Raw genomic sequence first — 72,089 nt, forward strand, 5'->3', positions numbered from 1 at the left:
GCTAGCTAAATACCCACCCATGAAAGTTATAAAAAAAAAGTTTATGAAAAGTAAATAATGCCTGCAAATGTTTGCACCTGTCCTAAGTCAGGAATCTGATGTACAGTAGTTTATACGCGTATCTCGTTTCTCGTTTTTTTTTAAATTTTATATAGATTAGACCGTTGGTTTTCTCGTTTGAATGGTTTTACACTAGTAATTTTGGGGCCCTTTATAGCTTGTTGTTCGGTGTGAGCCAAGGCTCCGTGTTGAAGGCCGTACATTGACCTATAATGGTTTACTTTTTTAAAATTGTTATTTGGACGGAGAGTTGTCTCATTGGCACTCACACAACATCTTCCTATATCTGTATATCAAAAAGTGAAGAATTGATTGTTAACTTTGTTTATTTTAAATGTTCTCCTGGGTCCCTGGTAGTGGTATTTCCGGAGCTGCTGCAATTATCCTCTTAACAGTTTGTTCCTGCAATGACAATACAAAAACTTATTTGTACAAAATGTTAAATTGTAATTATTCTAGGTCAAACATTATTGCAAATAAATACTAGATCTATGTAGCTGTGTGTAAGACGTGGCTTTCCAAATCTCCTTGAAAAACACATAAACCACATAATTATATATTCAGTTAAATTTAATGTTACCCTTAATTTATTGTCCCAAAAGAGTATCTTGATCTTCACAATGCTAGTTACAAATGCATATCTATAAGGCCACCCTTAAAAAATTGTGTGTTTGGCATTGCCGACCCACACTATCAGGTGGGTAGGTTGGTAGGGATTTTTTTATTTTTTTTACATTTAAAAGCTTTATACATGTAAATCATGAAGTCTCTAGATCAATGTTGTCTAAAGCATTGCAGCATTGTTGTGTGTACATGCTGGTGGTTTCTTTGAAAGGGGTCAACCGTCAATGTCACATTCTACATCATACACAGAAACAAAATCATCAAGAGTATACCAGGCACTAGTAAGACCCAAACTGGAATATAGTTGTAGTGTCTGGGACCCCCATATGAAAGAACAACAGATACAATTAGAAAAGGTACAGAGACAAGCTGCTCGTTATGTACACAACAACTACGATTACACGAGCAGCGTCACAAACATGCTAAATCAGCTGAAATGGCCACCACTAGCTGAGGAGACGCTTAAAAACCAGACTTATTTTATTTTATAATGTAATACATAATGGATTGTCTTGTTGCCATTCCATCGCATATTCTTGAACAAACAGACAGCAGAACAAGACAGAATTTTAGGCCTAATAACAATTTCGTACTGAATTAAAAAAAAACAACAACATAGAATACAAACAATAATAATTTTGGGAAATATTCCAATATAGGTTGCACTATACGGGGAAATAAGGGTATTCTTACCTTATAGCGTGTTTCGCCTGGTTTTGGGGGTGTATGTTTTAGGGTTTCCCCAATCAATTCTTCAATATCTGATGTCCTTGCTGAGGGGTACATGTAGTTCTTCATGTAAGACTCTACAAAAATTGACATTGATAAAATTTGCATAGTGATATTAAATATAATTTAAAAATAAACCGTAGACTGTCAGGGAGCAACAATTTAACTTCAAGGAGGGTCATGGTTTTTGCTTGAGTCAGTGAAGTGCAAACAATTTTATTTAATTTTTCAACGATATCAATCAAATTATTTTTTTGTATGTCTAACACTATAAGGTATGGGTGGAATCTGGATTCAGAATATTTTTTGTCCTGTACTCGAACAGAATATTTTGTTTCATCAATTTGGAAATCTTAAGAAAAAACTCCATGACCCCCCCCTTTTTTTATATAGTTAAATGGTGGTTCCCTAATAAATTTCAAAGGCAAATTCGGTATTTTCATTAAATATTTATGAGTTTGAAGCTATAATATTGATTTTGTTAAATGGCATAATGATTTATCATTTATCAAATTAAATACACAGCTTTTTTACATTTTTTATTACTTTTTACATTATGACATATTCCAATCTTCATTGTGACTGATATATCTTTTTAAACTACACAAAGAACCGGTAAAAAAAACAAATTCACAGTATTGTCAGCGCCGGCAAAATAGCCATTACTTTTGAATTGTGCTATAGCTATTTATAGCTCGCTTTTAATCGAGATATTATAATCATATCATAATTACTGTTTCACCGGCAAATAAGCCACTGCCAAAATATAAAAAAAAAATATATATAATTGAAAATTATGATCATAAATGTATGTTTTACATTTACAAATTTTCCATATATATGTTCCAGACCATTGAGTATTTGGACCGTAAGAGTACGGTCCGGACCGTATATATGTATACTCGTACGGTCCGACCATACGCGTGCGGTCGGACCGTATGAGTATACTTGTATGGTCCAGTACGAGCTGACCTAATGTTATTGGATCATATGGTTTACATTTAGACAACCATTATCACAATCTTTATTTTTAGAATTACAAATTGTTATTCTTACAATTAGATGGACGTATTTTTTTTTTGCGTTGAAATGTGTGCTGTTCATGCATTTTCCCTTGCATTTACATTTTTGTTTCTAAAATTGCTAAATAGTGTCCTCCCACATTATGTTTTCTTCCGATATCTTCAATTTCAGTGCTCATATAATTCAATTAATGTATTACTCGGGTCGACATGTTAAGACATACAAGAAATTGACAGATTTAATTACCGCGATTTTTTTAAATTGTTAAAATATAAAGTTTTTATTTCAATTACATTTGAACTTTTTATATAAATTTGAGAGTTAAGTTATCTTGATCTGTTTATATATGCATTTGCATTAAACTTGAACAACTTCTTTATATTAGTTCTACCGTATGAGTATTTTGAAAAAGTATGCATACGGTCCAAAAACTCATAGATAGTTTTTACGGTCTGGAACATATATAATATAATACAGATTAATCGTTGACTATTTACTCAGTCATTATATACATATAATAATAATAATTAAAGGAGTAGTGGTATGATTTTTTTTGTAAATTATATTGTCCCTTGCAAAAATAAATAATTATAAATAATAATTTATTTTATTAAAGTGTCACATACTCGTCTACTAATGTTATACATACAGATAATATTATATAATATACATAATGCACAATAGTAAGATAAGACAAATACCCAGCCTTCATAGGCTTATGAGACACTATATTATATACAAATATATACCTATTTAACAAATACAAATTGTAAAACATAGTAAAATGTCAAAAATGTTTAAAATTATCCGGATTTTTCAAATAATAATAAAAATAAAAATATGTAATTAAAAAAAACATAACCTTAATTTAAAAACAGAAATATAAATATAAAAAAGAAGATGTGTTATGAATGCCAATGAGACAACTCTCCACAAGAGACCAAAATGACACAGAAATTAAAAACTACAAAGTTGATTTTTGTAAAAAATCTTTTGTATTTATTCATACTAAATTTTTATCAGTTCTTTAGTTTATGAGTTCAATGCACAAGACTTTATATTGTAAATACACTTGAGTTATTTTCAAGGTATGCCATCACTGTGTCTGTGTATAAAGTTAACATGACATGGCAAATACGTACCATTAGAATCAAATTAGCTACACGTGTGTAAGGTTTCTGCAGACGAAATTAGCAAAAGTTTATTGTAAAAATAATTTATAAAGCAAGAGTACTGTGTACAACAAAATTTAATTTCATATCTAAGTTATCATGTCTCTCTTCTAAAATGGTTTTATGTATTACATCATGCACGTGTTGTAAAACCAGATGCGATATGTATAAATTATCGGGTTTTCTTCATGCTGATATCGTAAAAATATCAGCCCCGAGGCACAATGTGAACCTTTTTGACGAGAGGCTGATATTTTCCGACATATATACGAAGAAAACCCGCATTGTCACGATTGTGACGTTGCTGTCAGATAATTTCACCTAGCTCACATCATTTTTATAATCCTGGTACCTTTGATAACTATTTGCACATTGTGACGTCGCTGGTAGTGATAATGCTTGGAGCACAAAAATCATGCTTGAAACACCAAATCCTGTATTTTGACATATATACCGGCCTCTCTAACTTTTGACAATCACTTTTCTATTGTGGCGTCAGATGTTTTGTTTTATGACGTCAAAACTTTACGGGAACATCATTCTGTTCCTATATAATAGAAACTTTATAAAAAGTAAGAAGAAAAAAACAACAGTTAAAGAATACAGATAAATGTACTTACGTTGGATCTTAGTGCGTTGGCTTGGTGAATGGCGTTTACTTTGAATATGACGTCATCACTTAACCCTCTTGCTGCCCGAGGGACACATATGTTCAAACCGGCAGTGCCGGAGGGACACATATGTCCATGGATAAATTTATGCATGCTTCTTATCAATGCTGTATCTCTTTCAATTAAAATACGGAAGAATAAACAGGGTTATGTTTTTCTCCAATTGGTCCCAAATGTAGTGGTCATTTTGTCGTGACGTCATATATCGAATGACGTTGTTGTTTGGCATGTTACGTCACAGACGTTGAGCTGTCGTATTTTCCGGCATATGAAATAAATGCAAAATCGGAAACGTTACGGTATTTCGAATTCCGTATCTTTTTTTAACATGAATAAATTCGTACAGACTTCGTCCCCTTTCACAGGTAATGCCTGCCTCATATCAAATAATATTGTTCATTAGTTCTACCAATACAAACAAGACAAATTAAATCTAGTACATAATAAAAGAAGAAATTTTGCTATTGTAAATTTTAGGGATGTCGACAATTACGTTGCTACAACGTTTTAATTACGTGATTTATTTGATCGATGTACAGTACATATTGCAATTATTTTTTATCATTTTTTTTTTATTATTACGATGTTTTATTGATGACAAAAACATGGTTCCTCTTTTATAATAGCGTATACTTTATCGACCAAAAATATGACGACGTTGCTATACACTGGTTCTCCGTTAAAGCGCCCAACGTCAGAGTAAAAAATGATAAAATATAAATTTCATCAAAACTTGTTTATAAAGAACATGGAACATCCTCATAGTGTATTCTACCCACCCTATAAATTTCAGCATGTAATATTTTACCGTTAATTTTTTTTTTTTTTTTTTTTTTTTTTTTTCAAAGTAAATATCTTTTATTATATATCTGCTGCTTTAACAATTTACTCGGATTACAGCGTTAGCCCGAGTATCCCTGTAATTAGTTACTGAATTTCCAGGGAAAAGTTCAGTAAAGTATACTAAAGTATTAAAGTGTAAAATTATATATATCACATACACATTCTTTTAAATACAGTGTATACATATTAACAATAAAATTTCATAGTATAAATCACGTGTTTACGGAACATCATTTTGCCTTCCGAATTTGTGTTCATAGTCCCGTGTTTACATCTTTGACCCAGTTAATTGTACTTGACCTTTTGTGCTGGATTAGTTACAAATCATTGTCCGAAAGCTAGTGCAAAAGGAAGCACATGTTTGTTGTGAAAATAAATTTTTGGATTAGATAAAACTTGTTTGGTAAGTGTTATTTACTATTCGTTAACGATTTTGTCATAGAAACAAAATAAATGTATCTAAAGTGAAAAAAATTAGATGTTTCTGGAAATATAATAGAAAGAATAAGGATTTTAACATGTGATTTGATACCAACAAAGTGACAATACACACAATATATTACTTGATGATATTCTGTGTAAATTTAACAAATCAGTGTTTAATTATAATCATTTTAGTTTTATATATTACATTAAATAAAGTGTCTTGTTTGGTTTGTTTTTACATACAAAAAATGAAAAACCAACAACTACAACATACATGTACAATATAAAATCTAGCATAGCTATTGATTATCACACCACACACAATTGTATACATTTCAATTACATATAATTTTGAATATTTTTAAGCATCTTACTTATTGTTTTATTTCTATACTCCATCAGATGATATCTGTATTTAAATTCTTGTTTAAATATTTCATAAACATTAACTTGATTTATTTTATTATTTGAAATACAATTGCATTTGTGTAGAGTGAATAGGATGACTGTCAAGAGATAATTAATATCATTTAATGAGTCCTCTTCTATTTTATATCCTACTACTAAGTGTTTTAAAGTAACTATATGCTCACCAATATGAAGCTTATTTAATAAAATACAAATTTTATTCCAAAAAACTTTAAAATAAGTACATTCCATGAAATTGTGTTGATAAGTATCTGGTATCCCACACACTGAACACAAATTGGTGTTTTTAATTTTCCATGTGAAAAGATGTGTACCTACAGGTAGTATATAATGTAATAATTTCCATCGAACCATTTTTAATTTATTGTCTTCTAAATAATTAAAAATAAAATTTAATGTGTATTTAATTTTTGGTTGAATTTTATCTATATTTAGTTCTTTCCGCCATTTTGTAAACCCTATAGGAATATCTTTATTTACATTAGATAAGATGACATAAATATCTTTATTATTAATTTTTTGTAAATCATATATAATTGCGCCTTGTTTTAAACATAGTTGTTTTTTACAATTAACAATAGTTTTTAATGAGTTTTGTTTTTGTAATATATCTTTCCAATGATTTGGTATGCTCTTTCTTATTTGTATTATTTCTGCAATCCAATTTCTTTTACATTTTAACTTATTGAGTATTTTTTCTTTTGATATTCTTCCTCTGTCATCAATTATGTCATTTACATAGATTATGTTGTCTTTTATCCAATGATTAAAAACTAAACTGTGCCCATTTAACTTTATGTATTTGTTACCCCATATAATTTGTTGTCTAATGGTTCTAAAGTTTTCTGGTTTATTAGTTTGACCACCGCCATATTTTACCCAGGTTTTAAGTATTTCAAAGTAAAAATTAGGGATTTTGTTGTTTTTGATATTTATTGATTTTAAATTATCCAGATTCATGTGAAATATTAAAAAATTTGATCCATATTGATTAAAGTATAATGTGGGAATAATTTTCCAATTTGACTGTTCACCTTCTATTAATCTTTTTACCCATTTAATTTTTATTGCATCAATAAACTTGTCAATATCTATCATTCCAAGTCCTCCCTCAGTTTTTTTCATGTTAATTGTTTTTCTTTTAATTTTTTCTTTTTTATGGTCCCAAATGAATTCATAAATCATTTTTTTAAACTTAAATAGTGAATCTTTGTCGATATCAGTTACAGAAGCTAAATATGTTATATTTGGTATAACTAGAGATTTCACGACAGTTACTTTTCCGATCATTGTTAGCTTTCTTTTTTTCCATGAGTTAAGAATTTTTTCAGATTTTTGAAGTTGTTTTTCTATGTTTAAATTCATACATTGAGATTTATTATATCCAAAGTGAATGCCAAGGCTTTTAACAGTCTCTTTGCTCCAGTTAATATTCTCAAAATTGTCTTGAATATGTTTTAATTTTCCGAAACCTAATCCTTCAGTTTTACTTCGATTTAAAATAAGTCCTGATAGAGAACCAAATACTTCAATTATATTAAATGACTGAGAGATTTCATCTTTAGAACAGAGAAACAATGTAGTATCATCAGCTAACTGGCTTATTATAAGGCTGTGCGTTTTTCCATCTAACTTTATATTTATTCCCTTAAGATTATTGTCGTTTCTTATTCTACAGGCTAATATTTCGACTGCAAAGACGAATAAAATGGCGCTTAAAGGACATCCTTGTCGAATTCCTCTAAAAATATTCAGTGGGCTTGAAATCCATCCATTATTAGAAATACATGCCTTGATATCTGCATACAAGGTTTTGACCCATCTTAACATAGAATTTTCTATACCAAATTTTGTTAGTGATTGATACATGAATTCCCACTCTAGGGAATCAAAGGCTTTGGAGAAATCTAGAAAAAGTATAGCTCCATCTATTTTTAACTTTTCTGCATGATCTATAATGTCTTGTATCTGACGTATATTAAAACCTATATAACGGTTTTTAATGTATCCATTTTGGTCACTGTGGATAATTTTTGACATCACAGGTTTTAATCTTTGGGCTAATGTATATGCAATAATTTTAACATCAACATTTAATAGTTAATTTGTAATGATCGAGACAGTGATGAAAGAAATTTAAAAAAAAGATATATTTAACGTCATTTTATTTGCTTTGACGTCGTGATTTTCAATACCAAAATGCTTAACAATTTTTTTTTTTATTATTTCACGTAAACTTTTATTTCTTGTTTCTCGTTTTCCTTGTTAGTTTAAATTAAGCATAATATTCAGTCATGTCTGCATTATTATGTAAGTCTGTTTTATCTCTTCAACACAAATTAAGGTGATAAATCTGCCTTTATGCTTTTTCCGTGTGAACTAGTATGCTAAACAATCCAGTCTGGATCTCAGACCTGTACAAAGCAGGATCAATATTGATATCGTATTAACATGCTTTCAACCCGAATATGTATGTAATTCGCCAATGAATCCTCCTCCTTTTCATCATAATCGTATTTATCAATCTGTGTTACCATGACTTATCACTGATGTGGTCATACTTATACTGTAAACAACAAATATATAACTTTTAAACTGTTTCAATTTCAAAATGCACAAGAATGGCGTATAACGCTTGAATCCCTTGCTTTGGTCTAGTACTGTTTTGAAAATTTCTTTCGAAGCCGAAACTCAACTCTTGTATCTTTGATGCGTTCAATGTGTCGGAAATTTGAAAAAAATAAGGAGAGAGACGAGAAGTGTCTATTAGTTTTTTGTGCAGACCAATGGGAGTATGTCCTTAAAATTGAACACTCTAATATAACAATAAGAAGATATGGTATGATTGCAAATGAGACAACTCCAGTATACATTTAACAAATCAAGATAGTCGGTATTATAGACTTAATTCGTTACATAGTGTGTTAGTGACCTAATACGATATATACAGGGTCAGTAAATTCCATATGAGGTTTTATTTTGGCTCAAACTCCATTATGGAATTTACAGATCCCGTATATATCGTATTACATGTAGGTCACTAACACACTATGTAACTGACAATATCTGACCAAAGTTTAAACGAATCACTTATTTGATTATGTTTACAGTTTTTATAATACTGCAATTTACAAATATAGGATATAAGATTTATTGATATAGGTTGTCTGAACGCACAGTGGCAAATATTTCATGTAGATTTATGCCAGGGAGAAGAACATTTAAAAAATTACTAAGATCTTGCATATGTTGTCGGTGATAAATAATTGAAAAGGTTCAATATAAATATACAAAAAAACAACGATGAGAGAGACACGACAAACTTAATCCAGCAAAATATGAAATATAAAATAATTTTCATGGATTATTTTTTCATCCTCTTTGTTGGTTTGCTGTAGTCTATTAATCTCACTGACTTTAATTTTAAGACAACCATAAACGACCAAATAAACAGCTTCTTCTAGTAGATCCTCTTATGCTAGTAGAATTATGCATCCTATTCCGCTTGAATATCAGATAGTTATTTGAAATAATTCAAGATATATGAGATGGTTTACAAATAAAAAAATAAAGACAACATCCCCTCCCCCCACCCCCACCCCTAAAAAAAAGAATAAAGAAAAAAGGCAATCAAGTTAAGAATAGAAAATAACATTATTTGGTTGAAAGGTAAAAAAAAAAAAGAAAATTGAAAAAAGGTAAAATAAAAAATGAAAGGGATAAATGATTTGAAGAATAATGAAACTTTGCGTCTTCTGCATATTAAATTTATTATTACAATATTCTAGTAGATCATTCCGGATGAAATGTTTAACTTTCAAATTGGTAGTAAACGCAACTGTTCAAATGAAACTACGATGCATATTTCATACATTCATAAGCGTCGGTGTTTTTTGCTAAACTTCCGATCTTGCATGAGTTAACGTATCATTTCGTCTCCTATTGCAGGCAAATTTAACCTTTCATTCTCCTCCTGCATTGTGTCAACAATTATTTTTATAGTTTTACACACTTTGAAAAAATAGTTTGTGACAGATGTCAGACCACGATAAGCATAAGCAACAAAAAGATCTGCAATAGTTGGTGAAAAAAAGATATAAATTTCATGCGTCTGAAGCGTTTTTTTTTTAATTCATCTTCATCATTTACGTCCAGCGACGAGTATTTGAAATATAAGGATGTCAAAGAAATGAATGAGTTGATGAGCTATATTACGAAAAGGACTATGACAAAAATAGTCAAATCAGTCGATTGTAACATTGATTCATTGAGGTGAAACCTTAGGTATCTTTATAATTCTAAAACATATTAATGGACAATTGATTGGAATTGTAAGGATTTGCAAAATCAAAACAGTCATAATTCTTGCGTCCTCAGTTTCATACTGATGCTTGAGGACGGTTGACATTGTCTTCTATTTTTTGGGGGTATAATATTTTTTTTAGTACCAAAAAATCTTAGATACGTTTTAATATTCACCCGAAACAATCGATTGATAAGCACTGTTTCTTTCTATATTGTGTTGGACAGATAAGTAATCAAGGATAAAATCTATTTTTGATGATCAAATTTTTATTCTCTCCGATTTCAGATATCTTTCATGTCGGTTAACTACCGGTACTGTCTCTGAACGTTCAGCTCCACATTACTAGTACCTCAGATCACAAGGAAAATATGATCAAATATATCTCATGTCATCTTTACTTTTGTATATTATCTAAGCTTTCCAACTTTTTTTGAAAAAAATGAAATACTTGGTGTTTTTTTCCCTCCAAGTTTGATTTTAATTCTAATTGATACATGGTATCATTTAAGCAGTACAGCGACATAATAAAAAGGGGGTTACATGGAGTAGTGTCGTCATACGTGTGTTATTGATACAGGCAAGACAATATATCTTGTCAAAATCTTATCGTACTATACAGAAGTTTTCAAATGCAGGAACTGAACATAAGATCTTTACAGAAAAATTCATATATTTCTCACTGACTAGAGCGAAAAATGGCTAAAGAATTACAGAGTTCAGAAATGTATATTCCCTCACCTAAAACAGAACGTAATATATATATACAGTGTATCATTGTAACGAGTAGTTTTGTTTAATCTATTTTACTGTGTCTATTTTCGAAAAGAATGTTGTATGAAAGAAAGTACACTACAGCTCAGGTGGATTTTGCTTTGTCCACCCGTTCACAGTGGGAGTGGGCGCCGGGTGGTCAAACTTTCTAGCTTGCCCCCTCTGCCCACCCATAGGAGTGGGCATGCAATTTCTTTTGTTTAATCAAAAGACTGGCAAGTACAGTCAATTGAAAAAAGCAGATAATATGAAAAAGAAGATGTGGTATTATTGCCAATGAGACAACTGACCAAAATGACACAAACATTAACAACTATAGGTCACCGTACGGCCTTCAACAATAAGCACAGCTATAAAAGGCCCTGATGAAATATTTGTAATCACTATTTTTACAAAAATGAGATTATAGCTAGGGTAGGCTGCCCACGGTGGGCCGGTGGAAAAAGCAAAATCCGACCGGGATGTGGTGTAATTAAAAGCGTCCCTCCTTGTTCAATACGAAAACACTCATAAGGAAGAGCAATTTGTATGGCTACTTGCAGTTGCATAATTGTTAAATCTTGTTGAATTCGATATCAAATTTATATTATTCATAGAAGTTTCATATCTTGAATATTGATAACGGGTTTACATTATTTACTTGCTGTACAAACGTCCGTTTTTTTCTTCTGCTTTTAGATTTAAGAAATAAGCAACTCTGTAACACTCAAACAATTGATTATTAAAATTGGTACATGGTGTCTTCGTATGTCTTCTGATAACAATATATTATTGATATTTAAGTGATATATCCACCATCCGTTATAAATATCTAATATGTTTATTTGGCATGCCATACTCGATAAAAAGTGCGGACGTGATAGAAAGCACCCTTTACCAAAACGTCAACGGAGATTACATTCCACGGAGGTTACATTTCGAGGATTTCGTCATTTATGAACCATAATATGAGTATCTGAAGATAAAAGTTGTTCTAAAATTAAATGTTGACACCGCTATCGATCTGTTGAATGTAGAGTTTATTTGCAAAATTGGTGTTTGTTAAGATTTGACCATTCCACGGAGATTACATGCTTAACAAATCTCTGCAGTTTTCAACTTTGTTTAGTTTTTCAGACTGATTTAATTTGAAATAAATGACCATTGTTATAAATAAAACTATTTATGGTAACCTTATGATCAAATTTTACTTATATCACACTCTGTGTTGTACTAATTATTTTGTCCTGCTTGGTCTTTTATCCATCTACGGAAATTTCAGGTTTACGAAGAAAACATTATGGACGGCCGGTACGATCACTATCGTTGTGAAAACCATACTAAACTTTTATATAAATCAAAAATATAGATAATAAAGAAATCTAAAAATTCTCAGATATAAGTATTTAACAAGCTACGGGTGTATTACTCGAAGTCGTTAGGTTTGCTTTCTAACGGTGGGACAAAATAACGTCATAAAATGGGCGCTTTAACGGAGAACCAGTGTATAACGTCACAGATACGTGACAAATGCGTCGCAATATGACATTGCAACAACGTAATATAAACGTTATTAAAAACAATAATAACGTTGTCCTGACGTCGGTTCTACGTCGTATCTGACGTGACGTAAAATTACATTCTCACAACGTTGCAACAACGTCGTACTAACGTAACGTCAGCCATGACCTTCCAGCGACCAATACATAACGTCGCAAGGACGTCATGTGTTTCCTGGGTAGTTGTCTCTTCTACTCTGGCCTGAGACAACATATCTATGTGCTCTCTGCTTGGCATTTCTTTGAACCTTGGTTTCTTTAGGGGTGGTTCTGGTTCTAAAGCTAGTTCTGGTTTTAAAGCTTGTTCTGGTTCTAAAGCTTGTTCTGGTTCTAAAGCTTGTTCTGGTTCTAACCTTGGTTGTGGTTCTTCTACAGGTTCAGAAACTCCTTCAGCAAAATTTGAAAGCTCATCATCTGATTGCGAGCTCTCTTGCTCGAACTTGTATATTGTGGCATCAGTTAGTCTGGCAAACATTGACGTAACTGATGCATCACATATTTCATGTCTGAATACACGTTTTGTTTGACCTGATGAAATATTCCTTATAATATATTGCAGAACAGATTGTTTCTGGTTGAAATGGTCAATTATTATGTAGTTATTTCCTTTATGTTCTACTTTAAGTCCAATTTTTAACGGGATTGTTCTCGCATATTCCGTTTTGTTTTGTAAACAAGCAGACGATGAAACGTGTTTTTCAGAGGGAGGGGTTTTCAAGTTGGAACAGCCAACATGGACGTTGTGGAATCCAGGTCAAATAGTTCAATTTCGAATTGTAACACATTGTTGTCATTGTGAAAGTATTAGTAACACAATGTGTATCATTTTAGAGTTTGAAAGTGTTTTAAGTTAATGGAATACATTAAATGCATACCAATTAGATAAAATTCATTTTTCTGCCGTAGTCAATATACGCATGTGCAAACTAATATTATTGGATAATAAAGTATGGTTTCTTTACAAAGCTAAAGAAGCACGTCATATTAGAATCAACAATTCTAAATATTTATCAATGTTAAAATATCCAATAGATTTTTTCGTCACGCATGTTCGTTACAGCTGAAGCACGCCTTTGGGTGCGGGATTTCCTCCCTATGTTGAAGACCCATTGGTGGCCTTCGGTTGTGTTTTGTTCTTTGGCGGGTTGTTGTCTCTTGGACACATTCCCCATTTATATTCTCAATAGACCACTTTCGAGTTCATCCGTCACCGGCAAAAACTCGTTAATTATGCACGCCTTTATGACGTCATTTACCAGATAGAGGGGGTCGCCTGTATCCCTGCACTATTTACGTTCATCAAGCGTCTTAGTGATCGTCTTTGTGCAGGATAAACTAGAAATAATGGTTGCTCTGTAGGTACTTACTGACAATTCCCTAATGATAGCAGTGTTGATTGTCAATTTTGAGAATTCAATTTGCCGAATAATTCGTATAATATAGAATTATAGTTTTCCAACCACTCGCTCAACATTGGAAGGGAAGTGACGACGCCCCAAAACGCACAAATGACGGTGATAAAAGGGCGTATAATTGACGAGTTTTTTCCAGAATATCATCAAGGTGTCTCTCTCATCGTTGTTTTTTTGTATATTTATATTGAACCTTTTCAATTATTTATCACCGACAACATATGCAAGATCTTAGTAATTTTTTAAATGTTCTTCTCCCTGGCATAAATCTACATGAAATATTTGCCACTGTGCGTTCAGACAACCTATATCAATAAATCTTATATCCTATATTTGTAAATTGCAGTATTATAAAAACTGTAAACATAATCAAATAAGTGATTCGTTTAAACTTTGGTCAGATATTGTCAGTTACATAGTGTGTTAGTGACCTACATGTAATACGATATATACGGGATCTGTAAATTCCATAATGGAGTTTGAGCCAAAATAAAACCTCATATGGAATTTACTGACCCTGTATATATCGTATTAGGTCACTAACACACTATGTAACGAATTAAGTCTATAATACCGACTATCTTGATTTGTTAAATGTATACTGGAGTTGTCTCATTTGCAATCATACCATATCTTCTTATTGTTATATTAGAGTGTTCAATTTTAAGGACATACTCCCATTGGTCTGCACAAAAAACTAATAGACACTTCTCGTCTCTCTCCTTATTTTTTTCAAATTTCCGACACATTGAACGCATCAAAGATACAAGAGTTGAGTTTCGGCTTCGAAAGAAATTTTCAAAACAGTACTAGACCAAAGCAAGGGATTCAAGCGTTATACGCCATTCTTGTGCATTTTGAAATTGAAACAGTTTAAAAGTTATATATTTGTTGTTTACAGTATAGGTATGACCACATCAGTGATAAGTCATGGTAACACAGATTGATAAATACGATTATGATGAAAAGGAGGAGGATTCATTGGCGAATTACATACATATTCGGGTTGAAAGCATGTTAATACGATATCAATATTGATCCTGCTTTGTACAGGTCTGAGATCCAGACTGGATTGTTTAGCATACTAGTTCACACGGAAAAAGCATAAAGGCAGATTTATCACCTTAATTTGTGTTGAAGAGATAAAACAGACTTACATAATAATGCAGACATGACTGAATATTATGCTTAATTTAAACTAACAAGGAAAACGAGAAACAAGAAATAAAAGTTTACGTGAAATAATAAAAAAAAAAATTGTTAAGCATTTTGGTATTGAAAATCACGACGTCAAAGCAAATAAAATGACGTTAAATATATCTTTTTTTTAAATTTCTTTCATCACTGTCTCGATCATTACAAATTAACTATTAAATGTTGATGTTAAAATTATTGCATATACATTAGCCCAAAGATTAAAACCTGTGATGTCAACAATTATCCACAGTGACCAAAATGGATACATTAAAAACCGTTATATAGGTTTTAATATACGTCAGATACAAGACATTATAGATCATGCAGAAAAGTTAAAAATAGATGGAGCTATACTTTTTCTAGATTTCTCCAAAGCCTTTGATTCCCTAGAGTGGGAATTCATGTATCAATCACTAACAAAATTTGGTATAGAAAATTCTATGTTAAGATGGGTCAAAACCTTGTATGCAGATATCAAGGCATGTATTTCTAATAATGGATGGATTTCAAGCCCACTGAATATTTTTAGAGGAATTCGACAAGGATGTCCTTTAAGCGCCATTTTATTCGTCTTTGCAGTCGAAATATTAGCCTGTAGAATAAGAAACGACAATAATCTTAAGGGAATAAATATAAAGTTAGATGGAAAAACGCACAGCCTTATAATAAGCCAGTTAGCTGATGATACTACATTGTTTCTCTGTTCTAAAGATGAAATCTCTCAGTCATTTAATATAATTGAAGTATTTGGTTCTCTATCAGGACTTATTTTAAATCGAAGTAAAACTGAAGGATTAGGTTTCGGAAAATTAAAACATATTCAAGACAATTTTGAGAATATTAACTGGAGCAAAGAGACTGTTAAAAGCCTTGGCATTCACTTTGGATATAATAAATCTCAATGTATGAATTTAAACATAGAAAAACAACTTCAAAAATCTGAAAAAATTCTTAACTCATGGAAAAAAAGAAAGCTAACAATGATCGGAAAAGTAACTGTCGTGAAATCTCTAGTTATACCAAATATAACATATTTAGCTTCTGTAACTGATATCGACAAAGATTCACTATTTAAGTTTAAAAAAATGATTTATGAATTCATTTGGGACCATAAAAAAGAAAAAATTAAAAGAAAAACAATTAACATGAAAAAAACTGAGGGAGGACTTGGAATGATAGATATTGACAAGTTTATTGATGCAATAAAAATTAAATGGGTAAAAAGATTAATAGAAGGTGAACAGTCAAATTGGAAAATTATTCCCACATTATACTTTAATCAATATGGATCAAATTTTTTAATATTTCACATGAATCTGGATAATTTAAAATCAATAAATATCAAAAACAACAAAATCCCTAATTTTTACTTTGAAATACTTAAAACCTGGGTAAAATATGGCGGTGGTCAAACTAATAAACCAGAAAACTTTAGAACCATTAGACAACAAATTATATGGGGTAACAAATACATAAAGTTAAATGGGCACAGTTTAGTTTTTAATCATTGGATAAAAGACAACATAATCTATGTAAATGACATAATTGATGACAGAGGAAGAATATCAAAAGAAAAAATACTCAATAAGTTAAAATGTAAAAGAAATTGGATTGCAGAAATAATACAAATAAGAAAGAGCATACCAAATCATTGGAAAGATATATTACAAAAACAAAACTCATTAAAAACTATTGTTAATTGTAAAAAACAACTATGTTTAAAACAAGGCGCAATTATATATGATTTACAAAAAATTAATAATAAAGATATTTATGTCATCTTATCTAATGTAAATAAAGATATTCCTATAGGGTTTACAAAATGGCGGAAAGAACTAAATATAGATAAAATTCAACCAAAAATTAAATACACATTAAATTTTATTTTTAATTATTTAGAAGACAATAAATTAAAAATGGTTCGATGGAAATTATTACATTATATACTACCTGTAGGTACACATCTTTTCACATGGAAAATTAAAAACACCAATTTGTGTTCAGTGTGTGGGATACCAGATACTTATCAACACAATTTCATGGAATGTACTTATTTTAAAGTTTTTTGGAATAAAATTTGTATTTTATTAAATAAGCTTCATATTGGTGAGCATATAGTTACTTTAAAACACTTAGTAGTAGGATATAAAATAGAAGAGGACTCATTAAATGATATTAATTATCTCTTGACAGTCATCCTATTCACTCTACACAAATGCAATTGTATTTCAAATAATAAAATAAATCAAGTTAATGTTTATGAAATATTTAAACAAGAATTTAAATACAGATATCATCTGATGGAGTATAGAAATAAAACAATAAGTAAGATGCTTAAAAATATTCAAAATTATATGTAATTGAAATGTATACAATTGTGTGTGGTGTGATAATCAATAGCTATGCTAGATTTTATATTGTACATGTATGCTGTAGTTGTTGGTTTTTCATTTTTTGTATGTAAAAACAAACCAAACAAGACACTTTATTTAATGTAATATATAAAACTAAAATGATTATAATTAAACACTGATTTGTTAAATTTACACAGAATATCATCAAGTAATATATTGTGTGTATTGTCACTTTGTTGGTATCAAATCACATGTTAAAATCCTTATTCTTTCTATTATATTTCCAGAAACATCTAATTTTTTTCACTTTAGATACATTTATTTTGTTTCTATGACAAAATCGTTAACGAATAGTAAATAACACTTACCAAACAAGTTTTATCTAATCCAAAAATTTATTTTCACAACAAACATGTGCTTCCTTTTGCACTAGCTTTCGGACAATGATTTGTAACTAATCCAGCACAAAAGGTCAAGTACAATTAACTGGGTCAAAGATGTAAACACGGGACTATGAACACAAATTCGGAAGGCAAAATGATGTTCCGTAAACACGTGATTTATACTATGAAATTTTATTGTTAATATGTATACACTGTATTTAAAAGAATGTGTATGTGATATATATAATTTTACACTTTAATACTTTAGTATACTTTACTGAACTTTTCCCTGGAAATTCAGTAACTAATTACAGGGATACTCGGGCTAACGCTGTAATCCGAGTAAATTGTTAAAGCAGCAGATATATAATAAAAGATATTTACTTTGAAAAAAAAAAAAAAAAAAAAAAAAAAAAATTAACGGTAAAATATTACATGCTGAAATTTATAGGGTGGGTAGAATACACTATGAGGATGTTCCATGTTCTTTATAAACAAGTTTTGATGAAATTTATATTTTATCATTTTTTACTCTGACGTTGGGCGCTTTAACGGAGAACCAGTGTATAGCAACGTCGTCATATTTTTGGTCGATAAAGTATACGCTATTATAAAAGAGGAACCATGTTTTTGTCATCAATAAAACATCGTAATAATAAAAAAAAATGATAAAAAATAATTGCAATATGTACTGTACATCGATCAAATAAATCACGTAATTAAAACGTTGTAGCAACGTAATTGTCGACATCCCTAAAATTTACAATAGCAAAATTTCTTCTTTTATTATGTACTAGATTTAATTTGTCTTGTTTGTATTGGTAGAACTAATGACCAATATTATTTGATATGAGGCAGGCATTACCTGTGAAAGGGGACGAAGTCTGTACGAATTTATTCATGTTAAAAAAAGATACGGAATTCGAAATACCGTAACGTTTCCGATTTTGGTTCCGTTGTTAGGGCTTTTAGTTGTGACGCTATTTAACCCTCTTGCTGCCGACCGTTTTTCAAGGTTGCATTTCATATGCCGGAAAATACGACAGCTCAACGTCTGTGACGTAACATGCCAAACAACAACGTCATTCGATATATGACGTCACGACAAAATGACCACTACATTTGGGACCAATTGGAGAAAAACATAACCCTGTTTATTCTTCCGTATTTTAATTGAAAGAGATACAGCATTGATAAGAAGCATGCATAAATTTATCCATGGACATATGTGTCCCTCCGGCACTGCCGGTTTGGACATATGTGTCCCTCGGGCAGCAAGAGGGTTAAGTGATGACGTCATATTCAAAGTAAACGCCATTCACCAAGCCAACGCACTAAGATCCAACGTAAGTACATTTATCTGTATTCTTTAACTGTTGTTTTTTTCTTCTTACTTTTTATAAAGTTTCTATTATATAGGAACAGAATGATGTTCCCGTAAAGTTTTGACGTCATAAAACAAAACATCTGACGCCACAATAGAAAAGTGATTGTCAAAAGTTAGAGAGGCCGGTATATATGTCAAAATACAGGATTTGGTGTTTCAAGCATGATTTTTGTGCTCCAAGCATTATCACTACCAGCGACGTCACAATGTGCAAATAGTTATCAAAGGTACCAGGATTATAAAAATGATGTGAGCTAGGTGAAATTATCTGACAGCAACGTCACAATCGTGACAATGCGGGTTTTCTTCGTATATATGTCGGAAAATATCAGCCTCTCGTCAAAAAGGTTCACATTGTGCCTCGGGGCTGATATTTTTACGATATCAGCATGAAGAAAACCCGATAATTTATACATATCGCATCTGGTTTTACAACACGTGCATGATGTAATACATAAAACCATTTTAGAAGAGAGACATGATAACTTAGATATGAAATTAAATTTTGTTGTACACAGTACTCTTGCTTTATAAATTATTTTTACAATAAACTTTTGCTAATTTCGTCTGCAGAAACCTTACACACGTGTAGCTAATTTGATTCTAATGGTACGTATTTGCCATGTCATGTTAACTTTATACACAGACACAGTGATGGCATACCTTGAAAATAACTCAAGTGTATTTACAATATAAAGTCTTGTGCATTGAACTCATAAACTAAAGAACTGATAAAAATTTAGTATGAATAAATACAAAAGACTTTGTAGTTTTTAATTTCTGTGTCATTTTGGTCTCTTGTGGAGAGTTGTCTCATTGGCATTCATAACACATCTTCTTTTTTATATTTATATTTCTGTTTTTAAATTAAGGTTATGTTTTTTTTAATTACATATTTTTATTTTTATTATTATTTGAAAAATCCGGATAATTTTAAACATTTTTGACATTTTACTATGTTTTACAATTTGTATTTGTTAAATAGGTATATATTTGTATATAATATAGTGTCTCATAAGCCTATGAAGGCTGGGTATTTGTCTTATCTTACTATTGTGCATTATGTATATTATATAATATTATCTGTATGTATAACATTAGTAGACGAGTATGTGACACTTTAATAAAATAAATTATTATTTATAATTATTTATTTTTGCAAGGGACAATATAATTTACAAAAAAAATCATACCACTACTCCTTTAATTATTATTATTATATGTATATAATGACTGAGTAAATAGTCAACGATTAATCTGTATTATATTATATATGTTCCAGACCGTAAAAACTATCTATGAGTTTTTGGACCGTATGCATACTTTTTCAAAATACTCATACGGTAGAACTAATATAAAGAAGTTGTTCAAGTTTAATGCAAATGCATATATAAACAGATCAAGATAACTTAACTCTCAAATTTATATAAAAAGTTCAAATGTAATTGAAATAAAAACTTTATATTTTAACAATTTAAAAAAATCGCGCTAATTAAATCTGTCAATTTCTTGTATGTCTTAACATGTCGACCCGAGTAATACATTAATTGAATTATATGAGCACTGAAATTGAAGATATCGGAAGAAAACATAATGTGGGAGGACACTATTTAGCAATTTTAGAAACAAAAATGTAAATGCAAGGGAAAATGCATGAACAGCACACATTTCAACGCAAAAAAAAAATACGTCCATCTAATTGTAAGAATAACAATTTGTAATTCTAAAAATAAAGATTGTGATAATGGTTGTCTAAATGTAAACCATATGATCCAATAACATTAGGTCAGCTCGTACTGGACCATACAAGTATACTCATACGGTCCGACCGCACGCGTATGGTCGGACCGTACGAGTATACATATATACGGTCCGGACCGTACTCTTACGGTCCAAATACTCAATGGTCTGGAACATATATATGGAAAATTTGTAAATGTAAAACATACATTTATGATCATAATTTTCAATTATATATATTTTTTTTTATATTTTGGCAGTGGCTTATTTGCCGGTGAAACAGTAATTATGATATGATTATAATATCTCGATTAAAAGCGAGCTATAAATAGCTATAGCACAATTCAAAAGTAATGGCTATTTTGCCGGCGCTGACAATACTGTGAATTTGTTTTTTTTACCGGTTCTTTGTGTAGTTTAAAAAGATATATCAGTCACAATGAAGATTGGAATATGTCATAATGTAAAAAGTAATAAAAAATGTAAAAAAGCTGTGTATTTAATTTGATAAATGATAAATCATTATGCCATTTAACAAAATCAATATTATAGCTTCAAACTCATAAATATTTAATGAAAATACCGAATTTGCCTTTGAAATTTATTAGGGAACCACCATTTAACTATATAAAAAAAAGGGGGGGGTCATGGAGTTTTTTCTTAAGATTTCCAAATTGATGAAACAAAATATTCTGTTCGAGTACAGGACAAAAAATATTCTGAATCCAGATTCCACCCATACCTTATAGTGTTAGACATACAAAAAATAATTTGATTGATATCGTTGAAAAATTAAATAAAATTGTTTGCACTTCACTGACTCAAGCAAAAACCATGACCCTCCTTGAAGTTAAATTGTTGCTCCCTGACAGTCTACGGTTTATTTTTAAATTATATTTAATATCACTATGCAAATTTTATCAATGTCAATTTTTGTAGAGTCTTACATGAAGAACTACATGTACCCCTCAGCAAGGACATCAGATATTGAAGAATTGATTGGGGAAACCCTAAAACATACACCCCCAAAACCAGGCGAAACACGCTATAAGGTAAGAATACCCTTATTTCCCCGTATAGTGCAACCTATATTGGAATATTTCCCAAAATTATTATTGTTTGTATTCTATGTTGTTGTTTTTTTTTTAATTCAGTACGAAATTGTTATTAGGCCTAAAATTCTGTCTTGTTCTGCTGTCTGTTTGTTCAAGAATATGCGATGGAATGGCAACAAGACAATCCATTATGTATTACATTATAAAATAAAATAAGTCTGGTTTTTAAGCGTCTCCTCAGCTAGTGGTGGCCATTTCAGCTGATTTAGCATGTTTGTGACGCTGCTCGTGTAATCGTAGTTGTTGTGTACATAACGAGCAGCTTGTCTCTGTACCTTTTCTAATTGTATCTGTTGTTCTTTCATATGGGGGTCCCAGACACTACAACTATATTCCAGTTTGGGTCTTACTAGTGCCTGGTATACTCTTGATGATTTTGTTTCTGTGTATGATGTAGAATGTGACATTGACGGTTGACCCCTTTCAAAGAAACCACCAGCATGTACACACAACAATGCTGCAATGCTTTAGACAACATTGATCTAGAGACTTCATGATTTACATGTATAAAGCTTTTAAATGTAAAAAAAATAAAAAAATCCCTACCAACCTACCCACCTGATAGTGTGGGTCGGCAATGCCAAACACACAATTTTTTAAGGGTGGCCTTATAGATATGCATTTGTAACTAGCATTGTGAAGATCAAGATACTCTTTTGGGACAATAAATTAAGGGTAACATTAAATTTAACTGAATATATAATTATGTGGTTTATGTGTTTTTCAAGGAGATTTGGAAAGCCACGTCTTACACACAGCTACATAGATCTAGTATTTATTTGCAATAATGTTTGACCTAGAATAATTACAATTTAACATTTTGTACAAATAAGTTTTTGTATTGTCATTGCAGGAACAAACTGTTAAGAGGATAATTGCAGCAGCTCCGGAAATACCACTACCAGGGACCCAGGAGAACATTTAAAATAAACAAAGTTAACAATCAATTCTTCACTTTTTGATATACAGATATAGGAAGATGTTGTGTGAGTGCCAATGAGACAACTCTCCGTCCAAATAACAATTTTAAAAAAGTAAACCATTATAGGTCAATGTACGGCCTTCAACACGGAGCCTTGGCTCACACCGAACAACAAGCTATAAAGGGCCCCAAAATTACTAGTGTAAAACCATTCAAACGAGAAAACCAACGGTCTAATCTATATAAAATTTAAAAAAAAACGAGAAACGAGATACGCGTATAAACTACTGTACATCAGATTCCTGACTTAGGACAGGTGCAAACATTTGCAGGCATTATTTACTTTTCATAAACCTTTTTTTTATAACTTTCATGGGTGGGTATTTAGCTAGCCAGATATTATATTCAGAACGTGAACATGCTTAATGAGAAATGTATACTACGATGAAATAAATTGAATATAAAAAAAAAGATGTGGTACTATGATTGCCAACGAGACTCTCCACAAGAGACCAAACGACACAGAAAATAACTATAGAGGTCAATGTACTGCCTTCAACAATGGGCAAATCTCATATCGTATAGGCAGCAATTAAAGACGGGTTAAAGAGACCGGGTTAACATCCCTCTTATAGAGTAACATATATGATAAATGCATATTATTTTTACAAGCACTATATATCAAGAACTGCATACGAATAGGCAGCCACTCAGCTATAGATGGCCCTAGGATTCATTTCTGTTATATCACAATTACTGAAACAGTAATTCGATTGAAGCTACAAAAAAAAAAGATGATGATGCAGAATATACGAATTCCATCAGAGAATAACACCAACATATATCATCTAGAGGTCACCTCATGGTCCCAAACACAGTTGATACTATGTGTGTATATACGATCATTTTTTGGCTAATTATAAAGCATAATATAAAAGTGCAAGTATATTACGTCGACATAATGTGATATTAACGTTGTAGAAACGTAATTTTACGTTTTACGTCACCACAACGTTAATGTATGATGTTGCGATAACGTGATATAAACGTTGTTGTAATGTCAGGAATAACGTTGTAGAAACGTAATTTTACGTCACCACAACGTTGATGTATGACGTTGTGACAACATCGACATAACGTGATATAAACGTTGTTGTAATGTCAGGAATAACGTTGTAGAAACGTAATTTTACGTCACCACAACGTTAATGTACGACGTTGTGACAACGTCAAGAAAACCATACACTTTTACGTAAATACAACGTAATAACCTGACGTCAATGCGACGAAAACATGACATTGTCACGACGTAATTATGACGTAACATTGTTAGCTGGGTATAAGCAACAAACTGATTGGGGAGTGCGCCTTTTCAGAGGTAAATAAACTGACTCACATCACAACAATTAACTATCATTGTATATACATGTAATTATTATTATGATTTTTCCTGCTATTATGACTACATTGTGTCCTCACTTTTCCTGTTGCAAACGCATATATATATATATAATAATTTCATTGAAACATATAATCTAACGATAAAATATAAAATAAATTATAGGTTATGATTATTACTGTCGTACTGAAATGACAAAATTGTTTCATATTTATGATAAAATGGATTGACCCTAGCAGGGAATCGAACCCCATTCTCCTAGTATAAAAAAAAAATAGGCGTAATTACCAATATACCACCAAGGTTTCCAATCCATTTACAAATGCAATAAGATTGTCACTCAGTTTGAATTTTAATCATCATTAGAAAAACAAAATTTATCAGCAAAAAATGTATGCATTTCGTATGATGTACATGTATGATGAACTGTGAGTCGCAACAAGACTATTTACAAATTATTCAACCAATAAAATAAAAAATAAAGGCCTTAAAACATCATATTTGGACATATATACTTCTAAATTTGCATTTATTATAAAAGTGAATATTATTTAAACTTGATAAAATATAAAATTATTAAATTTCAGGATGGTTGACAGAAAACCAATACAGTGACAAGTTTGAGGAACTTGAAAGCTCCATATTAAACGAGAGATTATGCTTTTTCTATCCAAGCCTGCAAACAAAAAAAGGGACAGATTACTCTAAATCAGCATTAGTCAGACATGAGTATTTTCACAAACGCTACAATAACCGGGGGAACATTTACGATAAATTTAGTTAGTAAAGACTTACCCGATTCTCCTTGCAACATGCCTAGTACGTCCACTGCCATTGACAAATTCAACTGACTGAAAAATGCAGCCTGAAATGTGCGTGTCAGCTGAACTATTGACCTCAAAGTCAAAGGAAAAGACGTTGATTTATAACGTTTCTGTTATTTTGTGACTCAAACATTGTTTTAGTTAATAAATTTGTTAATTTCTGTTTTAATTTAGAATTTTAAAATTAATACAACTTGTCAAAATTAAACTGGTTTGAACTAGTTGAATACAAATCAACAGGGAGGTTGATGGAAGAGCCTACACACATACCGTAACCTTATACACAGCAAACATAGAAATTACCGTAAATGTCCTAATCAGAATCGAAATAATTGATGGCAGCTATACTTTATTGTATTTTTAACATGGGTAGGCATTATATTCGTGTTATTTTAGCCCTCGCTATCGCTCTGGCAAAAATAATCACGAATATAATGCCTACCCAAGTTAAAAATACAATAAAGTATAGCTGCCATCAATTATTTCTTAATTAAAGTTAGAATGACTGCTAGACAAACAAAAATCCGAGTAGTTAGATTGTCTTAGATCGGACATGTAAAATTCCCGATGTTCTGCGTTTGACGCCGTTACGAGGCTGCTTTACTTGCTTGGAAGTTGCTAGTCCTTTGATATGAACTCGGGGCATTATTTTCTATTTTTATTATTTTCTTTTTACTTTTTTTGCTATTTTTCTTTTTTTTTTTCCATTATCAATATGCATTTAAAAAAAGTTGAAAATATCAACATACAAACGTTAAATAAAGTAAAAATATAATGCAAATGCATATATTATAGGACTAGGGAGTCGCCTAATGACACGAAAAATATCGGCTTAAATAGCATTTTGTTCCATTCATTTTGAATTTATCTTTTTGAGAGTGCATTCAGATTACATGTAATATTTTATCAATTTACATAAAATACAGCATTGACCTATAATGGTTTACTTTTATAAATTGTTATTTGGATGGAGAGTTGTCTCATTGGCACTCACACCACATCTTCCTACATGTATATCTATGACATTTTAAAAAGTTAAATTCATAAATGATCGATATCAGTTAGCAAATTTTGTGTAATCAATGATATAGCCTTAGGCTTCTTGTTAGTTTACGCACACTAATCTCCCTATCTCTTGACAATCTTTGAAAAAGTTGTCCAGAATCAATATTCTAGAATAGGGGATTCTGCCTTTCTTTATTTTTTATTTATTTATGTAATTTTCTACTTATACTTATTTTTTTGTGCATTTTATTTTTTATTCGTAATAATTTAACATCCACTTATTCTCTATTTATATTTTTAGGTCAATATGGGTAATATATTTGTTCATCTTACCCCAATATGACGAAGTGTTATTCTAATGTTTTTTTTGATAGACTTCGAATTGAGTAAGAATATCACATTTCCTCGTGTCAAACTTCACTTCGGAAGTGTATCAACCTGTCAAAAAATATTTCCCATTATATCTCTCTTCTTCGTTCACTTTTTTGGTAGAAGTCGGACTTTGAGGTTTACATTTTGAAAACGGTAAGGGAAGTTTTAAAATTTCAAAAAAAAACTTTAATAATTATTAAACAAACATGCTTTGCATTATGTTACAATATAATAATTAAAACTTTTAATATGCTTTATTTTAAAAACACTCAGTCACATTGACATCTGAAACAAGAGGTAAATTACAAAATACAATCACATACAATTAAAGAACTAAATCAAACAACTTAGAAATGAAATATATAGAAAATTACTTTACTTTATATTATAATATTTTAGTTAATTTTGAAATGAATAAAGACACATTTTTAAGTACATTAATATTAGTCAATGACAGTAGTCCTTTCATTTTTGCTTCACTTGGATATTTCACATAGTACTCTGGAATATGCTGATTTCTGATATTTTTTTACTGATAAAGAATTGCATTCAAATAAATAATGGTATTCAATGCCAATTGCAGTTAAACACAAATTACATGTCCTCTCTTCTTTTGGAATGTTATACCATCTTCCCAGCTCTACTGGAATTTTGACATTGCAGCATCTTAATTTTGTAATATATTTACGTTCGATTGGTGTTAATTTTAAAAGATAGTTTTCTAAGCCAAAGATTGTTTTAAAAAGTCCATAAAATTCTCCTCTGGATGAGCTGTCAATTTGACTATGCCATTGTTGAATGAATGTATCTTTTAGTTTTTCTGTCAGTACGATTTTTTAGTTAATTTATATCTAATGGTGATTGCTGATTTCTAATGCATGTCTTTACCAGGCATTTTTTTCCCGTAACGTAAAAATAGCAACTTTGGCCTATATATATTCATGCATTGGCTATTGTACCATATCTTATTTTCAAATGATCGTAAAGAGGACAAATACGTTGAAGCAAAGAAAAGGAAATTCATCGAAGCAAAAAAAAATATATAAAAGAACAGTAACAACTTCAGTCGAAGAAGAAAGGTAATGATGTCTAGTTAAATTTTCCGTCCGTCGATGTGTGTATTATTGGTGGTATTCACTTTTGTTCATGCCGATAAAAGTTTCAAATGTGACTTCAGTAATATGTTATCATTGGCGGGGTGTTTCGGAGGAAGCACCACAGGCATACCGGCAGGCGTTTGAAAACACAATACGATTTCTGCTTTGATATAATTATAGAGCCTGTAAAAATATACCCCTAGATAAATATACAGAGGCAACAAGTAAATCACACAAAATAAAAACTAAGAAAGAAAATGAAAGTGAAAGGAACTATATCTTTATTATACGCATCCTCAAATGTTTTGACAATACTTATTGCTGTATGACGTCACTCAGAGGGATGTAATTATCAAAATTGTTCCAAATTATCGGGTTTTTATTTCACTAAGAAATCCTAGTACTACATTACACCCAATGTAATAATATTATTTCTTTCAGGAACGTCGGTATCATGAAGTCAACAAGCATACTTTGTTACTTAGTGCTTCTTTCGTTAACTCTCATGACAGTCTCGGCCCAAATAGTTTTTCCCCAAGGTGACCCTGCTGCTTTACATCGAGATGTTTGGCCAGAGGAAGAAGTAACAGCAATATGGGGTAGGCCTTTAATTAATCGACATACCGACTATGTAATATTGAACATTACAGTTTCTATAAATCATTTACGAATAATTACATTTAGAGGTATGTTTCATTATAATACGTTATTCTGATTGGCTACACCGCAATCTCGCGTTATTCCTTAATCGACTTCATTACACAATAAAATTTACCACTGATGATGACACGAGGTCCCACAATAAAGTGCACAGGTAAATAAAATAAAAACTTGATAAAAATCGTGTTTTCATGATCCTAGCTAAAAATGTAATTATAGGGTTGTAAAAGCGTTGACCGTGCGCACATTTTTAGAATGAAGCGCGGAAGCGCTTCTTACAAAATGTGATTCGGTCAACGCTTTACACCCCATTGAAGTTACAAAAAGGAAGCATTCAATTCTTCAATGAATATGGGAGGGATTATATGCGAAGGATGCCATTTTAAATGAGACCCCTTTATGGGAGATTCCAAGTAATCACATTGGTTGGCCTACCTGTATATGATCACATAATCATTATTATTCTTAAGCAAGATAATCAAATAATCATAAAATATTGTATCTGGTAATCAAATAATCACTATAAAAACGTCTAAGTAATCACACAATCAAAAACCCAATGGAGAGGCTCTTAAATGCATTGTCTAAAAAATTGTTCAGCATGTTGATACTTTGTTAGCATTCAGAAACAACATTTTACGATAAGGGGTGTATACAGGCAACACAGTAAAATAGAATAAAAGATTGAGTATGGGCAGGGAAACACTTTACAGAAAACTATCAAGATTGAGCAACACCAGCTAACGTAAACAGGTGTGTGTGTGTGTGTGGGGGGCAAGATATAGTAGTACTACTGGTTTCTCAGTTATACATGGGAGCATAATATCTAACATCTGTCAATATATATGTGTTCCTGGTTATACTAGGGGCAGATATGGGACATACGTTAGTAAGACAGCAGCCAAACAACACTCACAAATCGAGAAAACATCCAAAAGTCGAACTGTGGTCTTCAGTTATTATATATAGGGACTAATCCGTTTTTTACGATTTTGTCTTTGTCATTTACTATGAGACTATTTTTTACTGTTCAAAAAGGACAATTGGATTAAACACAAGTTTTCCCACTTAGTAAAGTTTCCTTCATATCGCTTTCAATACACGTGGGTCGCTTCGTTCAATTGGCGCCAACTTTTCATATACCTGGAGGAGGAGATTTCTACTTCCTTGAATTAAAAAAAGAGTAATGAGTACAATTATATATAGAAGTCAAAAATTGGATTCAATATATAACCTTCATGTGACTATCAGGGGATCATTTGGAAAGTGTTCTTATTAGTCGAACTACTTAATCGCTAGCCTGCCAACACTGACGCATCTTCGTTATCCAAGGGTTACAATCCATCCCCTCTTCTAGAGAGGAGTGGATCGTAACCCTTAGCTAGCGTAGATGATACTGAGGTTATGCGTTCTAAGCATGCACGTGATAGGTGCGCTCGACTCCAATCTCCACCGACTAACATTGTCAGTTTTCCTACCGAAGATCAGTGGTTTTCTCCAGGAACTTTGACTTCCTCAATAAATAAAACTGCCCGTCACGAAATTACACAGCAGTGAAGAAAGTGGCGTTAAACACAAACTAATCAACCATTAGAAAAACTTTTCTTGTAGCATGCGTTTGGTTATCAGTGATTATTATAACTGATATTTTTTTCTTTGCATTTATTATTTGAATTGTCTTTCCAGCTGCTATGCTCCTGTTTTTCTTTTTGACGAGAACAGGTATGGGAGATGGTATCTTTAATAATGGTAGCCCATCACCAAATGTAAGTATATATAAAATTGCATTGCATGTATAATATGTATTTACGAAACGTTATTTTGATTGGCTAACATAATCTCGCGTCATTTTGAACATTATCTTCATTCCAAAATGAAATGTAATAGCCATGAAGACACGAGCTTCCACAAGCAAATGCACATGTAAATAAAAGAACAAATTTACAGACACAATGTTTTCATGGTCCTGGCAAAAAAAATGTAATTATAAATATTGAATGCTACTTTTTGGTAATTTTATAGGGTTATAAAAGTGTTGACTGTGCGCACATTTGTAGAATGAAGCTATTTTGGGCTTCATACAAAATGTACTTCGGTCAACGCTTTTACACCCCAGCAAAATTTACAAAAAACATTAAATTCTTACAGCGTGTAGGTAAAAGTAGAATCTTTGGTTAGCTTGCTTGTTAGCTGAACCGTGAAGTCATTATTGGATAAGGTATACTACCCTACTTTCGGAGTTGTCTAGTCCTACATACAGATATATTGGTATTGAAGCTGTCGGACTAGTCTACTCTTAAATGAGGATAGTTTACCTAACCTTATAATGACTTCACGGTTCAGCTGGCAAGCGAGCTAACCACAGATATTGCCTTTACCGACACACTCAATGCAGTCATAGAAAACGTACAGCCATTCATAGTTTACATTTGCATTGTGATACAAGCTATAGGCCTAATACTTTAATAACATCGAAGTTGTTTTCAGCGTATTGGAGATCAATTGTAATAGGTCCATAACAGCGGTACAATTTAGGCTAACATTGTACTCATGGTCATAAACCGCATTTTCAATCTCATAGGTTGACTGCTAAAAGCTACGAGATTACCAAAGATTCTACCTTTACCTACAAACTCAATGCATTCTGCTGTAAATAAAATATTGTGGAAGATCTAATTAATTCCCCCATAACTTAAATGCAATTATATTTCCTATATTATATCTGCAAGATTTCAATTCCTGTCTATTAGTTTAGTAGCCCCATGGTTTCTTGGAGAATTTTTTAAGGGTCCTAATCGGATTGTATTAAAATGAACAATTATCCTGTTTTGCGTATTAATTCTTTTAACTCCCTGGTTAAAATCGAAGAGGAAAATTGGACCATTTACTCAGATAATCTTACAATCATACAATTAACTTCCTGGTTAAAATCGAACAGGAAAGTTGGACCATTTACTCAGACAATCATAGAATTAAACTCCCTGGTTAAAATCGAACAGGAAAGTTGGACCATTTACTCAGACAATCATAGAATTAAATTCCCTGGTTAAAATCGAACAGGAAAGTTGGACCATTTACTCAGACAATCATAGAATTAAACTCCCTGGTTAAAATCGAACAGGAAAGTTGGACCATTTACTCAGACAATCATAGAATTAAACTACCTGGTTAAAATCGAACAGGAAAGTTGGACCATTTACTCAGACAATCATAGAATTAATCTCCCTGGTTAAAATCGAACAGGAAAGTTGGACCATTTACTCAGACAATCATAGAATTAAACTCCCTGGTTAAAATCGAACAGGAAAGTTGGACCATTTACTCAGACAATCATAGAATTAACTACCTGGTTAAAATCGAACAGGAAAGTTGGACCATTTACTCAGACAATCATAGAATTAAACTCTCTGGTTAAAATCGAACAGGAAAGTTGGACCGTTTACTCAGACAATCATAGAATTAAACTCCCTGGTTAAAATCGAACAGGAAAGTTGGACCATTTACTCAGACAATCATACACGTACACTATACATTTCAGACCCACTTACACTAACTGACCAGAAGTTGAAAGTTTAAGGAAGTTCGCCCCTCAGTTTCAAAATAATTAACTTTCAAAACATTAGTTTATATTGATAGGGGATTAATAAAGGAATCAAAAGAGAAAAAAAATATATAGGTCAATGTCCTTGTTTTCGAGATATTAGCCATTGAAATTTTGGCGGTAAAATATTCTCTCTAGACTTTTCGTAGCATTATCATTGACAAGTCTATGTTTTTCAAAAACTATTAAAAAATAATTAAAATTTTATCTTGAAGACTTTTAAAGATGGATTATCATTATCCATGTAAAATATTTATTAAAAGAAAAGTGGGGGTCAATGTGCATTTTTTATTAAGACATTCAAACGGATAAAACCAGAGAATTCTAAATATCTGACGAAAATCCCAAAACATGACAAGCGAACTTCCTTAAGGAATGCCTTCTAGGTATACTTGAAATTATAGCATCTTTACATATTTTCAAATCGGTACTACATCTCATTTAAAAGATGGTAAATTTATTATGAGACTAAAATGTTAACAGGACCTGGTGTTGGTTTTCTCGCTGTGTTGAAGTCCCATTGGTTCCATTCGGCTGTTACCTGCTCTTTATTTTTTTTTTTTTTTAGAGTTGTACTATATTTGACATATTCCCCATTACCATTCTCAATTTTATTATTGTACGTGGATGTTTAAACATTTTTCCATATTGTATCTTTTATTCCTCTCGTATGCAATTAAAGGGATATATTGCCAAAAGTTTAATGGGAAATACGCCTATAAGACACGAAAGGAAGACCTTAACTTTATTTTTTTAAATTAAAATTCGATGTAGTTATATCATACATTAAAACCACTATTTGCGATTCAAAATTGTGCAAATTTGGATAAAATAGACCTTTTTTTCTCTATCTGGGAGCTAGAGAAAGAAAGAAACATATAATGCAAAAATGAAAAAGCGTGGTTTCTAAAACTTTCATATTGTGTATTGTTTTATTTTTCAGTAATCAGTAACCACTTGGAAGAGGAGCTTTTACTTAAGAATTTTAAAAGATCTGGAGAAGAGCGATACTACTATACGTGTTCCAGATTAAATTATTTTTGAAATAAAATATTATGTTACCTTGACCTTTATATGTTCAATAATTCTATAGCATGTACATAACATATACAACCTTTTTCACCAAATAATCTTGAACTGATACTGCAATCTTTTCAGCGGTCTGGAGGATATGCTCCTCCCCAAAAAATAAATAGGGACCAGACAGCTTAAGGAGCTTAAAGACAGCTTAAGCAGCTTAAGCTCGCCTTCGGTTTTTTCTCGAATTTTCTCACTGTGTTGAAGACCCATTGGTGACCGACATTGACTACCCACGAGGGTCTCGGAATGTCGGTATTCTGATATATACTATGTCGTAGACAGTACGTGCGACGAGACATGTCAAATAGGGAAGCGCGAAGGACTTCATTCAAATTTCTAAAACACTACCTTTCACATCCCCCCCGCCCCCCCACTGAAAATAAAATAAACATTAAACACAAACACAAACACAAACACAAACACAAACACAAACACACACAAAAATAATATACCGATGGAATCGAATGGCCGAGGGAACACCCACAAAAAGACAAATAGCTAAAAGATAACATATCACGAGACCAACTAAAATTCAATCAGGGGATAACTAACTTTTGAAAGATTTAGCTATCTTTCTTTTTAATCATTAAAATGCCAAAATATAATTCGATTGCTATAAATGTACAAAGACAAACTTTTGTACTGTTCAATGTTTTCCTTTTAAGATGTTAGATGTGCTAGTGATCTGCTATATTTCAGTGATACCACAGACTGTTTGTTTTCATTTGCAAGACACACGTTGTTATTTCTTTAACGAATGTCCCTTCAAACCTTGTTTCTTTGATATATTATATATCGGCTGCGCGTATCTTTGATAGGTCATAGCGTTACACGAATGTACAATCACAGATTACATAAATAACAACCACATTATTGAAATAGAAGAGATGTACATGATTGTTCGTTATGATCACTCGAGGAAAATAGGGTAACTGATATTTGACATTTTTTTCGGCGATTTCATTGAGGTAAAAACATATTTTGAGTGTTCAAATTTTTTAAACTTTCGTAAAACTCGTCTGTAAATAAAGGCAACAGTGGTATACCGATGTTCAAACTCATAAATCCATGGACAAAAAACAACATCGGGGCAACAAACCAAAAGTGAAGGAAACGCACCAAACACAAGAGGAGAACAACGACACAACACCACAAATTTTTTTACATTTATCTAACAAAAAACTCTCTCTGATATTTGAACCCCAAGCACGGTGGGTATGGTTGTCCTGCGAGAGAACGTACTGTGCTGGTGATTCGGTCCTGACGGGTGCTGGTGATCAATGAAAAAATGTAAACAAAGACGAAAATGATGATTTTTGACGTTTTCAATAATAAAAAATGGAAGAAAACAGTTGAGATTTTTCAATTTTATTTCTTATGGGTTCATATATAAACCATTGAAAAGTTGACCCTCTAAACTGTTTCAGTAAGCGTAACACAAAAATGCTCATTTTCAGAAAATCTTGAACTGAAAAATAAAACAAAAATGCTCATAGAGTCCGCTTTCTATACCGCAATCCACACGACAAAACTATTTTGTAAAAAAACATTGCAATTTATAAAAAAATAGCATTTTCTCAATTTACTCATGTCCTGATACTGTGCTGGTGGGTCCTGTCATTGTGCTGGTGGGTCCTGATACGGTGCTGGTGATTTTGGACTAGAAGTTGGTCATATTTGAAACAAATGTTACAAAATCAATAAAATTGGGCAGATAATTGTTGTCAATAGGATCTATTACTTCTATTTAGCTCTTGTGCATCCATTTGGCTGTTTAATCAGTGTTTTCAAATGATCGTAACTTGTATAACATAATTACATAAAAGGGCAACATCTTTCGTCCAATATCAGAGAACAATATATAGTATCTAAAATAAGAATAGTTTTATTAAGATATTAAATGCCCCTTACATTGATGCCTCAACAATAATCAAAGCCCATGCCGCATAGACATGTTTGTCAGCGCTCCGCATACCCCTCCCCACTTCCACCCAACCAACCCTCCTCATTTCCTCCTTCATTGTTACAGTGGTGTACCAAAACAACAATATATCACATTAAATAATTACACAAAGACACACATTATTGAACAACGAATGCTCGCAGGTACTGAACGCTAGTTCAAAGCCACATTTTCAACTAGTAGATAAACCATGTTCACATATACAAAAATCTCAATCGTGTCGATTAAAAGTCTCAAAACTTAAGTTCACATTTTAATGTTTGATGAAGCAGAACTTTAAAAGTGTGCAGTGAATCATGTGCTCACAACAGTTATTGTCATAATTATGTTTACATGAGACTTATAAAGGAATTAAGAAGGTACCAAGAAATGTTTTACAGTTCAATTTAATTATCATGAATGGAAGGTGAATGGAAACTGTGAGGGTCAAAATCTTAAATTGCTTATAAATTTTTGCTGGACCCAGTTTCGTTATCTGATCTGAATGTTCTGAAATGTGCAAGGTGGATAGACATTTTGATTTTTTTTACTCGGAAAGTTTTGCCCTAATTGCTTGAACTTTTGCAATATTAAAGCCGATTTCAATGAGTGTGAAGACAAAGGGAATATCTGTGGTTATATTGCTTGATGAACAGAAAAGTCATTGTTAGGTTATGTAAACTACCCTACTTTAAGAGTATACTAGTCCGACAAATCACACATCTTTCTGTCTGTAGGACCAGGCTACTTCGAAAGGAGGGTACGGTTTAGCTCACAAGCAAGCTAACCAAAGATATTATGTTTGCCTATATACTCGATGGAATCGGCTGTAACTAAAAACTCGAATACATTTTAACAGACAGTGGTCATGTTTGTTGATGAATATTGTTTTTTTCTAGATTCACTCTTGAAAAATCATTTGGTAACATTTGGTCAAGTAATTTCAGAAAAGATCTTTTTGTAATTGCGGACGCCAAGACAATACATGAACCTCACACGACCCCTCGACACAGGTGAGCTTAATATATATAATCTTATAGCGATTCAGGTTGATAACAATTTAAGAATTGAATGTTTCTTTTTGTAAATTTATTGGGGTGTAAAAGCGTTGACCGTAGTACATTTTGTATGAAGCGCGGAAGCGCTTCATTCTAAAAATGTGCACACGGTCAACGCTTTTACAACCCTATAAAGTTACAAAAAGAAGCATTCAATACTTATAATTACATTTTTCTTTTAGCTACAAATGCAGGATCATGAAAACACGAATTTTATTATTGTTTTATTTAATTCACCTGTGCACTTTATTTTGGGACCACGTGTTATCATGAATGAAAAGTTTTATTGAGCAATGCAATTGCTTACGGAATAACACGTTATGTCCAGTTAGCCAATCAGAATAAAGTATCATAATGAAACATACATCTAATGTAATTATTTGAAATTACGCCAGTTTTTGTGTGTGTGTAGATTTGTATTGTTTTAAACTGTTATGACCTTTTAAAGTTAAATGTAGGTGTTTAATCTAAGAATTTCTTTTTTAAACTCAATTCGTAGTATGAAGCTATTGATTGATTGATTGTTGGTTGCTTAACATCCAGTGGCAAATATTTCATGCATATTCAGGACGAGAACAAGTTCACAATAAATACAATAGGTAGGTCTTGTCATAAAAGAGGCCAATAGTCGTGGAATTTTGGACTGCCACTGGAAAATGAGGATATATTGGATAGGAACAGACATTTTGCCTTGCAGCAGGCCACCTACGGACCCCTCAAAGAGTTGCTGCAAGGGTTATTAACGTGCAAAGAGCGTGGCACTCTCTTTACACGAGACATCGGATTTAACGTCCCCATTCTGACCGGACGCGACTGCGAACTTGATACATCCCGCACAGCCAAACGGACACCCCACTTCGGCAAGCGTTTTACTGCCGGTCAGGAGAAGACCAAGTCACCATATCTCTATTTCCCAGTAACCCTTGGGGATTTTTGAAATGTACAATTAACAAAGCAAACGTTAGTTTCAAATACTTTTAAATAGATTTTTAAGGATAATGTACCCTTGTGTTGATCCAATGCCAAACATAACAAAAGTCTCTTTACAAACGTCTGTGAATTTTCTACAAAAATAGTGATTTTCTTTTCACCAAATTCTTTTTTTCTACTAAAAACAGTAATGAACTATAAATAATAATGCTTTGCAAGAAGTTTCCCCTTGATATATGTACAAAATTATGTCTCTATTATTCATTGTCTGTGCTGTTTTAATACTTTTGCAGTTTGCACATTTCGTAATTGACAAGCCACAGAAGGTCATAACCATACACGAAAAGATAAAATATTGATCTGAGTACTTAATTTGCATCTTTGAACCCCCACCCCGGTTTGTTTTTTAGGAGGGTGTCTAAAAATGATCGATGACAGACAGACGAGTACGCATTATACTTTCCAGGCGTGTTTACGTTGATTGTTACTGTCCTGAAAACGGATAGATGGAAACAAAAATGTTTGATATATCTGGCTTTAGATTCGGTTTTTTTAAATATAAATTAAGGCTACATTTAAATATAATAATACTAAGAATTCACAATATAAAAAAATGCAGAAAAAAATGGATGAAGTGAAAAAATTAGTATGGAGTCATTACTACAGAGATGGTGTGTTTGACACACAAAACTTAAAAGCTAGCTTAGTGATATTACCAATATTAAAATAAAAGTGTATTTTAGTTATGTATTTTTTCCATTTACTCATTTTCAATTACAATTAAGGCACATTTGATTTTTATTCATAAAAATATTTGAATATAGTAAAGTAGGACACATTGTTCACTTCCTCCCCCGTAATTCTTTATCAAAAATATTTATTTATTTTGAAATTTTGAAATGAAAAAGCTAAGAAATCTTAGTTTTGTTTATAGTGGTCTCTAGGTTATCTCGTCTTCATTCTCTGATATATTCTAGTCTGCCCTTTCATAAAATAGTGATTTGTTTTAGTGTTCTATCGAACTTTCGAAAAAAAAACTGATAACCGTTCAGACAAAAAAGTTATGTTGAAAAAATCTTACAGATACAGCAAGTGATTCTTAATGGCTATAAGATACATTTTTCTTTTAAAATACAACTTTTTAATCTTACGGGAAACTATTCCAAGCTTAAAACTTTTACTGCAACCTCGCTCTTACCTATCCCCATCACCCCCCCCCCCCAAAAAAAAAAAACAAAAAAACAAACAAACAAACCCGCAATACTATTGTCATTCTTATTGTCAGCACTCAATTGTTCACAAAAAAATGTGATTTAAGCTGCTAAAGACATATGATTCAAACGCTCAGAAAGTTCTTTGTTCTATATTTTTTCTCTCCATTTTTATGCAAAACGGTAACCTTTTACATTTTTATTTAATGGGTTATTGTTGAAGGTATTACGATGACGTATGGTTATTAACACATACTTCCTTTGGTTTCTTAAGGAAACTTGTCCATTGACAACAAACATACCACATCATCTACTTTATATAAGTATTGTATAAATTGCAACGTATTTTGGTGATCTTGCAAAATGATCGTAATCCCGAAAATCGTAAACACATTTTCTTATCTTAAAAGGGGACAAGAAGGGTTCAATTTACAGGCCAATAAATAAGATAACAGTTAATTTAAAAAAAAATAAAAAAAATAGGGGTATTTTTTCTTGCATAATAACAGTAAACGGATTCAAAACAATGTTAATTTCAAGAAAGCAGGCAACAGTTAATTAGTCAATAACAGTACAGCATCAATGATCTTGAATATATGCCACTTTTAACTAAAATATAAAGGCACAGAACCAGGACATCGGAGCACAGAACCAGGACCGTATTTCTTATCACCAGCACCGCGTCAGGACAATTCCGTTAAACGAACTTGCACGACTTTTGCAATATAATATTGTTGTAATATACTTTGCATGGTACTTATGACGCATCAGAGAAAAATTAAGCAACAAAACAGTCGTTTTATTGCCGTTCTGATACAATGTAAACAAACCCACCAGCACAGAATCAGGACCCACCAGCACCCGTCAGGACCGAATCACCAGCACAGTACGTTCTCTCGCAGGACAACCATACCCACCGTGCCAAGGTAAAACATGTTTTGCAGCACTTAAAAATTAATATGTCAAATTATCAATGTATGTAATAACAAATGTAATTTGATATCATACCCGAAGGCATTTGTACTATTTTTTATATAAGCATTATCTACAATTAAGATTGGAAGAATGAAAACATCCGTTTAGATCAGTACAGAAGGTCAAAATTCAAAATTTCGTTTTCCAAATAATCTAACTGTTCTGAATTATGTTAATTTTGTGACTTTGTACTTTTAGGTATACATTGATTTATTATAGGAAAACACTCAGAGGTACAAGAAATGTCTTGCACCAGATTCATTTCATTAAAACATATTTTGCTAAATTTAACAATAGTTACACAATAATTTGGAAATTTTAATTTTTTATGTGCATCAAAATGTATCCCAGAAAATAGCTTCGGACGCATGAAATTATTAAATTCTGTACAGTTTAGGGTTGATACATCTGCTAGTGGGCTTTCAGTTCCAGGGGGTATCATCAGCTTAGTATTCAATAATTTGGTACTTACATGATCATGATGATATATTACAGACTTTTCTTAAATTGTCTGTTTATAAAAAAATTTAAAATTATAAAGAAACTAAGCTTTCAACTCCTTCATGCAAAGTTCATGACCTCAGATGGATTTGGCTATTTTAAGGCTTTAAGTTTTATAGCTCTTCAACAGTTTTGGTTCTTATACATCCTTGGCATTCAAATATTCGGCTTTAAACATTCTTGATAAAGTATAAATCCAGAAAAGCGCTTCAGTCGCATAAATTTCTAACGTGCTGTTTTTTATTTTTTATAGACTGATTCCAAATATAATTTAAACGACATTATTTAACGAGGAAGTGATAATAGCACATATTTATATAAATATACCTCGGAATTCGATTTATAATAAACTAGTGTGTTATTCTATAAACTGACATTTAAACCCGGAACAAGTATTCAACATTTTGGTATCTTCTTAGGTAACAAAATTTCAGAAGACATTGCGGCGTATAAACATCATTATGTAAGTATCAATATAAAGGAATTTTCTGAAGGTCTCGTAAAGTCGCAATATGTATTCAAACATCTCCAATTTTTTTTAACTGATTCGTATCGTCCTTGCACTGTGTGCTGATCAAGATGTCTATTGGTATTTCATCCTTGCAAGATGTTTATAAGGAGGTCTCGGTTAGGAACCTTGGCAGTAGTTGTTGGATTTTTTAATGTTTTGTTTATGGAGCACTTCAGTTTTCAAGATTTCAAGTTTTGAAGTTGAGAGGACTTTCTTGTGTATGTTAACCCGTTTAATAACTGTTTCAGTGTATGCAATTCCTCTCTATGTATAATAAGATAATGTTGATGAGTGCTAATGGCACAAAAATGAAACAGAGTCAAAATGACGAGTTCATAAGCAACTACAGGTCACCGTGTACCCTTCAACAATTATCAAATACCAATTGCAAGCTATAAAGCACCTATATTTCAAAATGTAAAACAATCAAAATGAAAAATCTTATTGCCGGATTTATAACAAAAAAGAAATGAACATTAAGTATGACAGACATCAATCAATCAATGACAACGGACTCATACATTGCAAGACAATAATTCGACTTCATCAGGGTTAGTTTTTATACGATAATTTATACAATTTCAGTTTGAAATCTATTGCGCATATGCTTACTAAGTAAAAATATTGAAAAAAATGTCACAGGCGGAAACAATAGAATATGAAGCCATCAGTCAGACAAAATTCGTATCTGACTCGGCCCGAATCATATTTGAGACTAAATATTATCCATTCAGTAGCTAATACTGTTGCAAAAATGTATCACTGGCCTGTGAGTGAGGTTTTGAGTTCGAAGCCCGCCGTGGAAATCTGTATTGTCTAGTTATAAGTCTCCCCCCTCCGAAAATCCGTACTTTTCTACGGACACTCCATTCTCCTTTAAAAAAACTGCCACAATAAAGCTTAATAGTGCTTAAAGTGGCGTGAACACCAACCATCATTCATTTAATCATAAAAATGCAGAAAACGAACGTAAATAGTGACAAACAAAAAGGTAAAACATGCTACACAGAAGAACAAGTGGTCAGTATGCTGGAGTTTCTTATCGACAACATATTTGTTGAGTTTGGAGGTAGACTTTTCCAACAAATTGTCGGCATTCCTATGGGAACAAACTGTGCGCCTCTTCTTGCCGACCTCTTCTTATTTTCATATGAATCGGAGTTCCTCCAGACACTTGTCAAAAACAAGAGGGTCAAAGAAGCAAGATTATTTAATTTCACTTTCAGATATATTGATGATGTTCTTTCCATAAACAATCCGAACTTTTCTGATTGGGTTCCATTAATATATCCCTCAGAACTAGAGATTAAAGAAACAACAGACACGGCTTCCTCCGCCTCATTTGTAGACTTATATCTCGAATTTGTCTTACACAGTCATCTCAGTACCAGAATCTATGACAAACGAGACGATTTTAATTTTGAAATTATAAATTTCCCCCACCTTAGTAGCAATATAACAACTTCACCTGCTTATGGGATATATATTTTCCAACTTATTCGATATCCAAGAGCTTGCAGCTCCTACTCAGACTTTGTAAAACGTCATCAGTGTCTGAGTATAAAGTTGATGAACCAGGGGTATGTCAAAGAACGTCTCGTCCTTTTTCTAAAAAAGTTCATCGGAAGGTACCAAGACCTTGTTGATAAATATTCCGTATCAACTTCTCAAATAATACACGATGGTCTTGATGTATAGATTCGGCGTACTGATGTTGTTTATCATCCTAACAACGTGTTTTATAGTTCTTTCATTTGTCTTTGTTCTATTATTAATATTACTTTTACTGTTGAATGGTTTTATGTGATATCCGTTTCACGTGGCTCGGTACTTATACATCTCGTCAATGTGTTTGTATTGGCTTTCATTTTTTTGTGGTTTGTTTTGTATATGCGACTTTTTGTATTTCTTTTGTTTTTATAACGTGACTCTGTACTTTAAAACATCCCGTCAGTATGATATTGTTCTATAATATAAATATGTCATTATGATATATTTCTATTATGAATTACAATATACGTTGAACCACAAACGTCAAAATCATTCAATCGCGTAGTGGAATTGACTATTTTTGGATTCTTATAAATTCTATATATAACTTTTTGACTAGTTTAAATCTTTGTCTATTTCTGATATTTATTCTTACATACTTTTGATTTTTTAACCCTGTATGCTAACATTCTTACGTAAAATTTTAAAATTGTATGTATGCACATTGAACGACAAATTGATGTGACGTATAAAATTTTCTGACGTCAGACACTCAAATCAATGAATGTGTTCGTAGATAGTAGATGTTTTTGTGTTCTGTTAAATTGTTCCCTTTAAAATTGTTATACGATGGTGACTGATGTACCCATATTTTGACTATTTTATTTATTGTGTCTGTTTATTTAACGCATTCGTGTAAATATATCGGAAATTGATGACACTGTCATTAAAGTGAGAGGGTTAGCGCTATAGAAGCAGGTTTAATCCACCATTTTCTACATTTGAAAATGCCTGTACCAAGTCAGGAATATGACAGTTCTTGTCCATTCGTTTTTGATGCGTTTTGTTATTTGATTTTGCCATGTGATTATGGACTTTCCGAATTGATTTTCCTCTAAGTTCAATATTTTTGTGATTTTACTTTTTTCAATGATATCACGTCAATATTTTATTATAAATTATGAATTATCAGGAAACACTAACATGTTCAATGGTTATTAATATACTACATGTATCGGAGAAAATAAGACTAGTTTTTGTAACATTGCTTGTAAAAGTTCTACTTTAGTTTCTTTAGTGCAAAAAAGTGTTTTTGGGGAAAGATCCTTTGGTATTCTGGAGGGGACAGGATGATCTTAGAAATATATTCTAGTCAGATAGGTACTGCAACCAACTTTACCCAAGATAACACGAAAAGAAATAGTCTGCCAACCAATATGCAGGAAATAATGGCACAAGTAGAGGAAAAAATCCTTCAAAGAAAATCAAATGTTCGTTCCCATGCACAAAGCATCATACATTTGTCAGTGTTATTTTAACTAATCAAAGCAGTTTATTTATTCTTAAGTCTTTTTCCATTGCGTCCAGAGCTGCTGGCAACCTTTCCAAAACCACTAATCCTTCAAGATATCGTAAAGTTTTCCAGTCATCACGTTCCCTCTGTTGTCTATCTGGTGTCTCAGTAACTATATGTAACCTAGCAGCTTTAAAAAAAATAGTCCCAGTTGTTTTCTGTGAAGACATCTAGTTTAATCTTATTTCTCATGAGATCTTTCAAGCCTTCCATGTTTTCTCTAATACCATTATAATATTTTAAGTGATTATAGAAGTTTGAAAAGGTGATTTTAAATTTAATCTTCTCTTCGTCTTCAATCTCTGTTGTTAGGCTAAATGTAGAAAAATTCTCAAGAACAGTGTCAGAATCTTTATTTCTTGTCTTACTTTGCTTTACTTTTTCCTCCAGTTGTTTCTTTAACTGACATAATTTCAGTGAACAAGGATAACATGGTGAGTAAATTAGAATGACTTCTATGCTGAGTATACATTTATAACTTCCTTCATAGTCTTCAGGCTGATTTGTTAGGTATTTCTGAATTTTCTCTAGGTCGTCCTTCATTATTTGTTCAGCATGTCTTTTATCTGGTTCGTTCTCTTCTCTTCTCTAAGTGTCCTCAGGAATTTGCAAATACTTAGTGGTTGCATTTGAGCTGTATTTATACAGCAGAATGGTTTCATGAGACCATTTTGGACCATTTGTGCATAAGCATAAGGAATTGCGAAACAATGATAAAATTCTTTTTCCGATACAAGCGGTTTCTTGTTCTCACCTGAAGTAAAAACTATGCATTTCAACTCATATTTCAAATATTAGATAAACTCATCATATATACCAGGATTGAAATTTCATATTAAAACCAGACGCGCGTTTCGTCTACAGAAGACTTCTCAGTGACGCTCGAATCGAAAAATATTAAAACTTAAGGTAAAATACAGTACGACGTTGAAGAGCATTGAGGATCAAAAATTCATAAAAGTTTTGGCAAATACAGCTATTAAAGGTAATATATTCCTGAGGTAGAAATACCTTAGTATTTAGAAAAATAAAAATTTTGTTAACAGCTATATTTATACACCATTTTCTACATTTGGAAATGCCTGTACCAAGTCAGGAATATCAAGTCAACACAGAAGTGCTGACTACATTTTAATTCATTTTTCATCTTGTACTGGGGATAAAAATATTCTATAATTTTGCTGTGTGTTGACCACTATGTATTATGCCTTTTTTTATACCCTATTCTAGGGCTTGTGTTTCATATCATGATAACCTCGATTCGAAGGTTACTGCTTTTAACTATTGCATCAAGAGGTTCCAATAATTCAAAATTTGGTGACTATGTTGAACGCATCTATCCCATCGAGTTAGAGATAAAGGATACACCTGTTACCGTTAAGTCGGCCTCATATCTTGACTTACATCTAGAAAATGACAATGAGGGTCGGTTGAAAATAAAACTTTACGACAAAAGAGATGAGTTCAGCTTTCCAATTATGAACTGTCCATTTCTATGTAGTAACATGCCAGCAGCGCCTACATACAGAGTATATGTCTCCCAATTGATACGATACTCCAGTGCTTGTATTTCCTTTCATGATTTCTTGATAGATTGTTGCTACTCACAAAAAAGCTATTAAACAAAGACTTCCAAATGGTGAAAATGAAATCACCCCTTCGTTAAATTTACGGACACCATCACTAGTTGATTGACTTGTATGGAATAGCCGTTGCACATATGGTATCGGATATGTTCCTTATGTCGTAACTACAATCCCCTTCCCTTTTCACGAATTTGACCTACCGAATTAGACTATTGACCGGATTTGTAATAGCATGTGCAACACGATGGGTGCCACATCTGGAGCAGGATCTGCCTACCCTTCCGGAGCACCTGCGATCACCCCAAGTTTCTAATGGGGTTCGTGTTGCTAAGTCTTAAGTTTTCTATGTTATGTCTATTGTACTATCATTTATCTGTCTTTTTCATTTTTAGTCATGGCGTTGTCAGTTTATTTTCGATATATGAGTTTGACTGACCCTTTGGTATCTTTCGCCCTTCTTTTATAGAAGTAAATGTTTGTTATTATTAAGTATTTTTTTTAATCAAAATGTAGACTACAAATTAGTTATGTAGAATTATAATAGATTAGACAATAATGCTGCACTAAATTTTTGTTAGTAAGAATGTATATTGGCGAGAAAAAAAAATAGAAAATGGTGAAAAAATACTGTTTTGTCGAAAACTTGGTGAAAATAATATTGACTCAGGGAAAAGAAACCCTTAGAATGTCTCATATTTTTCTTTCATTACAGTATACAGTTCATGAAATATTTCTATTGAGAAAGCTGTTGTATTAACATTGACTGAGAAAAAAAAAAGGAACATTGTGTGATACCATTGCTGTCTTGGGGACATACTATTCTACTTCTGCTCTCATAAATATGGATCTTAGTTACAAGCAGTATTTTCTTTTTTGGTATCTTCAAAAAGAAATGATTTGTATGCGTAACTAATACTGTTTGTATGCATTTGTGTCTGGTGTGTGACAAAAGTAGTATAATGCAATACATAGGAATAACAATTTGATGGCGGTCTAGACTTGATGTTTATATTTCAATATATACGTTCATAATCCTTTTTTCAGTTGCTTTATCACAAACCACTGCCATTATACAGAAGCATCATAAACTGACGTGAACATTTATTTATATATGCACAATGTGTCCATAATTGGTATATCCATATCTTAATATGATAACTTTCTCGATAATGTTCGACAATACAGTGAACCTTCAATTGATCGTTGCATATTTTGTGAAACTATTACCAATGTAGAAGGTGACTTTGATTACATAAGCAAATAGTATTGTATTTGAATAGATGTATCATGTACGAGTTTGATAAACTACGTAAATATTATACTTCACCACACACATTCAAGCTTAATATCGGTCAAAGCATCAAAGATCGTATAGATGTTCACTAAAGCAGGGTTTACCATTTTGTGAAAAAGATGACGTCAACACATCAAAACAAAATTTCGTTTTCTAAATACCATGGACACGGGAACGACTTCATAGTATTGGACAATACACAGGAAGAACTACAGCTTTCTAGAGAGATACGCCATTTAATGTGTAACCGGAAATACGGAATTGGTGCAGATGGCATAGTCATTCTTAAGAAAAGTGTCGAACACTCCTTTGTTATTGATTATTATAACGCTGATGGCAACCCTGGTTCTCTTTGTGCGATATTCATATGGGAGGAGGAAAATTAATTGTGGTTTTTGACATTACCGAAAATTCGTTCACTAACATTGAATTAATTGGAAGTGCATGTCACGTGTTTGATGGGATTTATTATTTCAATTCAGAATAGGAAAGTGTATAGTTTTGAAAGCCCAAATTCTTATTGATTGATGCATTTGAAAAAAAAGTTCACCTCTGGGAGAGATCCTAACCCAAAAACAAAACAACTCAAAACTGAAAAAAAAAATACAATTTACCCTGATAACTATGAAAATAAGAATATGTGGTTCTATTGCCAATGAGGCAACTATCCACAAGAGGCTAAATGACACAGAATTTCACAACTATAGGTCACTATTTGGCCTTCAACAATTTACAAAGGTCATAAACTCGTTTCTGTGCAAGTTCTATTCCATTCCCAATGTCAATACACGGAAAGGGAAGCTTCAGGTATGTTGAATGATCATACTGGGATTCTACTACTAAAAAGCTTTACGACATATTTTCAAGCTAATATAAATTGCATGATTCGAAAACGAAAGAAATAGATTATAAAAATTGAATTATTTAGTGTATTTTTGAATATTCATGGCCTACATTGTACCATATATAGCAATATTTACAGCAAGTTGGTTCAGCTAAAAAGTCTGATAAATGTGTATAAAAATATCTCTTTGTAAAACTCAAATTGAACTAGATATCTGCTTCAATCACGTTTGATTAGTTTTATTTTGATATTTTATCACTCGGGTTATCTTTTTTTTATCTTACCTGTTACGCCATCAAGTTTGTTTGATACGATTTTATTCTCATATTCATGTAGTTACAAATATATAGTAATGTGGGGGCTTTCCCAGATAAAAACATAGGATAGATATATGGTTCCTTATGTCACATCTGCGCAATAGTTATACATATTAATTAAATCGCACACAAAATAAAGTGGCTCAATATCGCATACATATGTATTCAAGCCATTATGATTTAAATAGACACAGTAGGAATATACCAATTGAGACATCATATTATATATCTAATCAAGTTATTTAAGACCGTCAATCAGACTCAGCACATATAAATACATATACACAAAAAAAAAACGTTGATGATCTCAGGTGTTCTGAAAGGGTAAACAGGAACGGGTTTAGTAGTGACACGCATCTTGTTGCTGATATCTGATGAACTCCGTTGATAATTAAACTAGGTTGGTAGTTTCAACTCGCTTGAGATGGAAAATTATCGCTAGAAACTAAGGAGGCACGTGGCGTTGCTAATGAAATTGATATGAAATGGACAACGTCGTCATAGGTAAAATAGCGATAAACAGATTATCATTGGTCAATCGAGTTGATATAACTCGATTGCTTTTCTTACTTTTGCCGTACCGGCTCAAGCGAGAAAATCAATCTCGTTGAGATGATCAACGATAATCTATAATTTTAAGTCGGAATGATGGAATCAACTAGACTTTAAATTATTCCATGAGAGAACATAGTCTTTATAACGAAACTTGAAGAATGAGGATATTGTTAGCATTGTTTTTTTATATTAAGAAAACTCTGTGTAATCTCTGTCTAATACAAATAAAGTCATTGAATAAAGGATCATACAGAAGGTGGTTTCCCAAAAGGAGTGGTTTGAAAACACACCAGTACTACTGACTAACAACGTTGACTAAAAAATCAAGCTTGTTGATAATGTCAGTTTGGGATGTTTGGTTTGAATCAGATTTTTTATCAACCAATGTGTACCTACCAAAATCCGATACGGTCTTTTATGAAATAAAAACGAACCTTCTCTGTCGATCGGTTATAAGTTTGAACATAATGCTTGTGTAAAGGATAAGGCAGTCAACTGTCTTAATTATCTAAACGCATGAGTTGAGCGTAATTTGAATTCAATATAATAACTCAAAAAAAAAAGAAAGATGAACAACTCTGTACGCCAAACGTACATGTTGTCTACAAAAGACCATTTAATGGCGCTCAAATTACAACAGTAAGAATGATAAGTGGAATACGATGTTGAAGAGCATTAAACATCAAACATTATAAATTTTGATCATATACAACTAAGGCACTTTATTAGAGGTTAGATAACCTTAGAACAATTGAACATAATACACTGTACATCTGTTTTCTCCTAATGTGATCTTTCGAATTAGACTTGTAACCTGGTTTGTACTTGAATGAGGGACACGACACATGTTGCTTGTTTAGCCGGATTTGCTTACCCTTCTGGTGCACCGGAGGTCAACCCCGATTTTTGATAGGGTTCTTATTGCTCAATGTTGTTTTTGTATACGGTGGTTTGTCTTTCGATTTGTTTTTGCCATGGCTTTTTCAGGTTTTTTTATTAGACTTATGAGTTTGAATGTCTCTTTTGGGACATTTTTCATCTCTTTTATCAACAAAATATGAACATATCATTGATATGTTATAACAACACAAACGACACAAAAGTCTTTACTATTTGGGCAGGTGACGAAACGCCCTCCAGCAATTGCATCGACCTTTTGGTTGTAATATGTAACTATAGGTACCAGGCCTACAATTATGTACGAATCCTTTGTATCGATATGATATACATTTGCTTTCACTTCGCCAATAGTTTGATGTTTCACAGAAACTCTAAACTGCCAGTCCTGATTTTCGCTGAATCTCTTGAACGCTTTAGGTATACATTTGGTAGACCGATATAAACCTCTATTTATGGATATGTTCCAGTTATGATGGCATGTCGACTATAACGATTATTATCTTAGCATTTTGTATGATGCATATATACTCGCGTCTGGCGTTCTAAATTATAATCCTGTTACCTTTGATAACTATTTACACCACTTGGTCGATGCCACTGCTGTTGGACGTTTCGTCCCAGAGGGAATCAGCAGCCCAGTAGTCATCACTTCGGTGTTGACATGAATATCAATTATGTGGTCATTTTCATAAACTTCCTGTGTACAAAACTTTGAATTTTTCGAAAAACTAAGGATTTTTTTTTATCCTAGAGGCATAGATTACCGTAGCTGTATTTGGCACAACGTTTTTGAATTTTGGATTTTCAATGCTCTATATATTTGTATTTGTTTGGCTTTATATAACTATTTTGATATGAGCGTCACTGATGATTCTTATGTAGACGAAACGAGCGCCTGGCGTACAGAATTATAATCCTGGTACCTTTGATAACTAATTATATAATCATATCGTTTGTGGTACCTAATGTTAAATCAGTAGTATCCAATATCAAAGAAAATATAAAAAATAATATGATGATTAAATGAATCAAATAATAGTCAACAATAATACAGCATGATTTTTTTTATACAATTATGAAAACATGTATATTGTCCATATCATCAAATGAAAGGCTACAACAATAGACCACTTTCGAGTTCATCCGTCACCGGAAAAACTCGTCAATTATACGAGCCTTTATGACGTCATTTACCAGATAGAGAGTGTCGTCTGTATCCCTGCACTATTTACGTTCATCAAGCGTCTTAGTGATCGTCATTGTCCAAGATAAACTAGAAATAATGGTTGTTCTGTAGGTACTTAATGACAATTCCCTAATGACAGCAATGCTGATTGTCAATTTTGAGAATTCAATTTGCCGAATAATTCGTACAATAAAGAATTATAGTTTTCCAACCACTCGCTCAACATTCGAATGGAAGTGACGACGCCCCTAAACGCACAAATGACGTTCACTAAAACCAGAGTTTTTGACGAAAATGCATCGAACTCGAAAGTTGTCTATTGAGCGCTTAAATAAGTGCATACATATTGCTATATACAAAAACACAACGATAAGTCGTTACTGCAATGAGGTATTCATTCTCAGATTTTTTTGGCGTCAATTTCTGGCATTACTTAGTTATACCTGTAAAATACAAATTTGTTGCGAATGAATAAAATGTCATATACACCAGAACAATACAATATAAATTCGTGGTACATCACAATTAAAACATACAATTCACCTTTGTGCAGGAAATATAATTATCAAAACGTAAGCTGTAACTTAGGTTATATGAGATTATATTAATTGTAATGTAGTACAAAAGAGGCGAATAACCAAAGAATTTAAAAAAAAATATGAATACTTACACATTCAAACAATGGCAAATAATGTTTTATTTTAATCTCAGCTTAATTTTTAAAGTGTAAATTGTATACAAGTTGAGCTAAGGCGAGTTAGATCAAATATAAACTATTGCACGTAAGAGTGAAATTGTCTTTTCTGAGAATATCTTTAATAACACTTACGGCACATTTCTATCACTGTTGACTGTTGGTCTTCTTATTTTGTACTGAAAATTAGAGAAAATATTGATTATAGTATACTACCCGTACGGTTCAAATATTATGCCTGCTAAATACGTGTTTTGTATAATTTGTTTTATGAAGAATGTATGCCAGTTATCAATCGCTTCGGACGCACCTCTGCTGCTCGACTAATTATACCTGGCCAGTGGGTTTCAGTAGTTGATGGTTCGTTTATCGTCTATTTCTTAATGTGTTCTCTGTGTGAACGATCATCGGGCGGTTCAAACCACAGACTTGGAATAGTATATTAGCAACCTCTCTGCTACGCACGTGTCATTCATGTGTAAGAGCAAAGATTGGTCGCCCCGGAGTGCAAATAATGGTACCGGGTAGTGTCACATGTCTTCGTACGTATTGGTACCGTCTTATTAATTAAGTACACACGTTTCTTACATTATCCATTTAGAAATGTTAGAAACTAGTATGAAACTAAGGTTTGAACTTCCTAAGGCAACGTTGATCAACGATGAATTTAGCTATTATGTTTATGTTACTTTAAGTCGTATAGCTCTTCAACTGTTGCGTTTTTTTTTTTAAATATTTGGGCGTTACTGATGAAGGTGAATCCACAAAATTGTTTAAGAAGCATGAAATGAATATTATTTTGTTTTCATTATTTGACTAGTACGTTAAAGTGTCGGTTTAGTAAAAAGAAAAGTTTATGTTCATTTACATGCTCTCTGCCTTATATGCATTTAGTTTGATACTAAACCGAAAAAATATTCATCATCATTATCATTCAAACAATATTATTTCATTGTTGATATGAATAACCATGGTAACATACTGTTGTATCCGTGTCCATCATTCGGTATGGGTTGGATCTTTCCTCGACTTCATCAAACTTTGATGCACCGCTTTGTCTTTCCATGGGCCCGTTTAAATGCTTAGGTTGATATATCAAAACCTAAAACAAGCATGAGTTATTTTTAATATTTACAAGACGTTTTTCGTGAACATTCTATCGGAAGTATTACTCTTTTTTGCTCTATTTTTCTTGAATACCATATCGAACAAACAAACAGTATACTTCATTTTGGTGTTTAAGGGATGCAAGGTTACCTGTGATCACATATAATATGAATTAGAAAAACAGGAGATAGAGGTTAAAGTCAATGAAACTGCAACAAAACAACAAAAAATATAAGAGGACAGCATACTATCTTCAGTAATGGGGTGCCGGTAGAGAATCGGTATCCCCTAGGGCCACTTTTAGGAACTGTCTAGGGTTACCAGGTCAGGTTTGAGAAAAATATATATTTTTAAACTGATTTTATTTTGAAAATGTTTAAAGGTCGCATATACTTTGATTCAGACGACAGATCGGAAGGACGCCCACAAACCCTCGTAAATGGCAGATTTAACCATGTTGCAAGCACAATATTAGTTACATATCTTCATATTTCGTTTGATAAGTTCTAGCAGATTTTTACAACGCAGTGTATCTGACACTCCAACTTTCATAAAGGTAACATCAAACTCACATTGCCTCCTTCTGGTTCCTCCACCTGCCTGTATGCTTTGTCATCCCGTTCGTATGCTCCTTGTCTTTGACCTGGTTCATACTCAACATTTTTACCCTCGGGTTCGAAACGTTGCATCTGTAATTCATTCTGTTCTGTCTGGTATCCTAGATTGGTATATTCATTCTTAAGGTCCGGTACATTTTCTATCCTGGAGTTTTCGTCATGAAGGAATTCTTTATCATTGTCCATATAACTATACAAGATAAGTATACATGTTAATATATTCATTAAAAACGCTTCAATTAGACGGATAAAAACAAGGACATAGTTTTTGGTATTTAGTTCCTATAAAAACAATACAATAACAAACAAAAAACGATCTCCTAATCAAAGTAAAAAAAGTTGAATTTTAAAAATAAAAGGGTGATATCAAACGCTCGACTTCATCAACAAACAAAACGAATGGAGTCAGCTGTCATATTACTGACTTGAAACAGTGTTTTAGTACTACATATGGAATAAAGCTCTGTAAGACTGGAAATATCATAATTTTAATTTCATTAATTTGGTTAAATAATTATTCCATAATCGGTATCGTTTGAATAAGAAGAAACTAAAAAACTTCACTTATTCATTATTACAAAATGCTAATATAACATGTCTCTAATTTGTTTACCCATAGAACCTGTCGCGTTTCTTTGCCTTGTTCAATTTCGTGTACACACAACATAAAGCTACCAGTAAGATTAAAATCAAACCTCCGCCAATGCCGCCTGCAATGCCTATAATGTCGATCTTAGACAGGGCTATATCATCAGGTTTAATGGGTTTTGCTGTAGTTGTAGTTGGTTTTGGAGGTTCGCATTTGTTTCCACTGTAGCCATCTTTACATCTATTTGGAAAATATAACTAATATAAAAAAGAAGATGTGGTATGATTGCCAATGAGACAACTATCCACAAAAGACCAAAATGACACAGACATTAACAACTATAGGTCACCGTACGGCCTTCAACAATGAGCAAAGCGCATACCGCATAGTCAGCTATAAAAGGCCCCGATAAGACAATGTAAAACAATTCAAACGAGAAAACTAACGGCCTTATTAATGTAAAATAAAGGAACGAAAATCAAATATGTAACACATAAACAAACGACAACCACTGAATATACAGGCTCCTGACTTGGGACAGGCACATACATGAATAATGTGGCGGGGTTAAACATGTTAGGGGGATCCAAACCCTCCCCCTAACCTGGGACAGTGGTATAACAGTACAACATAAGAACGAACTATAAAAATCAGTTGAAAAAGGCTTAACTCATCAGATGGACAAAAATATAAGTGGACGTGGCCGGGTACTTATACATCCCGACACAAAGAGACACAATGAACAGATCTGAGAGTACTCCCAGTTATCTGACAGCTAGTTCAAAGCCACTAACAACTAATAAAAATATCATGCATCTAAGACTAAACTATCAATCCGTACACATCCAACATCCAATGGATTTAGTGTAAAGACATCATAAACAACCAGAGAAAAACATGACCTTGTGCAATGCCAAATTACAGGTATCGACAGATTGTAGATCCATGAATATGTATATATATAACATACTAGTAAAATTTAGTTAGCTTTTAATCTACTGATAACAAAATTAATATTTATTCCAATAAAAACAATATTCAATGATCTTATTACAGTGTTGAATAGGTAAACTTTTAGAATAAGTTTTTTTAAAGGAGCGACAAGTTTACATGGATCATTTCTAAATTTCCGGGCACGGTTAACAACATTTTCGTAAAAATGAGGATGTGCTATCCCGTTTGAAATAAGTTTTATACAGGTACATCCAAACTTCAAAACCAAATCTTTATATTTATGGAAAAATTTAGTAAAGGTTTTCAGTAATTTATGGTAACGACATCCCTGGTTTAATAATTTACCAGTAATACATAGGTTGCGTTCGTTAAAATCAAAAACGTCACAACAGACACGGGCATAGCGAACAAGTTGTGAAATATAAACACCGTAAGATGGTGCCAAAGGAACATCACCATCTAAAAATGGAAAATTAACAATAGGGAACGAAAAATCGTCTCTTTTGTCGTAAATTTTAGTGTGGAGTTTCCCATTTAAAACCGAAATATCTAAATCCAGGAAAGGACAGTTATTACCGAATAAATTTGATTTATTTAAAGTAAGTGTCTTGGGGTAAATTTCAGCAGTATATTGAGAAAATTCTAATTTATTAAAGTTGTTCAAAAAATATATGCTGGACAGGATAAGAGGATTAAGGTCAATATGATGGTTGTTTCTTAATAATTTCTACTTTTTATGTTATGCAACAGAGGGAGCTGTACTTGGAGAACATATCTGAAGTAAGTATCTAATGAAATATTAGAATGTTTTATAAATGAATTGATACTGCATTTCATGCACAACAAAAACAAACAAATAGTAACGGAAAGTGCGCTCAAATTTCTGTTTTTAGATAAATAATTTTCGAAGGGATATGCACGCTTCAAACCCAAAACTCCACAAGAAACAACAAGTAGTCGGGTACTTTATTTATCAAAAACAAAACTGTGGTCAATGTATAAAAATTCTGAATTCCGCAATAGTTATTGTTCAATTAATATCAAAATTCCTTACATGCATCTGAAGACGCCTCCATATGTAAAGGAGCACTCTCCATGGTCCCCACATTTGCCCTTGTATACTGGTGTATCACATTTGTATTTACATATCGGATTTCCATCGTCATCCCATTCCAGAACTTCATTGTTAACACATACATTAGGAGGAAGGAAAACCAAGTCTAACAATAATAAATTTAAGGTAATGAATTCGTTTGTATATTATTATTCTGATATATAAAAGTTATGTTTAATTCGCTTTTAAAAAGATTTGTTCATATGTTTATCTGCCAGTTGCTACAATAGTCAAGAGCTTAAGTTTTCTATCGGGTTTTCAAAATATCGGATTTGAAAAACAAATAAAATCAGATGGAAAGGGTATAAAACCACCATTGAATATTTCTCAAATTTCTACAATGGAAAGTTTAGTAGAGCATTAGTGAGTCTGCAGAATAACTCATCAAATTTATATGATCTCTATTTTTTTTCTTTAAATATAATGTGTAAGATGAAGGATATCAATCTCATTAACCTCGCATATCCATGATTTAGTTTTACTTTTGTTTGAATGCAAGTATTATTTTTTTAAATTCATACTGTGTCCAACGTTATTGTGCTAGATTTTAGACCATCAACATATAGGTTTCATTTACTCAGGTTTATTTCTTCGAACCTCCGCTTCAAATGTATAAGGTTGACAAAGTGTGTGTCTTTATAACATAATTACCATTTGACGAAAGAGCTGCTTGTGCTGTTGTTGTTTTGTTTACATCAAGCGTAAGATTTGCTAACGAATCGGTTGTCCAGTTCACATTACGCAGTATTTGTAATGTTGAATTTGCATTCGATTCGTTGATTGGAGCATTCATTTCAAGTAAGTAGTTGCATTTTATACTTCCATTGCTACAAGGTTGAACTATAATTAGTACTACATAACCATTAATATGCATAAAAGTAAAAACATTTATTTCAATAAAAATCTTCATCAAGTTAGAAATTTCGTGCAGCTTTCAAATATAAACAACATCGAGGTTAATTAAAACATATAATATCAAAAATTATATAAAAAAAAATTGGTGACGTATCTCACCTTGCACCAAACGGACAAAACAGGCAAAATGACGTATGACCAATCTACTAAAAGGTACAAGTATAACCTGGCCATTAAAATAATGATTAATTCCTAACTCTTGGTAATATTTTTCTAATACTTGTATGTCCACATGCAATACGGAAAAAAGTATTTAAGACTAAAGTTGCCAAGTTGTGCAGAATATTTCTTAGACCATTGAGAATTTACTATTCTGAACATGACTAAGGTCTAATTAATTAATATATCTACAGAAACTAGCAAAAAAACAAATCAATCATTAAAGCAAAGCGTCACACAAATTCTATCAATCTTTATCAAACTATGAATGGCTAGAACAAATCTATAGATTATGTGTATATATAATGAATCACATTAATTCACAGTCTAGCAAATATCACTGTTAAACAAAAGTTACCTCAATGGAAACCTAAAATTAAAACACTAATCTGAAACAATAAATTATTACCAAGAAGAGTCTAAAGTTACAATTTTCAGTTGATAGTTTCTATTTAATAATGGAAAACTTTGTATCAATAGACAACTTTCGAGTTCGATGCATTTCCGTCAAAAACTCTGGTTTTAGTAAACGTCATTTGTGCGTTTTGGGGCGTCGTCACTTCCATTCCAATGTTGGAAAACTATAATTCTATATTGTACAAATTATTCTGCAAATTGAATTCTCAAAATTGTCAATCAGCATTGCTGTCATTAGGGAATTGTCATTAAGTAGCTACAGAACAACCATTATTTCTAGTTTATCCTGTACAATGACAATCACTTAGACACTTGATGATTAAATAGTGCAGGGATACAGGCGATCCCCTCTATCTGGTAAATGACGTCATAAAGGCGCGTATAATTGACGAGTTTTTTCCGGTGACGGATGAACTCGAAAGTGGTCTTTTGAACTGTGAATAAGGATTCAACTCGTAATTGATGATAATCAATAATATCGTTTGTGTCTTTGAAAAACATATATAATCGAATTTGTTGCGTACGTTCTGAACAAGGGAATAACAACGGAATAAAATATTAACATGCAAAGTGGAACATTTCCAGTTTGTGAAATTGATTTATTATTTTTGTTATCTATCTTGTCTTTTATTCGTGTGCAAAAAACACAAAACAGTCAATAAGAGTAATAGAATAATATCCTAGGTTTATCATTTTTAATTTGGTGTATTAATGAAGTTATATTTATATTCAGTAATAATAATGTAAAAATGTAAAAACCAAAATCTATTACTTTTGGTTTGTTTTACATTATTGCAGTTCACTGCTGACAACCTTAAAATATCTTGAATTAACATGCACTTTTATTGCAGATACGTACATCAGCCCTTGTATAGATCTTACTCGTGGTTAAAGTATTGATGACTTTAACTTGATAGAGCGGTATGAACTTTTTTACTTGTCTTTCATGACAAGTTATGAATACTTACGAAAATCCAAGGATAACAATTTTCTTAAATTTTGCTGGAAGTAAACGTCTATAGAACTGGTTAAGCTAGATGAAATAAACAGGAAATTATTATTCCACAGTCGTTCAATTATCGTCTTCACAAAAATATTTAGAACAATTACACCGTATAAACACGTAAGGAACAAACAGACAAACTGGGAGAATGCTTTCATTGCTGTACAAACAGGCTGTTTATGGGTAATCAAGAAAACGAAGGCAAACTAATTTTATTGGCGACGCTCAAAAAGAAGTAAATAATGTTATAGAGAACACCAGAGCACACTAAATTTTGGTGGTCGAACTTATCTACATAGCTTATGACGTACAGCATTTCTGATAAAGCCTTCCAGCTCCAGGGTTTTGAAGAAAACATTGATTCAATCATTTACTTTTCGGAATTTTGTGTTTATAAATGCTTTTGTACTTCGTTATATTTTATTTGTAATTGCAACTCTTTTGATTAAATTGCCATTGATGAAACCTTTCGAAGACAAAACTCGCCTTTAGTATACCAAGTTTTAAGACTGGCATCTAAAGAAATGTGTTTTTGGTTGAATGTCTTTTTAAGATATCAATATATAGAATGCTCACTTGATTTTATCAAATCTCATCTATATTGTAAAAAATGATATATGCCACTTTACCGATGTTTTGTACTGCTTAGCTAAATTTGTATAGTTTTTAGAACTATGATTTTTCAAATCTTCTGTAAAATTGCCCATCACCACAATGACCAGGTTCAGATCCACCAATTTGCCACCTGAAGTATGCAATCCATTACAACTTTAATCAATATTTTACTAGTAAAGCAGAGTATGATAAAAACAGTATCATGCCATTGTCAAATCATTTGATATTCGGTTAATATTCATACGAGGTATACATTCATGATTTATGGAAAGTTGTGTGAAATGGTACTGTTTCCCGTGTATTAAAATGATTTTGAGATTTATGCTTTTTAAGGGAACCCGACATTTATATACATCTAATATACATTTTAGACATTATAATTATACGCCATTTACAAAACATTACATAAAAAAATCAGGAAGTACATTTAAGCTTGCGTCACACTTAAATAAATTCTATTGAATAAGAGAAAAACTAATTTTCTCTGACATTGTACAGATAAGTCACCAAAACGAAATGATAATCAAAAGTGTGATGCAAAAATCTGGATTTAAACTTGTCGATTTAGGAATTCATGTTCTGTCAATCTGAAAAAATGCAATGATAATTCCATTACAGTTGAAGATGACGATTTGTATAGCTTAGTGAAACGTCTTATTGGCATATTCCGAACTATCAAAGAACTACCACAAATCCGACCAATGGTTGTCATTAAAAGAATGTCAACTTTCAAAAATTGAGATACATATAGTCCGGTCTCGTGGATTTTTTTTCTTATTCGTCTTAAACATGTTAAGGGAGTCTAAAATAAAAATGATAGAATTTGTTCATACTTTGCCAAAACGTAGTATCTATTGATATATGTTCAAAAATATTATAAATTTAAAATGATAGGTCACCGCGCATTTACTCAAGCTACAGGTTGTGACAAAATGACACATTTTGTATTGATTATACAGGGAAAAAAACATTTTGTGATTAAAAACTAAACAAAATGATACAGTTGTAAAATAAGTTAGGAAAATATAGCTTTCAGACAATGCTTTGAGATTATCAAAAGAAAAGGTAGGACCACCGTGGTCCACCGTACGTTTTTTCAGACAAAAATACAAAATAGGAAAATTCCATGTAGATTCCTTCACAAAATGCACTGTTAAAAAGTTACCTCCCCTTAAAATGCTAATTTGAAAACATTTTAAAACAACAAAAATTAGCCTACACTTTAGAAAAAATACTATTATTTTAAAGTTATATTCTTATAAATTTGTTCTTTTAAATGAAAACTCACATTCCTGCATCAAATTTTGCTAACTTGATAGAAAATCTGGACCTTAGGTTCTCTGTATTTTACAATCCAAGATGGCGAAAGACACCTATATCACCTTAAACATAATATTACTTACTTAAATCAATAGATCTATGTCTTGGTGTAGTGGTCGTAGGTTTTGGTGTGGTAGTTGTTGGCCTTTTTGTTGTAGTTAATGGTGGTTCTGTTGTTGTTTCGTTCATTGTTATATTACACTGATTCATACAAAATAAATCATATGAACTTGTATCGTCGTACACATCACTTATATCTTCAGACTGAATCTCGTCAACCTCAACATAAACGACACCTCGTCGTCTCCTTCTTGCTTGTTTAGTTGTAGCTATTGTCAGTGTTGTCGTAGTTGAAGGTGTTGTCGAAGTTGAAGATGTTGTTGTCGTAGCTATCGAAGTTAAAGGTGCTGTCGTCGTATTTAGTGTTGGCGTATTTTTAGGTGCTACCGTTGTATTGAGTGTTGGTGATGGCGTATTTGTAGTTGCTGTCGTCGTATTTAGTGTTGGTGATGGCGTATTTGTTGATGCTACCGTTGTATTGAGTGTTGGTGATGGAGTATTTGTATGTGCTGTCGTCGTATTGAGTGTTTGTGATGGCGTATTTGTAGGTGCTGTCGTCGTATTTAGTGTTTGTGATGGCGTATTTGTAGGTGCTGTCGTCGTATTTAGTGTTGGTGATGGCGTATTTGTAGGTGCTGTCGTCGTATTTAGTGTTGGTGATGGCGTATTTGTAGGTGCTGTCGTCGTATTTAGTGTTAGTGATGGCGTATTTGTAGGTGCTACCGTTGTATTTAGTGTTGGTGATGGCGTATTTGTAGGTGCTGCCGTTGTATTTAGTGTTGGTGTATTTGTTGATGATAGTTTCTTAGATAATGACGTATTTGATGATGGTACCATAGTTGCTGTTGTTGTTGGTGGTGTCGACGTAGATAACGTGGTTGGCGCTTCTGTCTGTGTTTGCTTGCTGACTGAGGTTGTAGAAGTTGACAGATATTTTGAACAATTACATGGCAAATCTAAAAATCAGTAAAATCATATTTATAGTTATAGCAAGTTTTTATTGTTACTAGAATAAGCTGGGATGACGATCGCGAGTGCCAAAGTGGTGCCATAAGTTTTATTATTTTAATATCTAATCAAGGAGATAATAATTATTATCATTATTTAAATACACGTCTGTCTATTGTTGAAACACATAGCAGATAAAATTGAGAAAGAACCGGAAATGTGTCAAAGAGACAACCTGACCAAAGAGCATAAACAATTTATTTGTAATCAAACAAGACATGGCTTTTTATTTGTAAACAGAAAATTATGTTTGAACGCAAAATGATCAATCTATTACCTTTGATTTATTAAGATTTATTCGATTCAATGTCAATTTCCTTGTAAATGTCACCAGTTTTGCATTCGTCCTTTGAATGTGATAGGTAATGTTTAAAATCCCCATCCTTATTCCAATTCAGTGATTTGAGTTATTTGAATCGAACGGTTCAATTCAGATTCTAATGGCAAAAATTCGGGGTTGAAGGCTCATGTAATTAATTTCAATCTTTATTGTTACTCGGTCAAATGTGCATAGGTTTCCAAAAAAAATCGAAATATTTTCGAAACAATTTATCATTTATAACAAAACAACACAAAAACACCATAAACCAGAGCTGACAATAGATCGACAAATTTATAAGTTTGCATCCTGAGTTTAGACAAATAGAAAAAGGATAGAAAAGTTACCAAAGGGGCAATTAAAATCATAAAACAATATGGCAAAAAAGAAGAAACAATGTTGCGAAGACAAATTATAATAACAAAAGACTTGTGTAAGATTAGGCAACATGAACCCAATTATCAAAAATTAGGATCGAACTTAGGTACTTCAAAATGGTCAGTAGACTTTGCTTCTCTAATGACACTAGTCGTGTGTTCTAATTTTTTGTTCAAATTCGATGATTAGTTGCATTTGGCATCAGGTTATTTTATAAGGTCATTTTTTGTCATAAAGCTCTTCAATTGTTTCAGTTATTATAAATATTTGACTTTGAGCGTTCCTTATGAAAGTAAATCCAGAAAAGCGCTTAAGGACGCATGTAATTTCCACCACCTGTTGTTATCATTTAACAATGCATTTATGAAAAGAGACCGGGACTGTACTGATAGTTACAACAATTGGAGCATATCAGGGACAGATATTCCATCACAGGCAAACAAACATGATGGCGTGTGTAAAATCTTGTAGGGGGACCTTTTAATACCTTTTGAAACACTTAATTTAATAGTTTCATTGTAAGCTGTAACCCTTTATGAAGGGCATCATGAACGAATACCCAAGCCCTAGCATATATTTATAATTGGGAGAGAAATATAGATTCTACCACTGCATCGAGTGTAATACGATATTTATCTACTCGAGACAGTTAAATTTTCAAATTAAAAACGCGAGGCTTGTCCGAGCGTTTTAAATATTTAAAATTTAACTGTCGAGAGTGGATAAATATCGTATTACACGAGATTTGGTGGTGAAATCTGTTTCTCTCATGATTTTCTAACATTATGCAGGCAAAATTATTCCTTCTTTCCGAATGATCTGCAAAAAGATGTGTTCTTCTATGTGACTTCTTCAGGCATGGTCGCCTTTTTTCATGCCGTCACAATAGGAAATTCAGACGAAAGCAAGAAAATTATACGTCATAATCGGATTTTAACCAATGAAGTACTGAGATCAAACGAACCACACGTTGATTATTTATTTTTAATACAATGGGTGCAGAAAGGGATAAATTGACGAAGAATTAGAGAAACATGTATATATATATGCAAGCGCTGCTGGAGTAAATCACCGTATGTACTTCGTACTAAAAAATAACGTAACGGTACCAGTTTGTCTGCATCAGATGTGTATTTCGACACTAAATGTCTCTCAGGATGTTTTCTTATAAAATATAAAATTTAAAAAATCCAAAACTTATTCAAATTTAACGAACTGATAAGACCCAAAATATAACCAAAGCCGGAAAAGAATTCCGAGGATTGCAAGAGGGAGACGTATTCCTTAATCTGAAATGATTTTAATCAGAACTAGCATGATTTGAATTATTATTATAATAGTAAATTGAAATACTTAAATTGTTCTTAATCTATTCAAATGTAGTCCATATGAGGACTAGCTGTTTTCTCTCTTTAAATAAATAACCATTTGACACGTAGTAAAAATATCTTTCCATACTGAACTTAAAACCTCAATGTGACTTTGATATGAAGAACAACAATAAAAGCGCTGCTCATTTGCTTATTATAATTCTGCAAAATACTGATTTTGAGTAACGTATAGTTATTACCAATCCTTTTTGTTCTATAAATACTTACTCGTGCTTGTTCTTATTGTTGTATGAGGATTAGTTAAAGGTGCTTCCGTTGTACCACTTGGAACTTCAGTTGTATTTTCTTCTAAAACTGACGAGTTATTGATGTTAGAAGTATGGATATCTGTTTTATTCATGTTATTATCCGTTGAGTTGTTCGGCTTAGTTATATTCGTCGTGTTTTTATGCGTTGTTACCGAAATAGTTGATGTCAACGTAGGATTTGTAGAAACTGAAGGCGAATGACTTAGATTAGCTGTATGAGATTTAGTAGACGTGGATGGCATTGCGCTTGGGTTAAGGGTAGTTTGTGAAGTACTACTAGAGGTGGCTGGAACGGAACTTCCTCCATTTCCTGGCATGGGCGTAGGTGTGTCTATTGAAGTAGTTGTACTTGATAATAAAGCAATGCTGCTTATAATTGCAATTACTGAAAAAATAATTGTTTTTAAAACATACATACATGTAGTTAGTACATAAGATTATATATGAACAGTTAAATACTTTTCAATCTATCAAGTAAGTACTGCGTATCCTTCTGGATAACTAGAGTTTTCTACAAATTTTTGTATAATATAATATACAGATAGAGATAGAGATAGTTATGACAAATTATAATAGTTTATATATATATATAACTTATATAAGATGCGTGAAAAGCATATCATACATTCTTTTCGTTTCGGTCTTTCTTTATGCAATCAATTTATCCCACTCAGATAAAATTTGAAAACAGCACCTTAAATTATGTTTTAGATTATAGATTTAGTAAACAGAGGAATATCAAGCCTTAGGGCAAAGCAAATTTTTCAAAGAAAAACAGTCAGCACCATTGAGACTCAAATCAATGCCAAAATTCAGAGCTTCTGAGTTATTAGTTGGGCAGCTTACCACAACAATCATGCAAATAGTGATACAAGCACGAAACTGTGTAAGAACATGCCTTTAGGTGTATGTAATCATATAAGGGTGGGTAGCCACGAAAAAAAAATCATCCTATCTTTGCGGCCATCTTGGATTTTCAAAATGACGTCTTTCAAGGGAAAAGACATCAAATGTATGATCCCTTTTGATTACATTCTATCCAAATATGTTACAAGATGGAGTAAATGAAGATAAAACATCACTTACGGTCAAATATCGGTCGATAATTCACTTAAAAATATCCCGAATATGATTGTTTGATAACCTGAATAATGTCAGTCGTTATATTCCGCTGATATCTGACTATTCTCCGATTGCTACATTAGGCTCGATAGGCTAGAAGGCGCAAAATTATTCGAGTTAACTGTTTTATTGAGTGAGAATTCGCATTATTATAAGACGTGTCTCGGTATTTGTCTATCCACCGTTCATGTATTTACATTTGTAGATACGATTTCTTTTTGTAATTCTGATCTGATATTGATTTGAGGGAATTATGTCCTTATTACTAACACAATTCTATAATAACATTGTTGTAATTACTCTTTGTTGCGTAGATTCATCCATGTTGCAGATGCACACTTCATGCACTTCCCTTATAGGTGATGTATTTCACTCGGTTTTAGTTTGTAACCAGCGGATTACTACTGTTGCATTTATTTATTAAACAGATAATATTTGCGTTATTTTATTATTGCATTGTTGATTACATGTACTTTTGTTCATTTATATGATAGTTATTTAGTTTTTGAAATGGCGAAATGAATTTGCTTATTAGCTTCCTCAGCAGATAGTTGGGAAACTGATTGGACTAAATGTTGTTTGTGTCAGGAAGTTATAGCAGACCCACTGAAATCGTCAAATGGAGGATATACAATGATGGACAAAAAAATCCCTCTTTTTCATGAATTAAATGCCCTTCCTACCCTCTAAATATTCGGCCATTAAACCATGGAGAGGGTATTGAAAGCACAATGAAAAAGGAAAATGCCAATTACCATAATTTGTAAAGAATAAAGTTCAACAATACAAAATTTGAGAGAGCCCAGAAACGCCATATGTCACCAATGCCATCTGGAAGTTCGAGTGAAACTTAGTCACCTAAATGTTTTAGTAGTACACCTCGTTCTAAAGACAAACAACCAGATCCAGTTGAAAATGTGAGTAAATGTTTCATTTGTGATAAAAAGTCGCCTTTATCTGTCTTTAGAGAGGCAATGACAATGAAACTGAACCAACGACTAGTGGATTGTGCAACAGTTCTTCAGGATAAACAACTGTTGGCAAAGCTGTGTAGTGGTGATGTTATAGCACAAGAGATGAAGTATCATCCGTCTTGTCTCGCAGCTGTATACAACAGAGAGAGATCAAAGAAGAGACAAACAGAGATCGAAAGCTGTTGTACACAGGAGGAAAATATACGAAAAGAAACGGCATTAGCTGAGCTGGAAACATACATCTTTGAAACTCAAAGAAACTCTGAAGAGTCGGTGGTGTTTCGATTAGCAGACCTGGCAAACCTAGACGAAGAAAGATTGATACAACTTGGTTCTTCTTCTGCACAGGTAAATTCTAATCGCCCGAAGAACAAGCTTTTGTAGAAGATACCAGAATTGAAGCACACAAAAAAGGCAGAGATGTACTTTTGATGTTTGAAAAAAATAAAAGACCAGCTATCGCGTTTGCTTGTGATTATAATGACACCAGGCATATGGCAAAGACGATCGAAATGAATCGCAGCTAGTTAGCTACTAAGAAGACAACATTTTCTGGATCCTTGGTCTCTGAAGATATCGATTATACCATATCCCCTCCTTTGTTATAGTTGGTGAAAATGATAGAGCATTAACCTAATATTAAAACACAGTTAGACAACGTTTCTACAAAGTCTGACTTAGCTCTTACTCAAATTCTAATGTTTAATTATCTTCTAAACGCCAAATGGTTACAGAACAAGACATTCAGATGATCGTGAGAAAAACATTTTGTGTGTATCCTGGACTGTTACTCTTTGCAAAAACCAGGAAGAGAAGCTAAAAAATACTTTATTTCAACATGGGTTATGTATCTCTTACGATAAGGTAATGGAAATACCAACTCAACTAGCTGTTGTTGAACGTTATTTAAATGAAGGTATGGCATTCCCACATTTATTAAGGGGCAAAGTGTTTACCACAGCTGCGCTGCAGTGGACAACAAAGACTACAACCCAAGCTTAACAACATCAAAATAATCTTTTCATGGGACCGGAATCTCTATTTTACCAACATCCAATGAAAGATCACAAAAATCAGAAATTTCCTTCTTCTTTGTCTCAAAGTGGAAAAAATCAATATTGGCGTTAAGTCACAACTTATGGAAGTTCTAGAAAGCTATGGGAGATTTACCAAGAGAAGAACCTCAGACAGACATGGTAGTAGTTGATGGTGCGGCTATGGTCAATTCGAGACCACCGCGTGGATCATACTCGTTTGATGAGCACGCAAAAGATGTGATTTTGCTGTACATTATCCACCTCACTACAAAACATTCAAGACTAGACGTTATCTTTGATATTTACATAGAAAACAGTCTTAAAACACAAACACGTAGAGTGAGGGGTACTGGAACCAGGCGGAAAGTTGTCGGCACCGAAAGCGTGGTCAAGCTTCCTTCGAGTGGACGAAAACAAGACGGTTTTGTTTCATTTCCTTGCCGACATACTTTGCTCGATTCCATCTGATAACATTAATTGTGTGACAAAGGCGAAAATGTTATGACAGATTCTTTTGATGACCATAATGATATCATTCCTTGTAATCACGAGGAAGCAGACACAAAGATATTTGTTCATATCCAAAGTGCAGATGAAAAGGGGTGTAAGTCTTCACTGTTAATCAGCTTAGACACTGCTGTAGTAGTTATGGCGGTGTCTCTTTTCAAACATTACAAGTAGAAAACTTTGGGTTGCATTTGGAAAAGGAAAAGACCTTCGATGGCTTCCGATTCTCGAAATTAATCATGCCCTTGTTCCTAAATCAAAAGCTTTGCCGTTTTTCAGGCTTTCACTGGATGCGACACTGTTTCCGCTTTTCATGGAATGGAAAGAAATCGGCATGGCAGACGTGGGAAATTTTTAATGATGTAACCGATGTATTTTGGTGATTGAGTAAGAAACCTGTATTGGTCAGTGAAGCTGATATGGAGTTGATAGAGGCATTTCTTGTGGTTATGTACGACAGAACTACAACAAAATTTGACATCAACGAATCCAGGCTTGATCTGTTTGCACGCAAACAAAGACAGTATGACACAATTCCCCCTACTAGAGCTGCACTGCTTGAGCATACCAAACGAGCTGCATACCAAGGTGGTCATGTATGGGGACAGACAGTCACACATGAACATCGCCTACCTAGTCCAGGTAATTTGGTATGGATTCCTCATTGGACACAATTAGCAGCAATGGCTGCTTCTTGCCAGGTGTTACACAAATGTGGCTGCAGGAAAACTTGTTCTGGTAGATGTAAGTGTTACAAAGCTGACTTGACCTGTACAACATTTTGTTCCTGTAGCTATTAAGACGGAATACATCGGAAAATATGGTAGATTATTACGTTGATCAATCCTCCAGCATGTCTTACATAATTACCGATACATCAAACGAACATTTTAATCGCATATCCTTACCACTATTATTTCGCACGACTGTATGAACTTTTACGACCCAAACCGGAAGTGGTGATTTATTTTTACTACTGCTTTTGTGTTTGGCATATTTTCATGTCATTTTGTTGTATTTCAAATAGTTATATTGACCTAAATCACGTTGAAAATTGTTAGGATATTTTTTCAATCTCCACTATTGAGCAAAATGAGGTCAATTTTTAATTAAAGATGGCCATCGTGAAAAAAATCAAAGAACGTCTGTGCCAAGTCCTATGCTTGTATCACCATTTTGTCAAATTTCGGTAATAAGCAGCCCCACTATATTATGGAGCTCATTAAAACTACTTCCGATTTTCTTATAACTAAATTCTCAAGCTATATAAGTAGTTTGGAAATCCCTCGAAAATCTTATAACCTTTGTATTAAATGTGTACGTTTTTATAATAATTAAAAAAAAAAACAATTTGAAAAATAAGTGAAAGACAAAAAGACATAACCATGACTTATATATAAAGCAAAAAGATAAACTACAAAATTAAACAAACTAAATGTTGAGGAAAACAAACCTCATTAAAATGCAAGAACGAATTAATTTAGAATTAATCAATAAACAATTTAGTGAAACAAATACTTACATCTCGTGTTCATTGTGTTGTCCTAACAGATTTTCCTGTAAGAGTAAAAATGTACATATATAATGTCGCTGTAATATGATTGTATGCATTATATGCTTTTAAAGTATACTAAACTAATGTACTGTCCGCTCGAAACCTTCCACACATGGAAAGATCCGTATCGAGAAATACAGCCTGTGCTATTACCGTGACATTTTGTTATGAACATGAAAAGTTAATATTCTATTTTTTCCTGATTCCATTTTTATTATGCAAATTTGGCATGCTTACTGCAATTCTACTTTACTCAAGTTAGAAAAATAATGATTTTATATTGAAAGTTTCAGTGTCCTTATTAATAAAGCTATCTTGTGAACAAGCAGTGTTACTCGTAAAACTAAAGACAAGTTTTCAATTTTATCAATTTTCAATCGTTAACTAAGTTTAATTTGCGATGTCTTAATTTAGATATTGAAATAAAAATACGCAGTGTAAACTTTACATTTTACAAGTTCATTTGTTGATCCCTCTCGCCCCAAACCAACAGAGAGTTTTCCTATCAGAGGCGGATTATAAGGGGGGAGGGCAGGGGGTCCCGCCCCCCCTTTTTTGAAAAAAATTTGGTTGCTTAAATAGGGAATCACTGAAGCGTGACTGGAGCGGGACCCCTCTTAGGTCAGTCAGTGGGCCCCCTTTTATGAAAATTTCTGGATCCGCCACTGCCTATGAATAGTTATTGACAAGGTTTAATTCGTATTTCATTTAGATCTGTAAAATCTTGTTTTCTGATAGTAGTGTTATATCTATTAAACACATCAATCGTATTGTTCATTTCATGCTGTGTTATGTGTGCATGCTGTTGTTTGTCTTTTCGCCGTTTATTTTCGAATCATGAGTTTGAATATCCCTTTAATTTGTCATATTTCGATTGTCAGTTATTTTTATAGGGATTATTTTTTTTTAGAGTTAAACAATGAATGTACAAAAGATGGTCAACAGGTTTTTTACAATTGAAAAGCAAGTATTTGTGAGTGGATGTAAAATTAAACTTCCATTTTCAAAAGTAAAAACTTATTTGATCAGAAGTTATTCAAATTTCAATCTGATTCGAGTACAGATCATGTATACACCCCTTGTTTTCAAGGATCTGACAACACTTCTGTTCAAGTTCTTATTAGATTACAAATTTTTGAAGGGGTGTATTATTAGGACAAAGCTATGATGATCCCGAAAGGTTTTTAAAACAGAAAGTAGAATTTAGTATTGTCAGATCCCACCGTTAGCGAATCCATTCAAAGCTAGGATTCCTATCTATAGTGAAATTACGTTTTTTTGGGAAGGTCGTCATTTTGATATACAGTAAGACCTGTAACGGCCTACAGGTTGTGTATCTGGGTAGGCAAATTCTCACATTAAACTGTGCTGATACAGTGTGCTTAATAAATTTTTCATATCTCATCGGGGTGCTCCTACGAAAGGATGATCATAAAGAGAGTATTCTTTGAGCTAGTATAGGAAATACAGACTGGCTTTCCTTTTCGAAGACTTATTTTTGAAAATATGCTATGTTGTAACTGTTACACACAATGTGTTGCTAGTTCTTATCTGATACTTTCATTACAGAAAAGTGTTTGACGTTTCGCAGCTTTTCCAAGTCTTAAATTTGTCACTTTTTCGTTTGTATAAAATAAAATCTTTATTTTCTTAAATATATTGTTATCAAAAAATGTAGTTGACTGTTATCATGGACCTATTATACTTTTGTATAGACATAAATCAAAGAAATTGTTAGTCCTGAACATGCTTGTAATGTTTGCCACTGGACGTTTATCACGAAAATTACGAAAACATATAACTGCATTTTGTAAATCTTATAAAACTGAAAAACGTAATGTGATATAAAGGGTATGATAAGGGGCTAGATGATCTGTTTAAATTTTTTACGGAAATGAATTTAGACAAGAGGGCTTGGATGGTGAGCAGTACAGAGAAAAGTGGACGGAAACATGAAGAATAGGGGAAAAAAATGGTCCAAAAAATTAAAAATAAGACAATAATGAGATCATAATGCATGATCAATTATACGGAATAGAGCTTAATGGGCGAAATAAATAAGGAAATTGCATAATTGGCGAAATAAATAAGCCTGAAATTAAAAAGAAACGGCCTATAGATTAATTAATATAGATATGAAGTATCGCCACCCAATCAAGTCTCTCATACATGTATACATCCCAATCGTGAACCGGGCGGTATGTATACTAGTATATTATGATCTACAATCTGTTTGTTTGTTCTGTACATTTTCTACTGTATCCACATCGCTTTCAAACTGTTGACTGATTTCCGATAGACATTCAATAGCTATTGACTTGGTGCCCTTTCATGTTGTTTTACATATAAAAATAAAAGTATCTCAAAACAATATCACCTTGTTTGCATACTCAATTTACAATAAAGATCACACGTTCAAGTCATGAAAAAAATGTCCCCAATATGATTAACAAGTGATCATAAGTCACTTCACTCATTGCTCTTAGTATTATACAGGTATTCTAACGTCGGTCATGACTGTGGTCACCTAATATTATATATTTACGAAATTAATCCTAAGCTAAATATCCGTTATATACTTACATGTAAACATTAAGCAATCCAGATTTTTCCGTTGTTCTGTCCTCAATAATTTGAAGTCCTATTTTCATACACAGATTTATTAGACCCACACCCAAACTATTATAGTTAAACTATGATAAAAACGTTATCAGGAAAAATTCATTTATCAAACCGTTCGTCAGCAGGACAATTCATAAATACCTAGATAACGTTCGTTGTGGTCGATAATCTTCGATTACGTCACAATAAAATCGTATTTATCTTTTAAAAATCACATCTCTTTACCAGTTCCCGATTCCTAAGTTGCTGAGATTAGTTTTTTTTTTTTTTATATCAAGATACTCTTGAATGGTGATATCTTTAATAAAACCAGTCGTTTCCCCGCGTTTGTTAGATATTTCCGTATACATTGGAATAATTACGTGCTCGTGTACTTAAGTCTTTAAAGTTAAATTAATAAGTAGAGGTCTGGCTGTTGTTTCAATAGCTTACTTGTGCACGTAGGTAGCAATATTCTGTCATCGAAATCATAATAGGAACAAGCCCTGAGATTTTGTCTCAACTGGTATCACTATGTATGTATATGCCAGATATCAAGTACAAGCGATACTGAAATGTTGCTTCACAAGGGAAATATCATATAATCTAAATGAACAAAGCATGAAAGAATGGCTATTTTAAGAAATTTTGGATACATTCAAAGCATGATTCAAATCAAAATGATAATTGAACAAATGTATGCTGTGCCTATGTATAGATCGTCATGATATCAAAATAAATGTCTTCCAGAAAGATGTACTTTTTTATGTCCTCTTCTTTACAAATATTGACGATGGTCATTGCAAGAAGCCAATGTTCTTCAAAGCAAACCTAGATATAAATTCAAAATTTGATCAGCTAAATTTTAAAATTATTATCAACAACAGCATGGCCAAAAAGAATTAAAAGACTTTGGTTTTGTCCATTGTTGAAGGCCGTTCATTGACTTACATTCTCTCATTTCTGTGTCATTTGGTCTCTTGAGTAGAGATGTTTCATTGGCAATCATACCTCATCTTCTTATTTTTATAAAAGACACACATCAGTCCATCCAAATCTAAAACAAAACGAAACGGAACACTATAGATAACCTACATTTATTTGCACCCAACAAGAATCTCATATGAACCCATGTGGTCCGGAAGTATCAAAAGTTCAAGACCTGTTTCACCAAAAGTGTTCGTCGAATTGCTCATTGCAAATTAAAGATAAAAAATGAATAATAATGCCATTACAATACTAATATCAACAAGGATACAATTCAAATAAAATTGAGAAAGGAAATGGTGAATATGTCAAAGCGACAACCACCCGACCATAGAGCAAACAACAGCCGAAGGCAACCAATGGGTCTTCAATGTAGCGAGAATT

At 32.5% G+C, this 72,089-nt stretch overlaps 1 protein-coding gene and 3 long non-coding RNA genes across 4 annotated transcripts; 2 read left to right on the forward strand and 2 right to left on the reverse strand.

The window, feature by feature from the left end:
* Positions 1–368: 368 nt before the first annotated feature.
* LOC139502989 (uncharacterized) lies at positions 369–4,291 on the reverse strand. Its single transcript, XR_011658991.1, has 3 exons — positions 4,229–4,291; positions 1,378–1,490; positions 369–462 (listed from the first exon to the last, which is right to left on the reverse strand). It is a non-coding gene; the product is annotated as an uncharacterized lncRNA (long non-coding RNA).
* A 14,930-nt stretch (positions 4,292–19,221) lies between these two features.
* Positions 19,222–23,127, forward strand: LOC139503155 (uncharacterized). The gene is made up of 3 exons (XR_011659041.1): positions 19,222–19,284; positions 22,005–22,117; positions 23,034–23,127. It is a non-coding gene; the product is annotated as an uncharacterized lncRNA (long non-coding RNA).
* Positions 23,128–28,250: 5,123 nt separating this feature from the next.
* LOC139502385 (uncharacterized) lies at positions 28,251–33,127 on the forward strand. The gene is made up of 3 exons (XR_011658824.1): positions 28,251–28,398; positions 30,146–30,225; positions 33,004–33,127. It is a non-coding gene; the product is annotated as an uncharacterized lncRNA (long non-coding RNA).
* Positions 33,128–49,834: 16,707 nt separating this feature from the next.
* On the reverse strand, positions 49,835–70,891 carry LOC139502810 (mucin-2-like). The gene is made up of 13 exons (XM_071292394.1): positions 70,701–70,891; positions 68,085–68,119; positions 62,882–63,307; positions 59,602–60,534; positions 58,213–58,328; positions 57,549–57,613; positions 55,741–55,916; positions 55,030–55,195; positions 53,046–53,261; positions 52,388–52,622; positions 51,691–51,810; positions 50,844–50,887; positions 49,835–50,457 (listed from the first exon to the last, which is right to left on the reverse strand). The coding sequence occupies exons 2-13, from the start codon at positions 68,095–68,097 to the stop codon at positions 50,448–50,450; spliced, it is 2,520 nt and encodes an 839-aa protein (XP_071148495.1). The 5' UTR covers positions 68,098–68,119; positions 70,701–70,891; the 3' UTR covers positions 49,835–50,447.
* Positions 70,892–72,089: the final 1,198 nt, after the last annotated feature.

This window comes from Mytilus edulis, chromosome 14, assembly GCF_963676685.1.
Source record: "Mytilus edulis chromosome 14, xbMytEdul2.2, whole genome shotgun sequence".
NCBI classification, from domain to species: domain Eukaryota; kingdom Metazoa; phylum Mollusca; class Bivalvia; order Mytilida; family Mytilidae; genus Mytilus; species Mytilus edulis.

Bases quoted from the DNA above. Each gene is read 5' to 3' on its own strand.
- LOC139502810 (XM_071292394.1), bottom strand. The intron at 55,917-57,548 runs GTAAGTATTCAT...TCAACCTTGTAG, and splicing joins ATTGTTATCCTTGGATTTTC to CAATGGAAGTATAAAATGCA. The intron at 53,262-55,029 runs GTAAGGAATTTT...TTTTCCAAATAG, and splicing joins GGAGGCGTCTTCAGATGCAT to ATGTAAAGATGGCTACAGTG.